Raw genomic sequence first — 72,089 nt, 5'->3', positions numbered from 1 at the left:
ACTTTTCCTGAGTTTGTGCTTTCTTTCCAATATTTAGATAGGTTAGGAGAGTCCATTTGATTTGAGTTATACATCATTTTAAAGCTTAAAGTCTGTTCTTTCAGAATATGGTCTTAACTGAAATTTCATGTCTGGCGACTTTTTGTTTGTTTTGAGGTGCAGGGTCACATATGAATATGTATTCGATTGTGTGTGCGCGCGCGCGCGTGTGTGTATGTCTGTGCGTGGGCGTGCTTCCTCTTGTCAAGCATATCTACGGATATATTTAAACACAGAAATTAAGCCTTGTAATGTCTCCGACAAACTATTAATTACATTATCAACTGGTGTAAATCTTGTCTTCAGAAAGACGAATTGCTGATTCAAATAACATCATCATTATCTCATGGTAAATAGATGATCTCGAATTGAAGGCTCTCACAAGCTCCAACGGTAGTGTACACTGATGCGGTAAAGCAATTTGGCAAGATACTGTTTCTTCTCATATATATCAGCTCCTGCATATTTTCCGATGGCGCCTCAAGGATCTGTGTGACAGTCAAAACCAAAAATAAGATCGAATACATATGAAATATTTGCTCGATAGCGGCTATCAAACTGATAATGCCCAAATTATTTCCATGACATTATATGGAGTCCACGGGAATTGTTAAGAGTGCACTACCTTTGAGAATTTGAGAATATCGTTGCCAATGTGTATAATTCCCAATATCATAGATGGAATAGATTCTTCGTAACTTTGTATATATAAAAGCCGAATACCAGCCAAATACCAGCTTCATGATATCATTTAAAGTCTTCATTATATACAATGGTTCGAAGGGGCAACAAGAACGGCTATATTTTTAGTCGCTTATAGGATAATTCCGTTCCAGTACTTGGACACCATAGTTGTATTAAAACAAATGCCTTGAACGTTGTATAGTGTCTTTCAGTAGGCAGAAACGCCTTGCCGCTAGAGTGAGGGAGGTCATTTCGTTGCACCTAACTGTAGCCTTCTTTGCGAAGATCATCATATATATTATATATACGTACCGCATTGTGAGAGCCACAGCTTGCTTTTGGTGTTATATCCACATCGTGTGTCGAAGGCCTAATACCCGCTCTGCTAAACAACGGTGTGATGAATGTCTTTTCACATTTTCCGAGCGACTGAACTGCGATCCCAATCACTTTCACTCGTATTTTAAAGTAAAACTGCATCACAGAGAGGAATAGAAATGGAAAGGTAATAAGCAACAAACAAACGAACAAACGAGTAGGCAAAATAATCACAAGAATCATGTATTCGGCGAATATGACGCAAGAGGGTGTTCTTAATAGCCCATTGAAAGCAAGTCCCCCTTCCCCCTCCATAATAATGTATTATTTACATGCACTAGGGAATGGAAAAAAATGACAGGGGAAAGGGGGAAATGAACGCAATGCTGATCAAGGGCATGGTGCTATAAATCAATTAGGTAAACTTGACATAAATTTCATCTCCTTTTCCGGCATGTCAATTAGTGTGTCCCAAACCTGTCGCAACCTGGGTGTAATGCTAGATTGTAATATGACTATGTCTCATCAAGTTTCTAGCATTTGTAGATCTGTAAGATACCAACTTCGCAATATCGGCTTCATTAGAAAATATTTGAACCGATCTTCTACCGAAAAATTAGTCCATGCTTTGATATCCTCTAGGCTCGATTTTTGAAACTTTGTCTTATTTAACTTACCACAAACTCAGCTCTCCATGCTACAGAGGCTTCAAATTGCGGCAGCACGCATCATTACACTATCCAAGAAGCACACTCATATCACCCCTATTTTGAGATCACTTCATAGGTTACCAGTCAAAGATCGCATTATTTTTAAGATTTTACTTCTGACTTTTCATTGCATTCAGGGCGCTGCTCCTCAGTATAACATTGACTTACTCCATAATTACATCCCTGTTAGATCTCTACGCTCATCCAACTCCGGTTCTCTGATAATTCCAAGATTCACTACAATATGGGGCACACGAGCCTTTGGCCATGCTGCTCCCACCTTATGGAATAAGTTACCTTCAGCTGTAAAAAATTGTTTTTCATTAGACTCCTTTAAAAGCAGTCTAAAAACTCACTTGTTTAAAGCCTCAATTTGATTACTCATTGTATTTGATGTTTGTATGTCTTTTATCTCCTTTACTTTCTCTTCCTTCCGCGCCTATATAGAGCACTCTGCAGAGTGGATTTGGTGCAATATAAATCATATCAATTATTACTATTATTATTAGTCTTACCGTCACATCTGTTGTTTCATTTCTGATAGATCATGGTTAAAGGCCTTAGTGGATCATAATACTAACCTCATAAAAGGTCAGTTGTCAATTGTCAATAGACGTTCATCCTATCCTATTGAAAGGAGACAACATGGGTGGGGACAAAGACTCAACTTCGGGTACGCCGATTTAGGACCAAGACCAACCAGTTTAGAGTTAGACACTTGCCTATAAAACGTGACAACTTTTTAGAACAAGTAACTTAAATTTTGAAATTCCTTCTGCTGCAATTAATGTTCAATTAATCCGCTACTGGAGGCGAACTTTATGCTTTGTATTAAAAAAAAAGTCGTTGTATAGTCTAGTGGGATTTCTAAAAAAGGGTTCTCTAATATGGTGTCAGAGGTATTTTTGAGTAAAAATGGGGAACCGGTCACTTTTACCTACTATGAGTATGCTGAATCCGAAAAATTCGGTTTCCAAGTGAAATTCACCGATCTTGACCATCTAATTTGTATAAACAAAATGGCTGCCAAGCTACAGAAATTATTAGTTTCAGATACGCATCTTCTAGCAATTCTTTGCAAACAAGCTGGAAAAAAGTGATTTGAAATGTTTGTACAGAGAATAGAATTACCAATTTATAAGGGATAAACGTTTCTCAGGCGGTAAAAAGTATATTTTATTCATAATTATGCAAATTAGGACTGAAATATGCAGATAGACATATGTTATATATATGTGACCGTGCACCTCAAAACGAACATAAAGTCGCACACACTGATTTTGCGTGAGGACTGAAAATAAGTGAAATGGGTCAACCTAGCCGAACTTGACTTTTTCATATTTTCTGAAAGAGCGGGTCTTCTTTTACATTATGCAAAATTTGGTATCATAAAACGGGCAGGAAAGTGTGTTTTTTTAGCAGTTTATCTCGAACATTTTTGGTAGAATAGTGTGATTAGCTGTGTCTTTAGAATCCCTTTTTCATTTCTGAAAAAAACCTTGTCCACACTCTTCACTTTCAACTCTAATAACTTTTGAAAGGATAATGCTACTGCTTTGAAAGTTGGCATTAATTATGGACAGAATGTGTTAATGAAGCATGCTTAATTTCAGTTTAATCTGATAATCCCTTCATTGTTGTTACTCTGGTGGTTTACTCCCTGTTTTTATCCCATTCATCGCACAGCACGGTTTGGTAAAGATAAAGCGCTTGAATAGACACTGTACTTCAGAGCCTCTTTTCTCAGTTCACACTTTTCCTGAGTTTGTGCTTTCTTTCCAATATTAAGATAGAGAGTCCATTTGATTTGAGTTATACACCATTTTAAAGCTTAAAGTCTGTTCTTTCAGAATATGGTCTTAACTAAAAATTCATGTCTGGCGACTTTTTGTTTGTTTTGAGGTGCATGGTCACATTTGATCTTTTTACATCTGTTATAAGAATGTAACTTAGCCAACTTCCAAGACAGTTCGAACTCTGAAATTGCATCGGCCAGTTCAATCTGCGAAATAAGGGGTTTACACCTTCCTGTTCCTTTTTGTTTTTGTATTTAGTATTCTTGGATAACATGCCGCCAGTGATAACCACCAAGTATGATGCATTTCAATTTATTCTTAACTGGACGACGCCCGTTCCCTTGTTTGTCTGACTTCTGATATATTTCACCAGGTGTGATTCAGATCATAGAAATGACATTCTTAGCTAACAGGCATCTATAGCTTTAAGGACCAGTGGATTGTAAGAACTAAGGAATAATGAATACTCGATAGAAACCATGTTACATACGGAAGATTCCACTTCATATCAGACGTAAATGGTCGCCATGTTGCCTCTCAATATGCTTTAGCAAGTATGGTTTTTGAATATCCACATTGTCACTTAATTTCTGCCCAAGAATTAGGATATGGATCTTTTCATGGAGGACCTGGGTTTTCCACCACATGAAGTTTCGTTTGTTCCCTTGATAACATCGATCCGATAGCTATCTTAAAGAGGCCTTCTTCCGTAGATACTGGAGTTGTGCTTTTTCTGCCAGACTGATACTGACAATAGCACTCTTTAAAAGCAAGTGATCAATGACTCACAATCATCAAGGATGCTGCTTGTACGAGAAGAAACTAAAGGGTTCCAAGAACATGGTTGTTATCAGTCGTCTTTATATGAATAAACTTATATTCGATTCAAAAGATGCATCACACAAGCTCGTTTGGCACAAAATATGTTCCGCCATTTTACCGACAAAAGTATACAGAACGCTCGAGAAGCAGTCCAACGACAATACTCCGGTATTCTAAAAAAATAAAAATAGAAAAAGGAAGAAAATCCTGCTCACTGTGCCAGACCTGATCTTTCTTCTCCAATAGAGAATGCATTACTGTATTAGTGGCAACGCCGTATTTGCATATTTCACTTCTTAATTTGCATATGTAAGTGAGAGGTATGAACAAATGATGACCTAGCTATTGTCTTTGCACCTTAATTTCTGAAATTATTACTATTTTTGCATGTCTAGGGAGATTTTATAAAAATTAGATCATCGAAACACCTTAAAAAGCAATGAATTGGCGGCCATTTTGTCTATGCAAATTAGATGCTCTTAGACTCAAAATTCCGCTTGGAAACCGGAATTTTTGGATTCAGCGTACTTGAATTATACAAAATAGACCGGTTCCCAACTTTTACTAAAAAATGCCTCTAGCAGTGATATTTTCCCCAAATCCCACTAGACTAGTAGCCTACTAGTGTAATATACATTTTTGCCTTGAAAGACGATATACTTACGACAGTCAGCACTGCGTTGCTTGTCATCCTCAGATTGAAAGTCGCTCGTCCATGATGTTGTACTCTGCTGGACCACCAAGATAATGTTATGTTCTCGTAATAGTTTATGACATGAAAGTATCTCATTCTCCTCATAACGGTGCCGAGACCTGATATTCCTGAGTCTACTTTGAACCACTCATCTGTGTCTACGGCACCAGATTCGGGGGGAGGGGGAAAGGAGAAAAACACACACAACATGACTTGTATTAGCCTATCAGGATAACTGCCGTGGTCAATGTTGATAAACAGTCTAAATAAATATGCAGACATCTTTACCTATAAAGTGTAAATTTCCTTCAAAATGTTTCCCTGTACAAATAAAATTTGTTAGACTGCAGCTGCTGATCTGTTATCTAACAAACATGTCGGGGAAAAAAAAATCTCTTGCTTTCATTCATGCCATGTCCGCCTTGGGCTACCCAGCATAAAAATGGAGTAATTTCGGAGCTTCGGTATTTGTTCCAAGTCCATCATGTTGCTGCCAGCAACGAGGGATAGCCTGGTGGTAAATAGTAATGCTCCTCGGAAAGTAGTACAGATGACAGGCTCGAGTCCAGTGGGATTTTTATTTCGACATGTCTGTTGAATTACAGATCAGTCAAAGTTCATTTGCAGAGGGAGACAAATTTATTGAAGAAAATTCACACCTCACCTACACTCCGTGATTAATCAATGAATATTTTGCTTTCTCCTTCACAATACAGTATTTTGTATTGCGCAGCTTCATACAGTTAATTAGCACATACTCCATAAGATGTAAACCATTCCAATCAAAGTCAATTCGTAACTAGACTTGGAATTTGTCAACACTGACAAATTAGGTAATCCGATCTATTCGGAAATTAATGATTTGAGTCCTGATCCCAATAGGCATGACCATACCGGTTTCATTTGTGTTGAGGGGACATTGGCTGTGTGATGTTTGGATTCTCATTTTAAAAAGGGAGTCAGACCTGCCATCGTTAGTACCGAATTCCGCATACACTAACAAAAATACAGAATGAAAAATATATTTGACATTAGACCTAACTTTGCATACCCAAGATGGCATCTGAGCAAAAAAGGGATATTTTGTTAAGGGCGGACGTCCACTTGGGCGCGGACAGGCTCCGGAAGGGTTGCGGAAGCAAATTTTGTTATTTCGGCATCCTGTCCGCGACAGACGCGGAATAACTTTGTGAATCGGCTTGTCCTGGGACATTCCTAGGACTGTCCGCGGACTGTCCGCGGACTGTCCGCGGACTGACTGCGGACATTCCTAGGAATCACTCCGGAAGAGCGCGAAATACCTCAGAATATGCTAAACGTAGCCGGGCAGCGCGGAAACATCTAGGATTACACCAGGAATGAACGCGGACAATCAGGATGCCTTCCGGACAACACAAGTTAGGCATGCGGACAAACTGCGGACAATACCAGGAAAATGGAAAGGTATAAATTTGGCGCTGACTTTGACTTTTCCTCATTTGACTGCTAGCCGTCATTGATGCTCCTTGTTGTGCTTCCGCAGTAGCGGCTGATATTATATTAATATGATTGGTCAATATTATTTGATAATAGAATGTGACCACCGATAGTCGAAGAATAGGATTGTCTGCATGTCGGCTGACGACTCATTTTTTTTTTTGATATGTCTCATCTGGGAGAACAATTTTTTCTCTGCCTACAGTCACATGGATAATATTCGCAAACTTTTTGAACCATATATATTTATGTATATCATATATATATATATATATATATATATATGTATATGTAATCATGTTGATGAGGTAGTCCACGTTTGGGCAAGATAAAAAGATAAGTAACAAAACTGCAACAAAGTTCATGCTGTATTCACCAACGGTTTATTTCTTCACAAGAAATAAACCGTTGGTGAATACAGCATGAACTTTGTTGCAGTTTTGTTACTTATATATATATATTCTTTATTCCCTTTTTTTTAGACCTGTGCTTTATCCATCGTGAAGTATATACATGTTTTGTCTGATACTTCTGTATAGAGCATGCCAAAATGATCCTAATCATTAAATTTGTGTTTCTTTCTCTGATTTTTACCCTTGTGCATCTCTAACCCTCTCTTATTTCGATCACTTCTGAACATTTTTAAGTCCGAGAATTTTTTTTTTCATGCTTAGAGCTTACTAGCCTATTGTCAGTGAAGTGTAAAAATGGGGAAATATTTTTAACCTACTTTAATTTACTTTTTTTTTTGGGGGGGGGTTCAGCTGGGCTGTCAAATTGGACAATCGAGTTTATTTGCAACTAAAACAAAAAGAGAAGAAAAATTATTAGGTAATAACAACTACGAAAATCATTCAGGTAAAGAATATTTCTGAAATGATAGGTAAAGAATATTTCTGAAATGATTTGTGATGCTTAATGTGCACTTAAATATATACACTCAGCAAAAACAAAAGAAAGACAGAAATTTAACACTTTTTCGAGTTCATGATTTATTGCTTTTTCTCTCATTTCACTTGAATTTTGAAGTGACAGAAAATTCTTCATTTTCCTCCATCATCTTTAGCTTTCATTGTTATTTTGGGCTTCAAAAATATTACATTGTAATGAGACCACAGGTATATCTTTGCAATTGAATTCATGCTTTTTAGTGTGATGAATTTGTCTTTTGTTCTAATATGTTGTATCATTAGAAAGCATTTACGTATGAATAACAACTTGTTCATGTTTATATAATACATTAACATTTAGCCAAAAATTCTATGCTTTCTTTTTCTGAGTGCACTTCCACCTACTTTTGTGATTTTCAGCTGGGCTGTCACATGGGACAACATAGTTCGTTTGCAAATAAAATACGAAAACCACATAAAGGAAATGTACTATAGTAAGTAATAGGAACCAGGAAAGTCACTCAGATGAAAAATAATTTCTGAAAAGATCAAATCAAAACAAACTTACTAGGAAATTAGGGGGCTGATTTCACTTCTTTCTGGTTGCTTTTGGCACAGTCTCTACTACCTTCTTCTTTGCCTTCTGGGACCGGAAATTCTTTAGATATACCTGTTCTTCATCACCAGACGAAAGGTGTGCCTGTGATGGAGATATTTGCATGGGGGCCTCGCCTCCCTTCTTGCTCATTTTGCGTTTCATTAGCATGACGGTCGCGGAAAGTGTCGACATTTTCGTGTCTCGATCACAAAATTTCCGCATAGGTTCCGGACACTTGCATATATAGATCCGCATCGGCTCCGCGCTGTCCTAAAACATTCCTGGTGTCTTCCGCTTTCATTCGGAAAGCTTCCCCACACCGCGGGATTCTTTCCGGAGCGTGTGCGGAAGGAGCGAGAGGGTTCCGGACAAGCGGGACATCCTCAGGACATCGTCAGGACAAGTCGCCGAAGGTGTCAGGAAGTTCATTTCCGCGTCCAAATTTTGGTCTCGATCAAAATTTGGACGCGGAAATTTTTCTCTCTCCCGAAGGTGCGGAAACGCCCGGACATGTTTAGGACAGTGAGCGGACACGTTCAGGAACGTGCGGACAGGTTCCCGAAGGAGTGCGGAATACCAAATTTGCATTCCGGGGCTTGTCCGCGTCTTGTCCGCGCCCTAGTGGACGCCTGGTCTAAATGTGACCGTGCACCTCAAAACGAACATAAAGTCGCACACACTGATTTTGCGTGAGGACTGAAAATAAGTGAAATGGGTCAACCTAGCCGAACTTGACTTTTTCATATTTTCTGAAAGACCGGGTCTTCTTTTACATTATGCTAAAATTTGGTATCATAAAACGGGCAGGAAAGTGTGTTTTTATCAGTTTATCTCGAACATTTTTGGTAGAATAGTGTGATTAGGTGTGTCTTTAGAATCCCTTTTTCATTTCTGAAAAAAAAACCTTGTCCACACTCTTCACTTTCAACTCTAATAACTTTTGAAAGGATAGTGCTACTGCTTTGAAATTGGCATTAATTATGGACAGAATATGTTAATGAGGCATGCTTAATTTCAGTTTAATTTGATAATCCCTTCATTGTTGTTACTCTGGTGGTCTACTTCCTATTTTTTGTCCCATTCATCGCACAGCAAGCACGGTTTGGTAAAGATTAAGCGCTTGAATAGAAACTGTGCTTCAGAGCCTCTTTTCTCAGTTCACACTTTTCCTGAGTTTGTGCTTTCTTTCCAATATTTAGATAGGTTAGGAGAGTCCATTTGATTTGAGTTATACATCATTGTAAAGCTTAAAGTCTGTTCTTTCAGAATATTGTCTTAACTAAAAATTCATGTCTGGCGACTTTTTGTTTGTTTTGAGGTGCAGGGTCACAAATGATTCTTGCGACATGGTCTTGGCATGTGCAAAATATGGGAAAGATAGGACATGTATTCACCGAAATACAAGATGAAACATTTGTGACCTTTGACCCTAATTTACATACCTAAGATGGTGTCCAATCAAGTAGTTGTTATTTTATGAAATAATGTACGTGACATGAAATAAACATGTGCAAAATATGGGGATGATGGGGGCTGTTTTTTCTTGAGTGATTGCAAAGAAAGTTGCAGAAAGAAAGAAATATCTCAGTACATCGAAGATAAGCTTTAATTTCAACCAAGTTGTCTGACGTGATCCCGACATCGTATGAAAAAAAAAAAGTGAGGCGCACTTATGATAACGCAAAGTTTCAACTACAACATATTAAAATCTGGGAAAATTTCACTAAAGAGTAAGTGAGCTAGTGCTCGATAAAGACAATCATGTCAATTTTCACATCTAGGAAAATTCCCTCCCATAGAGATAATACGTCATAACGAAGATACAGAAAGAAGTACATATGTGACCGTGCACCTCTAAACTAATTGTGCGTGAGGACTGAAAATAAGTGAAATGGGTCAACCTAGCCGAACTTGACTTTTTCATATTTTCTGAAAGAGCGGGTCTTCTTTCACATTATGCTAAGATTTGGTATCATAAAACAGGCAGGAAGGTGTGTTTTTTTTAGCAGTTTTTCTCGAACATTTTCGGTAGAATAGTGTGATTAGATGTGTCTTTAGAATCCCTTTTTCATTTCTGAAAAACCTTTTCCACACTCTTCACTTTCAACTCTAATAACTTTTGAAAGGATAGTGCTACTGCTTTGAAAGTAGGTATTAATTATGGACAGAATGTGTTAATGAGGCATGCTTAATTTCAGTTCAATCTGATAATTCCTTCATTGTTGTTACTCTGGTGGTTTACTTCCTGTTTTTTGTCCCATTCATCGCACAGCCAGCACGGTTTGGTAAAGATTAAGCGCTTGAAAAGACGTTGTACTTCAGAGCCTCTTTTCTCAGTTCACACTTTTCCTGAGTTTGTGCTTTCTTTCCAATATTTAGATAGGTTAGGAGAGTCCATTTGATTTGAGTTATACATCATTTTAAAGCTTAAAGTCTGCTCTTTCAGAATATGGTCTTAACTAAAAATTCATGTCTGGTGACTGTTTGTTTATTTTGAGGTGCAGGGTCACATACGACCTTTGACACCACTTTGCACACCCAAGATGGCATCTGAGCAAAAAGTGGTTATTTTGTGAAATGATTCTTGTAACATGGTCTTTGCGCGTGCAAAATATGGGAAAGATAGGACATGTATTCACCAAGATACAGGATGATACATTTATGACATTTGACCCTAATTTACATACCGATGTCCGATCAAGTAGTTGTTATTTATGAAATAATGTACGTGACATGAACTAAACATGTGCAAAATACGGGGGTGATAGGGGCTGTCTTTCTTGAGTTATTGCAAAGAAAGTTGCAGAAAGAAAGAAATATCTCAATACATCGAAGATAAGCTTTAATTTCAACCAAAATTTTCGACGTCGTATGAAAAAAAAAAATGGAGGGTAACCCGACAATAGCTCCAAGTCTCACCTACAACATGTTAAAATCTGTAAATCCACTTAAGGATAAGTGAGCTAGTGCTCGATGAAGATAGTCGTGTCAATTTTCATTTCCAGAAAAACTGCACTCCCATAGGGATATTTACACGCAAACTGGTCAAATTTTACAAGGTTGAGTTCAATTCATTTTTACGAGGTGATGCCGTGATCCAATCAAAATTTTGTACTGAAATCTGGCTGAAAATTGGCAAAGGATAAGTGAGATACACTCGAGTGAGCTTGAAGTTTGATGACGTCATTTGGAAAATTTACTTTTTTATTTTATTAAGAAATTTGATATCTTTTAATCATTTTGCCAGCATCGCCAACCCATGAAATGACATGTACAATTCATCAGCTTTCAGAACATGTAAAGAAAATGGGGGTCACCGTCCATCCTGACGAGCAAAATCGGATTTAAAATTAGCTGTTTTTTGGCATAGTTGCACTGTATATCGGCATTGACACGCGCACGGAATTTCAATTTTGACGGGCCAGTTTGACGTCATATTGGGTCGGATTGACTTAAAACTTTGTAGGGATATTTGGGACATCCGATCCGTGTGAAAAAACGGCAAATCTTTATTGCATATGTGACCGTGCACCTCAAAACGAACATAAAGTCGCACACACTGATTTTGCGTGAGGACTGAAAATAAGTGAAATGGGTCAACCTAGCCGAACTTGACTTTTTCACATTTTCTGAAAGAGCGGGTCTTCTTTTACATTATGCTAAAATTTGGTATCATAAAACGGGCAGAAAAGTGTGTTTTTTTAGCAGTTTATCTCAAACATTTTTGGTAGAATAGTGTGATTAGGTGTGTCTTTAGAATCCCTTTTTCATTTCTGAAAAACCTTTTCCACACTGTTCACTTTCAACTCTAATAACTTTTGAAAGGATAGTGCTACTGCGTTGAAAGTTGGCATTAATTATGGACAGAATGTGTTAATGAGGCATGCTTAATTTCAGTTTAATCTGATAATCCCTTCATTGTTGTTACTCTGGTGGTTTACTTCCTGTTTTTTGTCCCATTCATCGCACAGCCAGCACGGTTTGGTAAAGATTAAGCGCTTGAATAGACACTGTACTTCAGAGCCTCTTTTCTCAGTTCACACTTTTCCTGAGTTTGTGCTTTCTTACCAATATTTAGATAGGTTAGGAGAGTCCATTTGATTTGAGTTATACATCATTTTAAAGCTTAAAGTCTGCTCTTTCAGAATATGGTCGTAACTAAAAATTCATGTCTGGTGACTTTTTGTTTGTTTTGAGCTGCAGGGTCACATATGAGCTGTGCGTGCGTATATGTGCGCGCGCGTACGCGTCCGTCCATTTTTTTCAATTTTTCAGAAAATGCTCCAAATGATTAAAAACGTGAGCAAAAAAAAATTGAGCTCGATTGGAGCATGTGAAAATTTTAACGTGCGCGTACGCACACGGTTTAAGTTTAAACTGAAATTTGAGAAAATAAGTAGAATGCACTTGACTTAAAATAACATATGTGACGTAAATTTCATTGAAAATTTAATTCCATTAATGGGATATGAATGAAAATGTGTTTTCATATAATGACGTAATAGTGACGTCATGGTCGCTTGATCACCATGATTTTATAAGATCTGTCGTCTTTGCGACATGATACATATATATGACTGTGCACCTCAAAACGAACATAAAGTCACACACACTGGTTTTGCGTTATGACTGAAAATAAGTGAAATGGGTCAACCTAACAGAACTTGACTTTTTCATATTTTCTGAAAGAGCGGGTCTTCTTTAAAATTGTGCTGAAATTTGGTATCATAAAACGGGCAGGAAAGTGTGTTTTTTAGCAGTTTATCTCGAACATTTTTGGTAGAATTGTGTGTTGATAGGTGTGTCTTTAGAATCCCTTTTTCATTTCTGAAAAACCTTGTCCACACTCTTCACTTTCAAGTCTAATAACTTTTGAAAGGATAGTGCTACTGCTTTGAAAGTTAGGATTAATTATGGACAGAATGTGTTAATGAGGCATTCTTAATTTCAGTTTCATCTAATAATTTCTTCATTGTTGTTACTCTGGTGGTTTACTTCCTGTTTTTTGTCCCATTCATCGCACAGCCAGCACGGTTTGGTAAAGATTAAGCGCTTGAATAGACACTGTACTTCAGAGCCTCTTTTCTCAGTTCACACTTTTCCTGAGTTTGTGCTTTCTTTCCAATATTTAGATAGGTTAGGAGAGTCCATTTGATTTGAGTTATACATCATTTTAATGCTTAGAGTCTGTTCTTTCAGAATATGGTCTTAACTAAAAATTCATGTCTGGCGACTTTTTGTTTGTTTTGAGGTGCAGGGTCACAATTATGGTGTAATTTTGATATTGATAGGCCGAGGACTTTCTGAACTAACCTCTGCACAACTTTTGGGGAGAAATAAAGAATCAGTATAGATACAGAAGGTGATCCGAAGGATACTCGGATCACCTAATGAAAAGCAGATTTTATAGTTAATGAATTACCGTTACAGCACACGAGACCCGCTGAATCAGACGGCGCACACGCAGACTTCTTCGTGCTGTCGCACACAGTGGTACCATCTGTTTGATTTCTGGAGCATCTGAATATCACGCCCTCTTCGGTGGTACTTCCCCGCGAAAATGGACTTGATGTAAAGGCCTCGGCCGCTTTTCCATATCCCAGTTTCCCGCAGATCGCCCGACCAACGTTTATATCCCAGTCACCATGACTGCACACACGATGCCATGTATCTTGGTCGTGACCTCTGACCTCCACGTTTCCCTCATGCGGACCATTTCCGCCGATCAAGCGAACATCGTCTTTCAGAAATGGGGGTTCTGTGGAGGCTGTAGACGTAACGAGGTTTGCAGCATTTACAGTATTTGGTGCTTCAATAGCGTTATAGTGAATTGTATGCTCCAAAACTACAACACAGCTATAAGAATAATAATGATGATAATGATAATGGACAATTGAACATATGAATACATAAACGTGGACATAATGGTACAAAATTCATATGGTAAAATCAGGAAATGACGGAATGAATATAATATGCTTGAAAAATTATAGAAAAAAAAATCATTTAAGTCGGACGATTCTAACCCCTAATGGTACGTTATTTCGTAAATTCCCGAACGAACGTACATGCAATTTCGCAATACCAGACTGCAGCACATATCCATACACGTGTGGGACAAAGTTGCCACTGAGCCAAGTGTGTGTGTGTGTGTGTGTGTGTACGTATCATACACAAACATTGTGACCGCGAGCTGCGGTGATTGGAGGAGAGAGGCCAGAAGACGGGTGGCTCTTTTGGCCTCTCTCCATGTGCATGCGCACTGAGAGTGTGCGTCCTTTTGGAAGCTCGCGCGGACAGTCATTTTGGGTCAGGTGATTTTGAGCCGCAGTGGTGTTCGCTGATCCATTGGCCAGCGATATTCCCATTCGGTGTCACGACATTTGATACAGAATGGGGGGAGGCAGCGTGTTGCGTTCGTCTCCGTACCGCACAAACCATTCTCCACGATTGTAAAGCTTTAAAATGCACTTGGCCCAAGTGGTGAACTCGCAAGAAAAGTGCAGGAATATTTTATACAGTAAAAAGCTGTTATGTTGACTTGTTCTGTAAGTCGTTGACATGAAAATGTTCCTAAAACATATAGGTAGTATATCTAAGTCAAAAATGAAATTGAAGGTACAATTACAGACTATTCTAAGTCAATGAAAAATTGTGCTTTCTCAGGGAATGGGATGTTTTAATGAATTGCAGGGGTTAACAAAAAAAGAAAGGAAAGCGTGATAACGTGCACAATAGCCCATGAAGAAATCTATGATTCATATAACCGACTTCATATACGAAGTACAGGTGCTATAGTTATACGGGGGGGGGGGGGGGGGGTTAGGGACAGCACGGCTGGTGCGTGGCCTTCAATACATATTCTTAATTTGGTATGTTCAAATACTATTTATGTAAGTACAATTACCCTATAGTATACACAAAGAAAATGAAGAATTTGTTAGCAAAAACCGATAAGTCCATTTTTGTTGATTTTGAAGTACGGTCTCTGTCATAAAGTACAAAATAATACCTATTAAATGATATATTGGTCACTACATATAAAGGTGCATTTTTGATGTTATGGTCAAAAGAAGCAAAATTTTTCTTATTATTCTCTCTATTTTTCTTGACCTTTAATCGCAAATACCTCCATTTGCCAAATATGGACTTATCGGTTTTTGCGAACAAACTCTTCAAATATATTTATTGCAATCATAATCATAAATATGGCCTTTTCAACACCTTCAGCCTAACACTTATTTCAACAGAAGCCAGAGGAATTATCTGTATGATAAAATCAGGTAATATATTAGGTGATTGTTAGATCTATGATCTGCTAATGATATCTGATAGGATATAGTTGCTGCATATATTATGGGTTTCTTATAAATGCTGATAGCTATGGTTACAAAAAAAAGGAAAGGAAAATAGCGTAGGAAGGGTTATCCAATAATTTTGACACAAAAAATGTCTTTTCAGTTATAATCAAATCATATGGTAATAGGATGATATTGTACCTTTTAATTAGTAACGTCCCAATATATGTCCTGACATTGAGGTATGCGAGCTCTAATTTGTTCAAAACAAATGCAGATATTAAACAACAAATCCAACCGGGGACCTGTTTTATAAAACTGTTCGTAAAGTTACGACCAACTTATGAACAACTGGTGATCAGTTCTGATGTGCTATACTTATCAGAATTTCAATAAGTCAGTACAAGAACTGCTCATCAGTCGTTCGTTAGTCGTTCGTAACTTTACGAACCGTTTCATGAGCAAACCCCTTGATAAAGACTTTGCTATTGTTTGTTTATTCTCAAGTCATTGATAGTTTCATTGATAAACAGTACATAATATCAATGACATTTTCGTTTTCATAGATTGTGGCTTAAAAGGATTAATTTAAGTGACATTATAGGCCTACCTGCAGAGTGAATCTTACACGTTTTTTTCTTTACCGCGTTCCCTTTGGGTTCACCGTAGAAGCGGAACTTGTCGTCGGTGTACGCTCCGTCAGAGTACACCCCAAGCCCATTCCAAACTCCCCTCTCTAGGAATTTTACTTCCTCCTGGTGCTTCATAAAGTCACACTGAGAAGGATTCGGACCTTCCCATGTGGCAGTAAAGACGTCATGTGGATCTGAAAGAGACGTACAGATTTGTGAGATCTTGAGCTTAGCAATTAAAAACAAACAAAAAAGTACGAACAAAAAAATACAAATTATGAATAAGCCATACCCTACATACTGATCTTACTTTATCCAGTAACTGTAACAGCATTATTCGAAGTTCATCCTGGATATAAAAGAATTATAGTTTCTGGTATTGTGCGATTTTTAGGTGTACAAAGATATCAAGAAAATGATTATTCTACATTCTAAAAAGCAAATGAGTTGGTATCTTCACTTGATTTAATTTTATCCTATATTTCTAGTTCAATCAAATTTATTTCATGTTCTTCTGCCACGGAATATGGGAAAGAAATCCACATGATATTAAGTTTGTATAAATACAAGATGATTGTACGATGAAAACCAAACGTTATTATGAATTATCATGACAATATTGATATACATGTAAAAAGTAACAACCCACCTTCTTGCATGGTACACTATCTCTACTTTGAAGAAAGAATAACGAATTTAGGAGATAATTAAAAAGCAAAGTTTGTGCATTGCAGACGACTCATACGATGTACTTAAACACTTCCAAGATAAACAAATGTATTTTCTTGAAACTTCTATGTACACGTGTTACCAAATAAAAATTCTCTATGTAGATGCATCACCAGGGCCCTGTTTTATCAAGATAAAGTTAGCGTTGATATTGAAATCAACGCTAACTTTATCCAACTTGAAGTCCGCTATAACTTTAAATCAACTGTAAGTTTCCGTTTTACGAAGAGACTTAATAGTCGATTATAGTCATAGCTCATCATCATGACTTTATTATTGATTTAGTCAAAACATAAAACACAGGACGAGGCTGGTTTCCGGTACTGTCTGCTTAAAAACAAGGCAATACATAAAGCAAAACAAAAAAAAAATCACATAAAAAAGGCACGGCCGGAAGCGTAGTCTGCTGGTGCGCCACAGTATGATTAGCGCTACAGCCGCTGAATTACTAGTAGCAGTATGTTTGCAACAGAACCGCAAAATATGCAGTTGTTTTGCGTTGTATTGACGAAAAGTAGGTCGATAGACCTAGTACATCTCGAGATCAACGAAAATCTGCGTACGCGCGTACCGTGAAGATCCCGCACACTGCATTTCGTAAGATCTCAGTCGCAGTATTCATTGACATGGATATAAAAAAACGTACAATAACTGACTGTCCAAGGTGAAGGTCGAGTAGGTCTATGCATTGTTTCAAGGCTTGTGGGTTTACGTGTAGGATTATGGAAACTTTTGAGAGTGTGATGACTACAGTAGCTTATTTTTACCTATACGGCACAGATCGGCGTTGTAAAGAATAGATCGCGAGTCTACATGTCGGAATTCTAGACCTAGTAGACGCCGCTAGTCATGCAGTGAATACGGTAAGTACTTACTCGCTGTGTATCGTTACTTACGACTTGGGCCTGTTTATGTGGAATAGTTAGGCCTATTCACTGGTTCACTGTCGTACTCGGTGCTATAGAATTAAACTCTTTATTTTCTGTATAGGCCTAACGTTACTGAACTCTTAATTAGTATCTATTGACGAACTAGCTCTACGTAGGCCTACGCACGTCAAATGTCACTGGTTTCTTCGCATATGGGTTCTTTGGCAAGATATGCATTGAACACATATGCGGTTCTACAGTTACAGTACCGTACTCGGTTACTTGCCCTTGCTGGCGATGGCCTGGGGGGCGGGCGGCCGAGGCGCCGGGCGCGCAGGCTGGGATATCTGCTGTCTAGGGTGTTTGCGTGCAGTGCTCAGTCGCGTAAGCAATGCGTGCCGATCGTGAATTTCATGCAAGGAAAAGACCATAATTACATGAAAGAAACGCAACAAAATGTTAGATAAAGGTGAGCGGTTAACAGACAAACATTTGTGACAAGACTCCAGCTAGACTAGGAAAGTGTGACAGTCATCTTTCTTCTGTAAATTCCCTTACAATTGAGTCTACCTAGACTGTTTCTACTTAAAGTTGATATTTATTAACTTAAGTTAATCATGGATTTGGAGCGGTTGAGAAAACTTATAATTGATTTTGGAGGAAGTTAATTTTTTTTTCCAACTGTGGGTGTCTTGATAAAACGGACTTTAACTTAGCTTGGAAGTTAATCATAGATTAAGTGGACTTAGAGTTGATATGAGAGGTTAATCATAGATTATCTTGACTTAACGTTAAATTTATCTTTTGATAAAACGGGGCCCAGATAAATATTCTATCGGAAAATTTTGGGTTATTTTCGCCAAGTTAAGTTAAATTGTTTAAAATTCACCTTTTTCCATTATCGAAGACATTTCTCTAGCTTTCTTCATGAAACTTTTTACACATGCATGTACTGCCTGACAGTGATTATCTAGTGCTGGTTTGAGTCATCTATAGTGTCAAGTGTTAAAAAACAAGTGAAATGCTAAAATTGGATCAATTAATCTATTAAATCTATCCGTTACAATTCGAAATACCGTTTCATTTCGAATAAGTTGGCCTCAAGACTCATTTGTTTGTAACTGTTTTCCAATAGTATTGTACTATATTATGCTGGGTTTTTTTTTCATCATCAGTATTGTGTCATTCATTTTCATGTGCATGTTTGTGTAGTATTTCATAACTCATTTCTTCTACTGCGCCTTGGGCACATTAGTTATGTGGAATTGGCGCTTTATAAGTATACCCTGTATTATTATTAACACTGACATCAGACCTTCTTTCCCCCATACCCTGGAAAAAAAGTTATTCACAAACATATTCAAAAATGAAATCTGGTATCTAGATATAAACAACCCATTGTTGCGCAGTGATTCTAAACTAAAAAGATTTTTTTTTCAATTTGGTCAAAAGTCTAGGTAAAATGTTCAAATGTCACAATTTTCCCAGATTTTGTCATTGTAGGCCAAAGTATCTTGATGGAAATGGATGTTACAAGTTATTGCCCATTAGAAGAATTGTGGGGCCCTGTGAGTTCAAAAGATAACACTTAAAGGTGAAGCAAAAATGCACAAATTCCGGAATACCCGCTCTGTTTAAGAAATTAGCGATCCATCCAAATTAAAACATTCATAGTTCAATGATTGTATACACTGAACACTGTTACAAACATTTCATCATGTATCTTTGTAAGTTATAAACTTTCTTCTCACATTTCCAAGACATACCCTATACAGCAGTGTTGCCAAACTCTGCCAATGGCTGCTATCATGCCTGGGAGAACCATGGATTATGGGTTTGTATTATACTGTATAATATAGGTTTTCCCGGTCAATTTCATACTTTTGACATTCAATTTCCTATTCCGAGAATTCGATTTCACGCATTCCACGCTCGCAGCACTGAATCAGCAATCAAATTCAAAATCCGGTCATTCGAATTCACTATCCGAGCATTCAAATTCACTGTCGGAACATTCAAATTTAAGAGAGGAGCACGCATTTCATCAATGAGCATTCAAATTCTTGTCAAGCTGGCGACGGAATCTCGTCGATCATTCAAATTCTTGAATAGGCAACCATATTCCAAATAACTGCATTCAATTTATTTAGTTTGGGGCCGTGTATGCATGTGTTTCTCAATATCGGGTTTTATGATGATTATTTTGCAGTAGAGGTCTACCTGTTCATTGACAATTTTGAACTCGCGCTTAGCAAAAAGGAATATACAGGCAAATTTCCCTCGGATTGGACATAAACTGGAGGTCCCATGTGTGAGAGAGTCCCAACTCATGCACGTAAAAGATTCCACTTCATTTATACATCGCGAAGAGCAGAACATCCTGCTGGACCCCATGTATAAGCCCAGCTATTGGAGCTGAATATGGGTTATCCAGCCATCTTCTTTGATGAAAAATGAAACAAACAAACAAACATTAGGCACTGTATAGGCCTACAGACGAGCATAATACGGAGGGTTGTTGACACTTTCGAGGAAAAAAAAACATTTTTGACTTTATTGAAACAGATACATTAACGTTTTATACGTCTTCTTTCTTGTGTATTGTCTCATTGAAATAAATGAAATGAAATGAAATTTACTTTTGTGGGACTATGTGAGATCATTGCGTGTCAGTTTGTCTTTAGATCGATGAATTGTCATTATGTGGTTTGTGTTGGGTCGTTGGCAGCATGCAGTATTATCAAGAAATATGATTAAATTGTTGTTGTGTTGTTTCGATGCACTGCTGATTGGACATTACTATTTGAAATTTATTGAGATGAAAAACAAAGAATACATGAACAGAGAACAATGTATATGTGACCGTGCACCTCAAAACGAACATAAAGTCGCACACACTGATTTTGCGTGAAAGTCGGTGCTCGCATTATAAAATTGAATGCCCAATCGTGAATTTGACTGAAAATAAGTGAAATGGGTCAACCTAGCCGAACTTGACTTTTTCGTATTTTCTGAAAGAGCGGGTCTTCGTTTACATTATACTAAAATTTGGTATCTTAAAACGGGCAGGAAAGTGTGTTTTTTAGCAGTTTATCTCGAACATTTTTGGTAGAATAGTGTGATTAAGTGTGTCTATAGAAGCCCTTTTTCATTTCTGAAAAACCTTGTCCACACTCTTCACTTTCAACTCTAATAACTTTTGCAAGGATAACGCTACTGCTTTGAAAGTTGGCATTAATTATGGACAGAATGAGTTAATGAGGCATGCTTATTTTCAGTTTAATCTGATAATCTCTTCATTGTTGTTACTCTGGTGGTTTACTTCCTGTTTTTTGTCCCATTCATCGCACAGCCAGCACGGTTTGGTAAAGATTAAGCGCTTGAATAGACACTGTACTTCAGAGCCTCTTTTCTCAGTTCACACTTTTCCTGAGTTTGTGCTTTCTTTCCAATATTTAGATAGGTTAGGAGAGTCCATTTGATTTGAGTTATACATCATTGTAAAGCTTAAAGTCTGCTCTTTCAGAATATTGTCTTAACTAAAAATGTGGTGCAGGGTCACATATATGCATATACCAGTCGCATAACAGCATATCTATGTGCGTTTGTTTTGTTGTTTATTTTGATTTTTGCTTTTTATTGTTTGCCCCTCAAGATCTTTCTCCTGCGTTCTTCTATTTATCCCTGTTTCTTTTATTTCTTTCTGATATTGCTACTTCCTACTATTACCAGGCGTCGTTATACAACTCCTTCTTGCCATAACTCGACTCTTGACACGTTTAGTGATAAAATATACCATATACTAGTAATTATTGCCTTTTTATCATGCTGCTATATGAGGGACCGTAAAGAAGAAGCAATCAAGACTGTGAATAATAAATTGCAGATATAGCGGAGTCATTAGAGAAATTATATTCTGTTAATGTGTGACAAACGCGAGAATAAGCTTACGGCAAGTATTTACAAGATACTGTAGGCTCGTGGTTGAAATTTTGTAAGTGCTCTCGGTAGTGCTCACGAACATGCTGGCCCGAATTGACGAAGGTGGTATAATCTTTTCATGGTTTAAACCAGGGACAAAGACCAAGGAGCGCCAAATGTCGAATGGAATATTTCGTTACGAAGTCAGTCATTTCGTCGACAAAATTAGTATTTCCTAAAGAAATGACATAACGTCGACGAAATGACTGATTTCGTGTCGAAATATTCCGTGCGACAAGAAAGTCTTGGAGCCCCGTGGAGGTTGTCAATGGTTGAAACCACGGACAAGATAATACCGTCTTCGGGAATATCTGGTCTAAGCGTTTGTTTTCAACTTTCGACAGTGAGACGCCAACAGTCGTTGCGTTTTTAATGTCTCTTATTTTACACTTACCAACGAGAAGGAATATGGCAATAATCCCTGGCAACAAATGCATGGCCTCCTCCTGTTATAGAAAAGAGTGAGTATATCACGAGTACGTGTGTGTCATCTATTTAAAAAGCGGGGTCTGACGAAATTCATCATAACTCTCTGTTAAAGGTATTGTTTAACCTTTGGAGCAGTGATTTAAAATAATGTTCGAGTTACCACATCTAACATATATGTGTAAGTCAGTTGTATCACAAAAGCACCTTGCCATATAAAAGTTTTGCAATAAAGCCTTTAATATCAGGAAATATCGCTCTTTTTTTTTTTCCTTTTTCACTTAACCATAACTGTAGACGGTTTAGTAAAGAAACAATGTTATTATAAATCTTGTTCATATTTGATTTCATTTTCATTTCATTTTATTGTTTCTGTATTGTACAATATCAACTCTGATCACTTCCAGAGATAAACGCATGATTCATAATAATTCATGGCTGATTTTGCACATGACAGGTAATCAAATCATTTTGACAAAGAACGGAGACATACAGCTGTAATGATAATAAACACAAAAAAGTCAAGGTGCCATACAGGAGGATCCCCAGTAAGCCAAGCTTGATATTGGGGCCTCGTGCACAAATAAATACATAAACAGTTTCAACCAACTATCGGCTTACTAAACTAAAACAAAAACAAACTAGTTTTACACAACAAAACATACACGGACATGTACGCAGGTGATGCTAAAAAAGAAAAGCAAAGAAGAAGGGGACAGCGATAATGAAAGATGGTGAGAAAGAGCAGGAGAGAGAGAAATGGAAAGACTCCTCGTTCACTGTACAATAACATACTGTACAAATACAACACTACTACATATTGTGTAGTAGTTATACTTAACACGCTTAGCATTGATGATACTAATTGAAGCAGACAGACCTCTCCCTTCCTTTTTCCTTTCTCATATCCTATCGCTATTATGCAAGTCATCCCTCCCTCCTATTTTCCTAAATGTTATATTAGTGGGGGGCGCAAGGGATTTTTGGTTCAAATTTTTCCAAAAGCACCAAAATTTGGCACACATGTAGCCCAAACCATACTATTTCGATTTTTGATGGGCGCCAAGAAAGGTGCCCTCTGGGGCGGCCATATTAGCAAAATCCAATATGGCCGCCACATAGGTTTAAAGGTCACTTGCATTTGAAAACATAAAAGGGTTACAATCACTTAAAAAGTCAGGTTAAGATGTTTTCTGGGTCGAGGAATTCGAATCTGAAGTTGTTTTTTATGGTATGAAGACAATTTTTCCTTATAAGGTCACCTTAAGGTCATTTAGGGGTCAAGCCATTGTATTTAATAACAGTTTATTTAAAAAAAAAATGTCTTGCCCATGGACAATATTCCAGTAATGCCAGCCTTAGTAATAGAATTGCAGTTGTCGACGGCTGAAGAAAAGGCGTATTTCTTGTAAAGGGCGCCCTCCGGGGCGACATACTTGCAAAATCCAATGTGGCTGCCACCTACGTTTAAAGGCCAGTATAACAATTAAAAACCTTTCAAGTGTTACAACAATTTGAAAAGTCAGCTTTAGAGGTTTTATGGGTCAAGGAATTCGATTCTGAAGTTGTTTTTATGGTCTGATGTCAACTTTTCCTTATAAGGTCTGCCTAAAGGTTCTTATAAGGTCTCCCTCTGGAATATTATAGTTCATGTCACAATCATTCCATTAATTATTTTTACATTACAGGCGCTAAGAGGAAATGTCCTCACCGACTGGTCATATTTGCGGAATTCAATATATTTGCATTTGCTTTAATGGCAGCCAAAAGAGCTAGTTAGAATTATGGGTAATCCCTTTTAAAGACTTTTCAAGATTTGATAATTGGATTGTTATTTTCATCTTCATCTGCGAGGAATGCAATTAAAAACATACATATATGAGAAATAGAATCCTATTGCTACCGAATATATTAATAGTTTAGCAATTGGGGGGGGGGGAGGGAGGGCTACTCTCTACATTACCAGCGTCCTTGACGTTGCCACTAAAAACAGAAGTGTTTTTATTTCTCTGTTGCAGTTCAGGGATCCTCGATCACAATAGATATTCATAATTCAGATTTAAATTCAATGGAATAATAATTATGAAGATCACTCCTAATCTGGATGAAAAAAAGAAAAAAAATCTGTCGTGTTTAAGAGAGTTTTTAGTACATCAGGTTGGCATCAATTTGCTATTTTCGAACTTTTGTATCAAAGTTCGATTCTAAAGTCCTTATAGGAATTTCTATGTGCCTCCACAGCTAAATCCGCCGTTCGGAGAACATGACGGTCCTGGTGACGCCATGTAGGGAACAAGCATATTTCACAGGTGCCACAGTGACACCATTAACAGGGTACAGATTAGATATGCTATAGTACAACTTTCATGACACCTTCTAGGGTCTGTTAAGATTCTATCCAAAGTGCTTGGTATTGGTATGATATCACAAGACTTTATAAGTTGGTATCTCGTTGGTCTGAAGACTATAGGTTGCAACTCTACTCTCCGCAACATCTCTACGACGCACGTCTCCTGGAGACGAACCCAATCTCCAGGATTCGCAGGAGAATCGAACATTTTCGATTTTTGAAGAGACTATTTACGTCTTCCAGCTTATCTCCAAGACGTCTCTGCGAAGTCTCCATCACTGTGGCCATGTCGTGGGGACTAAATTTGTCTGCAACATCTTCGAGATGTCCCCGCATCTTGTGGAGACCGTAATAACATAATGGCGACGAAAGGGAGAAGTCGCTGAGAAAAGACGTCTCTGATAAGTCCCTGCGACTGCAAAAGCCGTGCCAACATCCCCGTGACTTCCAAGCAAATAAGTTGTTCCTTTGTTTGAAAACGTCTTGGACGTTGCCCTAGAAATTGCATTAGTTGTGACAGCGAAAATAATTTCTTCGAGACGCTGGCATTGCGACAATGTCTCCTCCCGTCAGATAGGCCCTCAATCCCCTCCCCCCCCCCCCTTTAAATTTGCAATATCAAACTACTGACCATGGCTCGTCTGACACCTGCTCTACATTGTGCATTTTCACCTTCATTCATCCATCCATTCATTCATTGAAGAAGTATGGAAGAAATGACAAATGGGAAAAAATAGGTGTACCAGTAAATTCCAGTTGAATGCTCACAGATGCCATTTCCAAAAATGCCCGAAATGCCTGATTTGACCCTTATTTGACCTTGAAAGTGACCTTGAGAGGTGATTAGTGACCTTGAATTGCAGAAGTGACATTTAGAATCACATTCTCTAACCCCGTAAACCCTTCCACATAGGATTCATTACTTTGATCAACCTTTCCAATTTGTAACTGCAGTCGACCTTTAACCCGGATGGCGGCCATATTGGATTTCACCAATATGGCGGCCCCAAGGGTTTTTAGTCTTGGCGCCCATCAAAACATCAAAAATCGAAAGAGTATGGTACAAGGGACATATGAGCCAAATTTGGTGCTTTTGGAAGAATTTGAACCAAACAGCCCATTTTGAGCCCTTAGGCCCCCAACTATTTGTTATGTACGAGCGCTGCATGCAAATCAGGCAATGCTTAAGCTGTAGCCTTCCTGTAGTATTCATCGCATCGCTGTTTATGTTTTGGTTTGCATTGTAAGGGCAAAGAAAAACTAGGCCTATATGTTTTATGGTGTAAAGGTAATGAAGAAAAAATAATTTACATTCGTTGTTTATATCCCTGACTGAAATTATAATCTATTTTAAAGCATTTTTTATCTTGAAATGGTAAATATTACCTTTAACATCGATATCAAAACATCAACTTACTTTTCTCCTGAAATCATAAACAAAGAAAGCGATTGAAATAACATACAAACACCGCCTTTACTAACAATATTGTTGCCAAATCATTCAGACCATCGAGATGTACATGTATTATATCTTATGCAAACCAGAAAACAATTGAAGGTATCAACATAAACACATACCCCCCCCCCCCCACACACACACACACAAACTCTCCTTTGTCAGTAGTCTTCCATTCACATTCGGTGGCCGACGGTTTGCTTTTGTTGTTTTCATCAATCACGTCAGAATTATTCAAGCGTCTTTCTGATTAAACAAACTCTGCGAACTGTTTCATCAACAGACATGTTATTTTCCACACGGGTTGGTATATTATCTTTAAGCACAACACAACAGAATGAAATATTTTGACACGAATGTTGACACTTTTTAGGAAAAAAAAAACAACGTTTCTAAAACCATTCCATAGGTTAGTGAAAATCTTAGCGTAACCAAAGTAAAATCTAACATCTAATGATGTGGAAAAACAAATAAACAAGCAAAAAAAAAAAAAATCTTCCTTGACCCTTGTGCATACATCACACGAATTTGATTGTTACTCAAATATTATTCCACGAATGTTAGGAAGTAGAATCTATGTTGTGTCCCTATACTCCTCTGAGAAAAAGCAATTAAAATCGATCTTTGGCGCTTTTCAATGTTTAATCTAGTTCTATTAAGTGTACGATCACTACTACACTACTGCTACTAGGATTAAAATAATGATGAACTGAATGATTTAACTACAGGGTTTTAACAATTTAAGATGTAATAATCTTTACAGCATATCACAACGTTATATCGATTAGCTTCTTGTTGGTGGTATTGTATTCTTCAATGTTTTCGTAAAGAATGTTCTGTCATGCTCAGAAATCGTATTACTCTTAAGTCTGTGTACAGAAATATTCGCTTCACCTTTCTGTGGCAGTTGGCGTCCTAGAAAAGAAGGTAAGGATACAAATACCTTCACTCAATTGACTTTACTTTCTTTCGTTAGTCCATGCTCTCATTTGTCAGAATACTTCTCTGAGAACCTTTTCGTTCCCTTTGAATTTAATGTTTGTGTCGCAAAGAGCGATAGCGTCAATGATACCTTGAAGGAATTTGCGTAACAAAACGTGTTTCTGGCACTTTTATTGTTATCGATGAGACGGTGAATCGTAAAGCAGTACTCGGTCTGTTTGTATGTCAAGTGCTTTTATTTATTTCTGCAATAAAAAGTCTCAATTATGCAGAAAAGACGAAAAAAGTAGATCTTGAGAGGTGCAGAGAAAGAGAAAAAGAGAAAGAAAAAAATAACAGAAAATGCGTTTTAATGTACGTTATTCAAGAATATAATCATTCACACACAATATGTGTATCATATAATATTTCGAAGGGTGCATTTATCAATCAAGAGAAGTATAGGCACCTATAGATGCTGCCTACATCACTTCATCTTGATATTGAACTTGATATAGCCTGTTTTTCTTACGTTTTGTTGAATTCTTTTCCAAACCTTTCCGTAAAGCCCGGCGTTGCGACGTGATGCATTTAAACACTGCCTGAGGTGATTTAACTCACATCGCCTTCGTACTAAAACGACAAGAAGGTAACAACAAAGAAACACACGATCTACTACTGTACGAGCTGAAATTTTCGCGTACAGATATTTTCGCGAATTGCTACTTGGAGGACATTTTGGCGTGTTGTTAATTTCGCGGTTGCGAGGGTCTAACTGAACTTAATCGTGCGTTGTTATTTTCGCGTGTTGTTATTTTCGCGGTTCAAAGGCGATTCGCGAAATTCGCGAAAATAAAACCACCGCGAAAATTTTAGCTCGTACAGTATATAGACAAAGTGTTTGGCTTTCGTTCAAACGCCATCACCCTTTCCCTTTTCTTGGCCCTTGTTATACAAAAATAATTGTGGCTAGCAAACGATGTCATGCATATAAATGCTATTATTTCAGTAGCGGAGGGTACTTTGCTGTCCACAGAGGGGGGGTCACGATGTTTGTTCACACAACCACACACGAATCAAGTAGTCCATGGGCCAAGACCCGAAAAATGGGTTATCGTTACCACCTGAGGTGGCAAAACCTTTTTGGTGTCATTTTGTTTGTCGGGCATAGATATGCTTTATCAAGCTATGATAGCATTTCCAAATGAGTAGCTTAGTCATAATAAATGAATTTTTAACCAGTTTGGTCTCGTTGTTATATCCCTATACTTCTGAATCAAAGAAGAGCACTGTCTTCTGGATGTCCACAGGTGTTCTCAGAGTGTTGTGAACGCGGTGCGCATAGTCTTTATTCAAGGCAGCGAAGGGAATATCCAAACGGTTATGATGTCCACAGCTGTCACGCGGTGCGCTTATAGTCTTTATCTAGAACAATGTACCGTTATCATATCTAAAGTTCCTGATAAAAGGGATTGTCAATACTGTTTTTCTATTACCCTCTCAACAAACACAGCATTTTTAAACAAAAATCGCTCTGTTCATTTACAATAGTATTTATTATAATGTGTTGTAGTGTACCGGTACATTGTTTTTGCATTATCTTTCATTGTTGGATGGAAATAAAGCGACATTGGCGTGGTATTAGCGTTTTCACCGTAGCGTTTTCACCGGAAAATGATAGATAATTGAAAAATACGGTAAAATTCATGAGGAATTGCTTTTTTGTTTTTAGATAAAGGGATATACTCTGTATCATAAGTTTTGGCTATTCCTACGCCGTCTTGAATAAAGACTAAGCGCTGTGGACATCATGACCTTTGGATATTCCCTTTGCTGTCTTGAATAAAGACTAAGCGCACCGCGTTTACACGCCTTTAAAACCAAAACAACAACAACAACAACAGAACACCTGTGAACATACAGAAGACAGTGCTCTTCTTTGTTTTTAGAGGTTAGTCTCGATTCAGAAGTATAGGGATATAACAATGAGACCAAATTGATTAAAAATCCATTTGTTATGACTAAGCTACTCATTTGGAAATACCATCATAGCTTGATAAGCATATCTATGCCCGACAAACAAAATGACACCAAAAAGGTTTTGCCACCTGAGGTGGTACCAATATCTGGCCTGGCCCATGGACTAAAGTAGGGGAACGGTGTGGGAAGGGAGGCTTTGCATTTTCAAAAATGAAAAAAAAAAAAGTGATCTTGTGCAAATTTTTCTGGTATACTATTAACTACTATTATTTTGGATTTTTAAGAGTATGATAGAAATAGATATTCTAATGAATGTAAAAAGCAGTATCTGTCACCTCCTCTACGTGTACAACACCACTGTGTAGGCCCTACACTTTTCTTCCATGTATAATAACTCTGGAATGGGGTTGTCCTCTCACCTTTGCTATACCGCATAATTGATGCAATTTTATACAGGATATTCAGAAATTTGTCAATCCCAAAAGTGTAATATATGGAAGGGGTCGACCCATTGGAAATTCATCTATATGATCTGCACTATTTGTGGAATATTGGGGAAATTATTAATCCCCTATTGATGAATAAGCTGTACAAATTTTGCGTAGTAGAACCGATTATGCTACCAGGCCTATACAACGAAAAATAAACAATCACCTTCAGAGACATGTCTTGCAGATGCTTACCACGTCATGATGGATGTTCCTTACACAGCGTATCACAGTGTAGTTTCAAATCGTTTGTTGTTTTTTGGTTTCTTCGAAGGAGAGTTCTAAATATCTTGCCCACAAAGGGTGTTACGTCATGCTAAGAATCGTACACTGTACATGGGCGTAACCGATTTCTCTCGAAGAAAAGTTGCAGCAGGTAACAGTTGCTCGCTCTTTCGTCAGTCCTTTGCTGCCTTCTGACGAGAATCTTTTTGATATCAATCATCCGAGAGTGTTTCATTCCTAAAGCTTGCAAGGGGCAAAACAACAACAACAACAACAACAACAACAACGACCCTGGATTGTGGCACGAAACGTGGTTGACTCTCTAAGTCATATCGATAAAATGGCAAATCGTAAAACGTAACTCCTTCGATTTTCAGCAATAAAGATGACTAAATTGATGAGATACGACCCCCCCCCCAAAAAAAAAAAAAAAGTGGAAGAAGAGGAAACGTGGAATCGAGATCTTACGAGATGCAGAGGGAGGAAGAGATGGATATATAGTATAATTAATGGTATATGCAGTGCGTATCAAAAAAAAAAGTAACCCAACTAGGAGGGCTACTATTTTATAATTGTCCCATATGGAGAGCGTAATGTTTGTTGTTAGGAAAGAGGAACTCTTCGTCTTTCCATTGATACCTAATAAATCTTCTTTCCTAACAACTAACCTTGTGCTCTCCTTAGCTGACATTAATGCATGTGCCAGTGCCAAGTGTTCTTTATTTAACATAATCATTCCCCGACACAATTTTATGTATTTATGTAAGCAATTTTCAGTTCCTTCTACAATTAACTGACAAGGATGGTTTCTTCAAAAATTAAAAGGGGATGCCCGTTCCTCCTTTCTTGTTTACTTCATTTGTTTTAGCACCAAAAATAGGGGTCCTGGATCCACTCAAGATCATTGTTCAGGTCAAGGTCTTTCTTCTGTTTTAACCCTATAAAGCCCAAGCTATTTTGACCCCTTCCAGGCCCAAGGGGTGGGGGGGGCACATTGTGCCCCCCCCCCCCCCATATAACTTCTCTATTATATGATGTATGACCGTCATATTTGGCACATGGATACAGCAACTCATACTCTGCATGACCCAACATTTGAAATTTATCAAGGTCATCCACTGAGGGCGCTATTTACCAAAATATAAAGAAATACATAGGAAATAGGGCCTATGCTAAAATCATGTTTTTTCTTTTTATTTCTTTATCCCCAGTATAGATGTTTCTATTTTGTATCAAGCATTTTAATATTTACCATAAAGTAAAAGCAAGTCAACCTTCACTATTTGTAATGGTTGAAATTTCTCAAGGTCAACATGTGGGGGCGCTATTCATTACAATATAAAGAAGTATATGAAACCTATGATGTATTGCTTGGAATGGGTACATATATTGGTATCACATTTCATTTTTCCAAAATATTGAAATTTTGAGTTTGCAGATTGATAATATGATGAACAAATGTGTGTGAAAATAACCCAAAATAAAAGGGTAGTCTTTGAAAAATGCTGTATTTTCGATTATTTCTATTATATTTATTGTTTGATGCCTACATCGTATAAAAATAAAGGAAATAATAAGAAGAGCATTTCAGGGTAATCCAGAACCATTATTACATCACATTTTGGTCCTTCAGCAAATTACAGCCAAGAAAACCCCCATTTCATCCATTATTATACTGTTAACTGAAATTGGAACAGAAAATCATGCAAAATCTGACGAACATGGTTGTCAGTTTATGGTTGCCATAGCAACCAGCAATACCGGACATAGCTAAATTATATATCAAAATGTTTGCAATGAGATTCTAGGAAAAGTCACCAAATTTGGTTGAAATCGAGTAAAGGGTGTGGGAGTGGGAAACGAAAATATGGTAGGGGGCACAATGTGCCCCCCCCCCCCTTGGGCTTTATAGGGTTAAGGCAGTCCGTATTAGGCTTTCATGGCAAGACTCCGCGTTTTAATGCATCCAAATCTGGCTTCACCTTACATGCAGTTTGCTCATACTGGGTGGAATGGGGCAGAATGAGTGGCATTTTGGTATGAGGCTATGTGAATGATGATATCAATCTATTTACGGAATTTCGGGGCATAACATAGCCTTGAATAATGTTACGCCATGCGCATTATGAATGAACATACACAGGGATTCATTCGATACATAGTTCTGTGAAAATGTTCGCAGATACGACCACATAAACACTGATTGAAGTAAGAGAGGATTAGACGAGTAGAATGTTAAAGAGCAGGTGTAAATGCCTCGGCCTGAAAACAGGAATATCCCAAGACAATGCTTAATATGTATGTATATATATATATATATATATATATATATATATATATCCCTAGTTGGCACCTTAGGGAGACATATTGGGGGGAAGTGTCTTCATTAGGGAGACAACTGGTCATTAAGGCCATTGCCATTGAACATGTATTTTAAAATTTGCATATAAAACAAATGGAAATGTCTTCCAAATGACCCATCTAGGAGTATATATATATATATATATATATATATATAATTATATATATTAAACACATATATAATAATAATAATAGTAATGAAATAGCAATATGATAATTATACTCGTTGAACAAAATGGTTACAGCTCGTTATTTCAAAGGTTTGTAATTCCGAAAATGAAACGCAGCTCATTATTCCGAAGGTTTATCATTGCGAAGATTCTTTAATCCGAACGTGAAATAAGGTTGGGAAATACAAAAGTGAAAAAAATATCACTTTTTTGCGATAACATACTGTGTTTATATTAAAGAAACAATAACAAACAAAGAGCAAAGGACACAGCGCGTTACGTAATGAATTAAAGCATCCACAGACACATACACACACACGCACTGCGATGTATACAAACACACATGATACACATACTTATGGATAAATTCCGTGCAGCATGTGTACTTGTGTATGTCTGCCTGTGAGAGAGAGAGAGAGAGAGAGAGAGAGTGTATGTGTGTGTGTGTGTGTGCACGCTTGTGAATTTACTTAGAGAAGCACTCTGAGAGCGCAGACCTCCGCCAAGCATGCAGCTCATTTCCACCACTGATCTTGTTCTTCCATATAGAAGCTAATTATGATGTACAAAATACACAATAATCTTACTCCTCTTTCAGCACAGTACTGTAGTATCAAACAGTTTACTCGGATGACGAGAGCCTCGCAACCACACTCCTATCAGGTGCCATACTCGAGAACTGAATCACATCGTCATTCGTTGTTTCCAAGATCTGTAAGGAACTGGAATTCCCTGTCGTCAGAAATTGTTTCAGCGCCATCTGTGGGATCATTCCGAAACCGTTTAATTGTTGATCACAGTAGCTAGTTATTTTCGTCAAATTTTCTATGTGCTTGTAAATATCTGAATATAAACTGTATTATAATGTAAGTAGCACACTCTGCAAGAATCTTTAGCCTATTGAAGGAGGCAGACTTAATCAGAAGAAGAAGAAGAAGAGATATCAGTGATTTCCACAAATACGTACGATACTAGTCCGGGAGCCAGCGGGGGTCAGCCTAGCTGAAAAGCAATTTAGTACATATGCCCCTGAGTATGGAAATGCACGTCTGGCTGGTCATCGGTGGTGGGTGTGGCCAGGAGGGCCACAAAAAGGAACCCCCAAAATTAGGCTAGCCTAGCTGGAAAAGTAACCCCATGAAAACAAACTTGTTCGTTACACTTACAGGATAAATGAATGACCATTGCCAGACGTTTTAAGTGGTGGGGGGTAGCCGCCAGACGCCCTTAAAGACCCAACTCCAGCTAGGCTAGCCTAGCTGAAAAAGTAACCCCATGAAAACCACTGGAACTTGTTCGTTACACTTACAGGATAAGTGAATGACCATTGCCAGACGTTTTAAGTGGTGGGGGTAGCCGCCAGACGCCCTTAAAGACCCAAATATTTCCAGCTAGGCTAGCCTAGCTGAAAAAGTAACCCCATGAAAACCACTGGAACTTGTTCGTTGCACTTACAGGATAAATGAATGACCATTGCCAGACGTTTTAAGTGGTGGGGGGGGGGGGGTAGCCGCCAGACGCCCTTAAAGACCCAAATATTTCCAGCTAGGCTAGCCTAGCTGAAAAAGTAACCCCATGAAAACCACTGGAACTTGTTCCTTGCACTTACAGGATAAATGAACGACCATTGCCAGACGTTTTAAGTGGTGGGGGGTAGCCGCCAGACGCCTTTAAAGACCCAAATTTTTCCAGCTAGGCTAGCCTAGCTGAAAAAGTAACCTAATGAAACCCACTGGAACTTGTTCGTTACAATTACAGGATATATGCATGACCATTGCCAGACGTTTTAAGTGGTGGGGGTAGCCGCCAGACGCCCTTAAAGACCCAACTTTTTCCAGCTAGGCTAGCCTAGCTGAAAAAGTAACCTAGTGAAGCCCACTGGAACTTGTTCTTTACACTTACGAGGATATGCATGACCGTTGCCAGACGTTTTAAGTGGTGGTGGTGGTGGTTGGGTTGGGAGTAGCCGCCAGACGCCCTCAAAGACCCAATTTTACCAGCTAGACTAGCCTATAGCTGGAAAAATAACCTCCTGAAACCCACTGGAACTTGTTCTTTTGATACACTCAAAGGATAATTGAATGATTGTTGCCAGACAATAGCCGCCAGACGCCCCAAAGACCAAACTCTTACCAGCTAGGCTAGCCTAGCTGAAAATTAAAGTAACCCCATGAAACCCACTGGAACTTGTTTTTACACTTACAGAATAAATGCATGACCGTTGCCAGACGCTTTAAGTGATGGGGCGTAGCCCCCGGACGCTCTCAAAGACCCAATTTTACCAGCTATAAGGTTCATATATTTCAGAAATGATAGCAGTGTAATTCCATAACAATACCGCTTGCTTGCGAGTTCACCTGTCTATAATCTATGCATGCCTTATTCTTTTGTTCTGCTTCCTTGAGCCCCAACCCATGCATTCTTATGGTGACTCTCCCATGTCATCATCCTTGTTCATTGCAATTTGTTCTATATCTTGCAAATATTCATATTCTTCATCCCAATTATCACAAATTCTGAAACTCTGTCCTCAGTATAACTAATTCATAGTTGTACGAATGTAAAAATCTGAGAATCACCCGGAGGTCTCCTTTAATGGGGGAGTTTCTTGAGCGCACAGGGAAACATGCTTTGAAATATCAATAGGGTGAGTGTTGAGACGAAATACTGTGGAAATATGAGAATATACAGTGCTGTGGTTTTGGTGGAAGAAATAGGGTATCTGTATTTGTCCTCAGTGATAACCAAAAAACTTATTGGGAAAGAACAATAGACAGCAAAAAGTAATTGCCCAATCAAACATGTCGGGATTTTTCTCAAACATCAGTGTTCTCATTTTCTTTGCAGTGTAAACCAAACATAAAAAAACAAAAAACAAAAAACAGGGCCGGGTACAGTATCCGGATGGAAATTGGTGGGATGGGCGTAAACCCGCGGGTATTGTAACATACTGACGTGAAAAAAAAAACAAGACAAAAAATACTTTCTTTCTGTGCCCTGGGGAGAAATATTCATCAATTGCATTTTGGAAATGTTGAAAATCACAACTTTTGATGAAATTGTGTCCTAAAGTATCTCTTCTTATATGAAGGCTTTTTTAAATAATTAAGTTTCTTTCCTCTATGACCATGATAAAACAAACCCCTGATGATTAAAACAAAAGGCAATCAAAACTTGGCAAATGAACTCTTTGGACATTAGTAAAAGGGAATACATTAACAGTTTTTGCAAACAAATTATTGTCTAATACTTCATCAAGCTCATAAAAAATACAATTCTACTGCAACAAGAAATCCATTCAGTAAGACTCGTACTCGGTGAACATAGCTTAAAATGCCAACTTTTTAAAAATAATGCCCCAGTAAAGGTCAACACCTTTGGCCTATGACTTTTTATGTACCGTATCACCTTACGGTTGAGGAGATGGGTAAAGAAAAATTATTAACGAAACAAAACTTCTTGGAACATGCTTCACATGACCTCACCGTTTTCTTCTCTTAAGAAAGAAACGAAATCTGAAAATTGTTCAAGAGTGTTTTTGAACATAGTACATTGCAAAAGCAGAAAAATTCAGTGTTTTTAAGAAACATAACTCACAACAACAAGGAATTCCTTTCGTGTCTAGTATTGCGCGTTTTTGGTTTGGAGGGTTTTGGATGCTAATATTTCAAGACAAGTTTATGCTCCGGCACTTCATTGAACTTAAATGTAAAGTAATGATCAACCTCTCTTGCCAATAAACTCAACATTTGCTGTTCTTCAGTAAAGCATATGACAGATAAATATGAGAAACATGTCTAAAATTCATATGAATAAGCTCACAGCAACAACAAAAATAGTATGTTATTTATAAAGTAATACTGCATGTACTTAGTTTCGAGGAATTAAGATGCAAAATGTTATGACAAAAGCCCCTACGTGGCTACCAGCAATTAAATATCCAACTTTTTAGCAAATGAGCTCATGTGTATCATCTTCTTGTTGAGAAGACGAAGATGAGTAATGATAAAATAACCAAACTATCAACTTTCCTTAACATGTTTTACATGAAATCATTATTGCCTCCTCGTAACGAAATTGAAAAAACCATAACATCCGAAATTGTTCAAAATCGCTTCTTGATAACGATGAAAGCAAAGGAAACTTAGTGTTTTTAACCACTATGACACGTGTCTACAGATCTGTCATGCTCATAAGATACGTGACTCACAGGAACATAATTTTATACAGTAAGTACTTGGTTTGGAGGACATTTAGATGCCAACTTTTCAAGAATAATACTCCAGCACTGACATTAACTGATAAAAAAGGAATGCTCAGCTTCTTTATCCAATTAGCTCATAGGTAATTCCTTGTAGTTGAAAAAAAACCCGAGTACACATAAAAATATAGACTTCCCGTAACATGATCACAGGTCATGATCTCCACATTTGCTCCTCTTAAGTTAAAAGAAATCAATATACACGTGTATATTTAAATTTGCTTTAAATGACCTTTAAACAATATGAAGAAAAAATTCTGTGTCTGCAAAGGCTTGACACGTGTCTAATACTGGGTCACGCTCATATTAAACGTAGTTCACAGGAACAAGGAATTCACGTGTGTATAAAATAATACGCCTGTTCGGAGTTCCAGTTTGAGCATGAGCAGAAAAAGGTCATTTGTACCAAGAGTCAAGCTGGTTTTTAATTTCACTGAGATAAGCAACTGTAATGCTATGATTATTCATGGAATCCTTATAAATAGTGCCTGCCAGTACATCCACCTGACAGCAAGCCTGGTATTTGGCAATGTTAACAGAAAAAGTTTGTTAATGTATTCCAAACAGCACAATGAAATAGATGCTTCCCAAAGTGTTGATTGACAAACCATTCTGGTCACTTTATCTACACAGATTCATTCTTTGTTAGAATACGAGTTCCATAAATTGCTATGCTGGGCAAGCTGCTGCATTATGTCGCTTTGAATTTAGTGAAGTGCCTAAGCAACTGAGAAAAATGAAATGTCGTACCCGTGTGCACATGAGCTATCTCCGAACTGGCTTATACTGCAGAGAGGGTGCAAAGTTGAACCCTTTATTGAGGGTGCGAAAATGTTCCCTTGGGTACATCTTTCCACCCACACTAAGTGGTGCTAGATTGCACCTCTTCTTGAGGGTGCAACTTTACATCCTTTCGTGAGGGTGCAAAGAAACACCCAAAGTTTCAGGATTGTGCCTTGTTTTGAGGGTGCAATCTTGGAACTTTGGGTGCTGCTTTGTACCCGCAAGAAAGGGTGAAAGTTACACCCTCGGGAGCAACTTTGCCCCCTTGAAAAAGGCGCAACCTCGTACCTTTAGGTGCAACTTTAAACCCGAAGGATGCAAGAATGTACCCTCTCTTGAGGGTGCAATCTTGTGCTATTGGTATGATGTTGCACATATGTGGTGCTTATTTGCTCCATGACTGCTGCAAAATTGCTCCTTTAAAGGAGCAAGTCAGTGTCACTGCCTGCTCCTTTATAGGGGCAATATTGCCCATCATCTCAAGGTGCAACTTCGCATCACATAATCGGGTACGATTTAGTTACTTAACTACTCTAAACCTTGAATAGTGCAAACTGATGTAAGCCTATTTGCTCAGATATATAACTTATGTTCAAATTCATGATTCTTCCGTCGAGATGTTTTCATTGCAACTGATTGACAAATTGCCCTACATCGACGTAAATAAGCACTGAATTGACCAGTGTTTTAGTAGTAGCAATGATAAAAAATCATGGGCGTACATACTCGAGCAGGATTCGAACCTACGACCTCCTGATCACCGGACAGGCGTCATCTCCACTAGACCACCGAACTTTCGCCCGACAGCAAGTGTTGGTTCTAATCCTTATAGCATGCAGCGGGTACTGCTTTGTTATTCAAATTCATGATTCAACTTATGTTGTTGTTGCACTCTGCAAAGTAAATAGGATTAGTGTAACTTGGATCTTGTGAATCGTGAAATGCGTGTGCGTGTGGAATTTGTGAGTTGTGAAAATGTTAATGTAAAAGTTAAGTTAGTTGTGTTTGAATTATATACTGAAACCAAACATTTACCCAAGTACCTTTTCAATAAGGTTAGCACTAAATCTATCAAACAAACCTTCTCGGCAAGAGTATACATCTGCATGAAGGAAGAGGTGAAAATATGATATGCAGTTGTCTGGATGCGTTTTATTCAAAACGTTCTTGAATGCGTACTTATACACATAATCTATAAGAATAACACATGCTTCTTACCAGTACTCAAAGCCTCTAAAACAAGAGCATGCTTCTTACACTTCTAAAGTATACACCATATCTTAAAAACAAAATGTAAGAGGATTTAAGAAGCTGTTTGTATGCATTCAAACGAATCCATATTTCTATCTAAAATCTAAAACGTGTGTTGTAAAAGGGGAATTTGTCTTATAATGACGATACCAATTGTCTTAAAGTCCTTATTACGACATGTCTTGGAGTTCACGCTTATTGAAAACATGAGATTCTTGGCACGTAGATTACAACTATGGTTTAAAGAGTTAACTGAGATACGCATACCGTATACGGGCATTTCGATGAAAACATTTAAATACAAGGTACTGTAAATAATATGAAAATCAAACTTGATATCAGTCCTTATCGGCAACCAGTAGAGACTATGGAGGACTGCAGTTATGTGTTCAGATATTGTTTTGGGTGATACACGCATGCCGACTGATTTAGGATCAATTCGAGTCCCTCGAGCTGAGGTTCCGGAACTGCAATGAGCAAACCATCATTATGAATAACAAAGTGACCGAGAATAATGCATGCACCAGTTTCTGTTTCGTTGTTCTATACACAGAAAGTTGTTTCGTTTTCCAATCCTGTGCAGGCATACAGAGATTTACAAAATTCAATCATCTTTGGCTAACGCCATGGTTGCGTGCAAAATGAATGCAGCTTATCTAACTTAACCTGTATAAGTTACTGAATAGGGGACTACTGATAGGCCTATATTCAATTTATACATTATTAATCGGATGATAGAACCTGTCAAAGAGTAAATTGCTGATATCATACCATTGTCAAATTTACTTTCTGTTCTAAACATAGTATCAATGGAATGTTATGAACCACTTCAGCATTACCAAATCATGAAGTAATATATCACAAATATTTCCCTGAAACGGCTGCATTTGCATGAGCGGGAAGAGTTTGGCATCATACATAGCAAGAGTCGTGACTACAAAACTAAATACATGTATTATACAAGGTTTTAGGACACTTTGAATCATGTCCCTCCCCCCCCCCCCCAAAAAAAAAAACAACCCAACAACTTAGTGAAATATTGTATACCCTACTTCCATTAACCTATGATCTTTGACCTTTGAATACATGGCCCGCATTTTTTCAACAAATAGGCATTTGGATGCAACGTAGGTATAATTATATAAAAGAAAAAAAAATGTTTCAGGAAAATACATTTAACCACTTCAGAAATAATTATGGAACAAATAGCAAAATATTGACACGTTCACTTCTTCCGTAATGACATGACAGAAAACTTTCCTCACCGAATCGTTCTGCCGTAATTCATGAGCAAGTCATGGATACATACTTCGTTCGATTAAAAGTATACATTGAGTCATTGCAAAAGTATCTAATGAAAAGTATGCTATAGAGCTACATCATTGTCATTTATTCTATAACACTAATAATATAGAGCTATTGGTTCGCCATATTGCCTAACAGGTCGTTGTCCATACGACGTTTGTTCAGCAAATAAGGCACAGAATTTAATTTTGCACTTGTTGCCAAAGACTCTAATCTTCTTTACCGCTATTCTCAGACATGACATGCTGATGCTGTATGAATTAGAAACGGAAGCTTACAAATATTCACCATCTAACAAGGCAAAAGCGAAGTGATGTCTCGTCCACGTATCGACTTTGTGATTACAGAGACTTTCAAATGGTATACAGTTCATTGACTTTTTGACTGTTGACGTAGTCGGACTTCACCAATATTAACACTTCACAGCAATCATTAGATGATCTGAGGAGTGAATTTGGTGGTTATAATATAGCTCAAAAGTGTGGAAAGTTATTGAAAGAACATCAGAATACTATGTCGACAGTGTTTGTCAGGTGAGATACAAACATAGAACAAGTTCCAGTGGGTTTCAGGAGGTTACTTTTCCAGCCAGGGCTATAGTCTAGCTGGTAAAATTGGGCTTTTGAGGGCATCTGGCCTCCCCCCCCCCCCCCCCCACACACACACACTTCTTAAAACGTCTGGCAACGGCCATGCATATATCCTGTAAGTGTAAATAACAAGTTCCAGTGGGTTTCATTAGGTTATTTTTTCAGCTAGGCTAGCCTAGCTGGAAAAAGTTGGGTCTTTAAGGGCGTCTGGCGGCTACCCCCCACCACTTAAAACGTCTGGTAATGGTCATGCATTTATCCTGTAAGTGTAACGAACAAGTTCCAGTGGGTTTCATTGGGTTACTTTTTCAGCTAGGCTAGCCTAGCTGGAAAAATTTGGGTCTTTAAAGGCGTCTGGCGGCTACCCCCTACCACTTAAAACGTCTGGCAGTGGTCATTCATTTGTCCTGTAAGTGTAACGAACAAGTTCCAGTGGTTTTCATGGGGTTACTTTTCAGCTAGGCTAGCCTAGCTGGAAAAATTTGGGTCTTTAAGGGCGTCTGGCGGCTACCCCCCACCACTTAAAATGTCTGGCAATGGTCATTCATTTATCCTGAGAGTGTAGCGAACAAGTTCCAGTTGTTTTCATGGGGTTACTTTTCCAGCTAGGCTAGCCTAATTTTGGGGGTTCCTTTTTGTGGCCCTCCTGGACACACCCACCATCGATGACCAGCCAGACGTGCATTTCCCTACTCAGGGGCATATGTACTAAATTGCTATACACATAAAAATTGGTAACCTTTTCAGCTAGGCTGACCCCCGCAGCTCCCGGACTATACAGCATTGTGCTGAAAGCCGCCCGATTTCCCAATATAGAAGTCTTTGTTACGTCATAAACCCTCAGCTGCACGGCGCGCCTCGCCCTAGCTGAAAGTTGAAAGTTGAAAGTTTATTTACTCACAACCCAAACTCTGGGTATCGGAGTCCAATGAAAAACATATAGCACATTATAATATCAATAAATAATAATTGCAAATAACTCTGAAAAGTGTACAAAACAACTATAACAAACAAAATAAGAATGAAATGCGATTGATGAAAAGAAAAAAAAATGTACAGAAATATACAATATATACACGATATATAGTGAAAAAAAAAACAAAGAAAGGGAAATATGACGAGAGAGAGAGAGAGAGAGGAGAGAGAAAGAAGGGATATATGGAGGTGAAGAGGGAGAGTGAGAAGGACACAAGACTGGTGAATTAACAAAGGATATACGAGTGACTTTTGGTTCAGGAAAAAAAGAAAAAAACAGAAAAAAAGAAAACACACAAAGACATATGGAAATGAATTCATACGCTAAGTGAACAAGAAGGAAGGAAATATGGACGAGAAGAAGAAGAAGTAGAGAGGGGAAGAAAAAAGGAGGAGAGAATGAAAAGACAAATAAGTTACAAATCAATTGTAAAGAAGGCACAGCCTGTAAAAAAGGCATGTAGTATTTGCAAAAAGGATAAAAAATACTAATAATCTAAACATGTGTCATTATATAATTACAAAACTTGGATAAATTGGAAAGGACTGTTTTCTTTTGACAATTAAATAATTGATCCATCTTCATAGTGTTGGGGTATTTCCAGTAATATTTTTTAAGTATTTCTTTCGTTGTTCATTAAAGAGTCTACACTGAAAAAGGTAGTGAAATTCATCACCAATTTTCTCTTCATTACAATGGGTACAAAATCTTTCGTTTCTTGGAATCTGATTGTATCTTCCAGAAACAATTGGCAGTTTATGATTAGCGCAACGGAATTTACATAAATTTTTTGCCTGTGAATCATTAAGGTGTCGAAAATACTTCTCAAAATGAAGATCCTGCTTAAAAATTCGATAATTTAAACATTGAGAATTTTTGTCTACATTACTATGCCACTCTTGTTTATAAATATCATTTAATCTGGTACTAACTAAACTTTTGAAGCCAGCTAAAGTGAGATGTGCTGCTTGGCTGTTCCAAATTGCAGTTAGACCTAAGTTGTTAAATATTTCTTTTATCCTAATTACCCATGTCATCGAATTTTCTTGCCTCGCCGATAAAACATATTGAAAATTATACAAAATATGCGCTATCTTTGACATATTACTGTTAACAAGTTTAAACCAAAACATTAACATCCGAAGGGTCACTGTTTTTTGTAATCTATCTTTACCTATTTCTCCGTAAACCATACAATTCGGAGTTCGCTTATGTAATCCAAGAAGTTCCTTACAATATCTACAAAAGAAAGTTTCAATTTGGGCGAGGTCTTCAAAACCCCAAATTTCACTGCCGTAAAGCAAAATAGGCATGATCAAACGTTCAAATAGCTCTAGTTTTACGTCGATTGGAAGGAGGAGAGGTAAAATTTTACTTTTCATAGAATACAACGCTCTTTTGGCTTGGGTTACTTGTTTGTTTATAGCTTTCTTAAAATTATTATTATAATTGAACGTCGTTCCTAAGTAAACATAATCATCGCAGACACAAATTTTGTCATCTCCGAAAAGAAAGGTAGGAGCTGTTCTAACTTTTCCACGGGAAAAAATAACTATCTTAGTCTTAGCAGTATTAACGGTCAGATGCCACAATTGGCAATAATCAAATAAAGCATCAAGAGCTAACTGGAGTTCCTCAGCATTTTCAGCCAACACAATCGTATCATCTGCATATAGTAATGTGAATAAATCAACAAACATATTCACTTCTTCGGTAGAACACGTTTCATTGATACCTGACGAAAGAAAATCCAGGCCAGGGTATCTCTGAGACAGAAATGACGAAAAATCGTTTAAATACAACGAAAATAATATTGGTGATAAATTCTCACCTTGTTTTACACCTATGTTACTCTTTAAAAAATCTGATTTAGAATTGTTATAAAAAACGCAGGATTTTGACTTTCTATAGATATCCTTAACGACCCGGAGTAATTTACCATTAATTCCATGGTCAAACAATTTCAACCACAGTGAAGATCTATCAACCAAATCGAATGCTTTTTTGTAATCAACAAAAGCTGTATACAGCCTTTTCCTTCTCTGTAAATAAAAATCAAGAATAGCATGTAATGAAAATACATGGTCCATAGTTGAATATCCGCATCTAAAACCAGCTTGTTCCTCTCCTAACAGGCATTGTGATTCTACAAACAAAGTTACTCTATCATTTAATACTGCCGTGAATAGCTTCCCAACACAGCTCAATAATGTAATACCTCTGTAGTTGTCAACACAATCTCGTGAGCCCTTCCCTTTATACAATGGTTTTATCAAACCGTTTACCCAATCTGTTGGGACAATGCCACTGTCAAATATAAGATTAAACAATTTGGTTATCAACTTGACCAGATTTTTTGAACTATTCTTCAGAAGTTCATTCAAAATCAAATCAAGGCCTGGTGCCTTGTTATTCTTAAGTCGTTTCATTTGATTGACAACTTCCGATATTTCAATCTCTCTGTCTAATTCTTCATTTGACATATCATGAAGCAGTGCTTCAATACCAGCATCATAAGATCGTACGTTACCACTACCCAAACTTTTAAAATGATCATAAAAATCATGCGATGATAGTTCTTGAGATGTTTCACAGTATCTATTCTTCCTATTAATCAGTTTCCAATAATCTTTCGGATTTGAACTTTTTAAATTCCTTAACGCTGAATTTAATTGCCACGTATGATTTTGCTTCTTTAAACGGATAACATTTTTGTACAGCTTACTTTTACGTTTCATTTCACTCTCACTGTGATCAGTTTTAGTTCGACGGAAGACATTTCTTGCTCGTATAAAATCTTTTCTTGCATCAGAACATTCCTTATCAAACCAAGAATTTGCGTGAAATTTGTTTCGGCGTGCCTTGAAATTCTTTGTTTTAGACTCAATAACCATATTACACGCATCTGCAGCATCTAAATAGATATTACGTAGATTACCAGTGATCTTATCAATTTCACTTTGAGAGATGTTTCCTTTAGCAAGTGTCTCTATGTAATCTATTGATGCAAGTATTTCTGCATCATCAAAATTTTGAACGAATATATTTCTTTTCTTATCCTCCCATTTGATCTTGATTGACTTTTCATCATTACAATTACCTACGTCTGTTCTAAAAACATTATAATTTTCAGTAGATCTTTCTACAGCATGAGCAAATTTATTGACAATTTCGAGTGAAATCGGACAGTGTTTGTCTGATAGAAATTTATCAAAAGTACCGATGGAGAAATTTTCAATTTTTGTGAACACTTCGGGAGATGCCAAAGCATAATCAACAGTACTGGCACTGCCACATGTTAAACGACCAATACCGAAATCATCACCGAATCTGCCATTCACTATATGTATATCCATACTTTTGCAAAGATCTAATAATCTATGACCGTTATTATTAACATGATGATCATTGTTGAACCTTTTAGTACAAATACCAAGCAATTCAAGTTCAGATTGAGAATCAGTTATATTCTCGGATATGAATGACAAACCAATTTCATTTTGAATATCATCTTCCACTGTAAGAAAATCACCAAAAAAAAAAAAATAGCAGAAAATAGAGCACGCATTCTATTGCGCGCATGCAAACCTAAAATACGCGCAGCCTGAACTCCCAAGTTCATTGACCCTACCTGTCAAAATACTGAAAATCCTTCATAAATTCCCCAAAAATTATCGGTTCACTACCAAACGTTAATCGTTTGTTACTTGTGTCATTTTCAACCTTAACTGCAATTTTCATTTAAATCCGTTTGCTACTTTTTGAGTTATTTTGCACACGGACAAACTAACTAACGAACAAACACACAAACTAACGGTAACGAAGACATAACAACCTCCCTTGGTGGAGGAAATAACTCTGTTGGGTTGCTGTACATAACACACAAGGATATGATGCGCATATTCCCTAACAGCATTAAGTTTACTCGATCTTTGCAATGCAATCCTAGGTCTACTTTTCATAAATGTAAACGAAATAATTACCAAACAGCAAAACATGCATTGTAGGTAGGCCAAATTCGTGCGACACATTTTCTTTTTTTTTTTTTTTTAAAGCTATGTTAACACCGACGCCGAATGTCGCGCTTTAAATCTGCGATCAATTCGGCGTCATTTTTTGTTTACTTTTCAAAGAATCTCACGATCTCCTCAGATATGTTATGCTCTGACAAGCTCTGATACGAAGTTCGTTCCCGCTTTGGGCGACAAATTATTTCCCGAATCGCTACGGCTTCTCACGCTTCGATGGCGATTGATCAGGATTTGTTACGCTTTGAATAACGCATTGATATGCTTTAATACTCTTTGATAAGCTTTGGTGCGCTTATCACGCTTTAAATAACGCTCTGATACGATTGTCAAGCTCTCTTGTGCATTGATAGGCTTTGTTTAGCTGTGTTACGCAATGGAATATTTCGCGATCCCGATTGCATCCCGCCTCTGATCCAGAGCATAATTATGTAAAGAAGCAGCAGATACACGAAATCATTGCATCTTTGGCAGACGAACAAGATATGGAAGTTCAAGATGTACCAGAGTATGAACCATCTTATGAAGTAGACATGACCTTTGTCTCCCTCCTCTATAACTACATCCTATAGCCCTCGAGGCGGAGGAGAGAGAGAGGAAGAACAGCAAAAACAAGAGGAGGTAAAACTACCAGCAGGAGGGAGGAGACCATTCATCAGGATGAGCTGCTGGACCAGGCCATGGCTCACTGAAGCAAGAAGACAGCAAGCAGTACGGCCAGTACATTAGCCTCCTGGACACACAACTGAGATTAGAGGAACCTGTTGCCTTCAGAAACTTCACCAGAGTGACCCCTGAGGTTTTCGATGAGATCCTGGAGAGAGTGGCACCAGTCATCCAGAAGCAAAAGACTAACTACAAGCACCCTTTGTCAGCTGGCCTCAAATTGGCAATCACCTTGAGACATCTGGCCACTGGGGACAACCACAGATCACTGGCATATGGTTTCTGATGTGGTATCTCAACCATATCAGAGATGATTCCAGAAGTGTGCAGGGCCATTGGAGAGGCGCATAAAGATGAGGTCTTCAACATACCTACCACCCCTGAAACATGGAGCACCCTTGCCCATCAGTTTGAACAGAGATGGAATGTCCCCCATGCAATTGATGCCTTGGATGGAGAGCACATGGCCAATAAGAAGCCAGCAAACACAGGCAGTCTCTACCACAACTACAAGGGGTTCTTCTCCATACCACTGCTGGCATTGGTAGATGCAGAGTATAAGTCCATCTGGATTGAGCTGGGAGGTAAAGGACTCATGTCTGACTCCCAGATATTCACAGACTCTGAGCTCTTCGAATGCCTAGAAGATGGATCCGTAGGGCTGCCCCCACCATGCCGTCTCCCTGGAGAAAATCAGCCTGATATTCCCTACTTCATCCTGGGTGACGATGCTTTTGGCCTGAAGAGCTACATGAGAAGAGGGATGACAGATGAACAGGGGATCTGTAACTACAGGATCTCAAGGAGAGAAAAGTGATGGAGAATGCCTTTGGCATCTTGGCCAACAGGTTCCGTTGCATGTTGGGAACGCTGGAACAGAAGGTAGATAACGTCAGAGATTTGGTGGAGACTGCTGTGGCGCTCCACAACCTGCTGAGGAAGATGGTGGTGCTGGCAGCCATTGAGGTGGACCACGAAGATGAAGAGCCCAACTTCGTACCAGGGGCCTGGAGAGATGGACCTCACTGGGAAGATGTTCCGCAACCACCTGCAAGGGGGAACCTCGCCGCTGTGGATGCCAGACATCAGAGAGATCATCCCAGAGAATAATTCGTCTCTCCAGTGGGTGCTGTTGACTGGCAACAAAGAATGGCTGGGGTGGTACCTCCTGATTGAGTTAAAAAGGAGTGGCTCAGATATCGTCAGAAGCAGATGATGAAGATAAAGACTTGATGATGTGTGTCTGGAAATAAGAACATTCTCCCATATGCACACTTTGTTCATTTCTAATATAAGTTTGAAATAATTTTTGTATTATGTGTACTTGTGAAGATGTTATTATTATTATTATTGTTATTATAGTTATGTATTTCATCTGTTTGTAAATAATATAAATACAGACTTTATTGACTTTTCCCCATGAAAACTCAAATAATATTACTATTGTAAATCAGGAGTGAAAATTTAAAGAAATCAATTTGTAGAATTTGAAATTTAGATATGTGAAATAAAAGATCTTTGAAATACGCATTTTTTTGTTAAATTGATTATTACAAATTGATTTTCTCACTAATTAAAAATATAGTATGAAAATCAATTTTATAATAACCCTTATTGTAACAAAGAAAATAAAACAAAGGAAATAAGATATAAAACATTATGAAATCAAAAAATGATATATAATTAAAAAATTAATAGAAAAAACTATTCTATTCCCTTTTCTATTTCATTATGTTTTATACAGGGTCTCCCTGTTAAGCTTTCCTATACGCTTTGACCAAAACTTTGATAAGCTTTGTGACGCTGTGATAAGCTTTAATACGCTCTCCCCGCTTTACGCAATCAGATCAGATCAGATCGCCTCAAATTTTTAAACAGGTTAGATTTTTTTTTTTTTTTTTGGCGCTCTTGCCGAATGTCCCGACTTGCTCAAAGCTTTCTCACGCTCTATTACGGTCTTTACGCTTTAATTTATTAAGCTTTGTTACGCTTTGCCGCCGCTTTGCTCGCCGCCGGCGTCGTTGTGAACTTGGTATTACACGTCTAGCTATTGAAATGTTCCACGAAAGTAACCGACTTAATCGATTGGAGAATGCAGCTTTTACTACTAGTATTTCAATCAATAAGATGCATGCTGATAAGCTTATTTGTTTTAAATTCAGTGAAGTTAATTTTATTTTCATCCTTTTTTCCGACAAAGCATACCATAAAGTTAAAAAAAAGCAAATGACTTACTGACTTGACCATGTGAGGACTGTGAAGACAATGAAATTTAACAACACTAATAGAGGTACGTGCTTACCGGCAAAATACAAAATGATGTTTAGAGAGAATGCAACAAAGGTGCAACTTAATCAGATGTATATATTATATATAACAACTTGACCAGGCACGTCTTTTTTATGAATTAAAAGACGTGTGCTTAATACATAATCATCATTCAAACATGACACAGTGCTACCCTCGCAAGATATCCAGAATACGTTTCTTCTGAAACATACCCGTCACTTATTGGCGAGGAATACTTTTGATGAAATAAAACAATATCCAATGATTTGCTTTTAACTCAGAAAGCTGGAAATCATTTTTTCTTTCAGACGTTACGTCATCAAAAGATGATTAGTCATGATTAATTTTGCACGCTGATATTTTTGGATGTAATTATGTTTTGTGGCAAAAGGAGCTACCGAAAACAAGGATAGAAAGCTAGGATAGAAAGCTTAGGATCCATTTCATATAGTTTGTTGTTTTCCAGATTTGTATATACTCCGCCTCTTCTTTGCATTAAAAAAATGATCCTGTAATAACTAGCCCGTGCAACAACTACAACCAGTCTCCCTAATCATAGGTAATACAACCACACACAACTTCACCATACATAACATATCCATACAAACAATATGGTACATAAAGAACGAACATTTCTTCCGCCACGATTCTACGGCTCCAGCAAATTGAGATCGTAGAAAGAGTAGGATACAGCATACTGAATAATATCATTAATCAAGTTGATCAAGGAACGTTTTGGACTTGTGATACTTCTTTCTAAAGGAATATTGTTGTTTATGCTATATTTCATTCTTTTGTAGGAAATTTAGTAATGAATCATTAACTATTTTTCTAAAACCTCTTACTAATAATGGAAGGACACGTATTAAATGACAATTTCCAGGCTTATCTTTATCGCCTTTAAAAAATAAAAACAAATTATTACTTTGGAGACTCTCAATAATTTTGGCACTTTCACTGTTTGGAGTGAGATATTTTAAATATGAGACAACGGTCTCGAAATCAATTCTGCGGCATCTCTTATCAGTCTTTTCATTCATATATGTCATTTATTAATGTCAGAACATTTCATTTATCAATGTTTTCATATATCAATGTATTTTCATTTGTGACCCGCTACAACAAAATGATCCTAAAGTCGGGTGAGGTCGATTATTTGAAAATTGCATGACAAAATTCCCTAATCTTTCTGCTTTAAATTGATATATAACACATCTTATGAAAATAATCGGCTGCGGAGATATCGATGTTTAAAAGAGGGCATGTCGAGACGTATGGGAAATCACCGTTTCGAGAAAAGCGCCCTTAAAGTTTTCCTTGCGACGCAATCGCGATCAAGGGACACGCTAGTCAATTTTCACCCCCGGACAATAGAAGGTAAAAAAACTAAACCCTAGCAACCCCCGAAATGCTCATTCAAGCACAGCGTAGGCGGTCTCCTCACCGACCAATCAGTGACCAGGATGCCAGGAGAAGCGGCTGGGCATAGCGCATCCCACCCGCACGCACCAGTCGACTTGGCAGTGTGCGAGCTTCACGCTTCGGTTAGCGGCAAGCAGCAAACTGACCAATGAGATCACTCCGGTCATTGTTAGGGGCGGAGCCTATCTGTGGCGCTCAATCCAAATTTTCGAACCGGTTTCTGCTTGGTCGAAACGCCAAAAACATGGCCCAGAAAAACGCTATTTTTTGGTCTTTCCTTTCATCATTTTGCTTCAAAATTTCGACAGATGATAGAAGACATGTCAGACTCCAATAATATGTCAAAATCAGAAAATCGTAAGTTTTCACCAATTATGATTCTCTGACTTCAAACTCGATTTTCACGGCTTCGACCGTGCGCGACTTTAGGACCTTTTTGTTGTAGCGGGTCACATTTATTGATGTCAGAACATTTTAAAATGTATCAGTTAGACTCAGGTGGTCTCACCGATGTATTTTCTTCGATGTTTGTTAAAAATACTGAAGTTCATTCTTACCCTAGAAGACAAAAAGAGTCGTTTCATCTCTCTCTTGTACGGACCGTAATCTGCTTTAAAAACAATAACTTCTACAGGACCTAAATGTTGGAATGATTTGGATAGAGAATCAATACAATCCCAATCTCTTAATTCATGTAAGCATAAACTTGAATTAGTTTTTCTGAATGCATACTTATAGCTATTCTTTGATCCCCGATATTCTCTGTTCATACTTCTTACATCTGTCATCGATTATGTAACACGTGCTCGGCTCGCGATTTCTTATCCTCTCCTGGTTCTTCTGTGTGCATATTTTGTATTTTTGCTATTGTACACTGTATCCGACTTATCGTTACCTCGCCCGGGAGATTACGCAGCTCTCCAGAAGTTTTGTGCCGCGGACATTGTTTTTCTTTGTGTTTTCTTTGTCTTTTTTGTTCTTCGACGTTTATATTTCCCCATTTCACAAATAGTAACTCCTTTCAATTGCAAATATCAAGTAAGAATTAATCTCATATCAGCCATCTGGGAATCTACACCCTTTATACAAGCAATGCTTCTATGTAGATTCCTCATATTTCACATGTTAGATCGTCTTAAATGCTGTACTTCACAATTCATCCAGACTTTTGTATTGTTATGTTTATGGTTTATTTATTTGTTGATTGAAATGTGAAGTATGAAATAATAAAAACAAACAAACAAGTCTAGCAAGGATAGTGTCAAAACGACATGCTCTTTTTACTTTCAGAGACAACAATCGACAGTAGACCTCATAACATCTATTCTGCGATTGGTTTTAAATTGAGTATGCTTTCACTCTGACCACAAGGATAATTCAAATAGCTACTACCATTAGAAGCTTGGTATTATGTAACTAGCTAAACATGGACTCACATTTACCAAAAGTCATTACAAACTTGCCTGGTCCGTTGTGAAAAAGGCATTCGTTTCCTGCTATATTCTAAACTGGCATCTGCCGACTTCGTATATCAGGTCTAAGTCATATCTAGAATGTATCATTTATTTATTTATTTCATTTCAATATTCTTTTAGCAGGGTAGCCCTTTCAGTTGGTTAACTGTTCTACCAAGGGGCCCTGCTCACATTAAACGACATGTGAATATAAATGTGTTTTCTGTTGTATGTACGCGTGTGTGTGTGTGTGTGTGTGTGCGCGCGCTTCCTCTTGTCAAGCAGATCTACGGATATATTTGTGACCGTGCATCACAAAACGAACATAAAGTCGCAGCCCTTGATTTTGCGTGAGGACCTCAAAAAGGTGAAACGGGTCAACCAAGTCAATTCTAAGTTTTTCATACTTTCTGAAAGAACTATTCTTCGTCTTCATTATTCTGAAGTTTTGGGTCATAAAACGAATGGGAAGGTGTGTTTGCAGCAGTTTTCTACAACCCCTTTTTGTAAAGTAGTGCGATTAGGTATGTCTTTAGAGGTCCCTTTTCATTTTTTTTTAAATCCTTTGCACACCCTTCACTTTCAACTCTAATAATTTGTGAATAGATTGTGCTAACATCTTGAAAGTTGGCATTTATTATGGACAGAAAAATGTTCTAATTAAGCATGCTTAATTTCAGCTTAATCTAATAATCCCTTCATTGTTGTTGCTACGATGGTTCACATTCTGTTTTGTCCCATTCATCGCACAGCCAGCACGGTTTCTAAAGATTAAGCGCTTTATTTCAAAGCCTCTTTTCTCAGTTCACTCCTTTCAAGAGTGTGTGCTTTCCTTCCAATATTTAGATAGGTTAGGAGAGTCCATTTCATTTGAGTGATACATCATTTGAAAGCTTAGAATCTGCTATTTCAATATCTGCCCTTAACTAAAAATCCATATCTTGCGACTTTTTGTTGGTTTTGTGATGCAGGGTAACATTTAGTCTAAAGGTATTAAGCCTTGTAATGTCTGTGACAAACTCTTTGTTACATTATCAATTGGCGTAAATCTAGTCTTCATAAAGACGAACTGCTAGTTCAAATAACATCATCGTTATCCCATGGTAAAAAAGATAATCTCGAATTGAAGGCTCTCACAAGCTCCGACGGTGGTGTACACTGATGCGGTAAAGCAATCTGCCCAGATACCGTTTCTTCTTAAATATATCAGCTCCTGCATATTTTCCGATGGCGCCTCAAGGATCTGTGCGACAATCAAAACCAAAGATCAAACATATTTGAAAAATTTGCTCATCACATAGCGGCTATTACACTGATAACGCCCAAATTATTTCCTTGACACTTGGTATCCACGGGGATCAGTCATGGGTGCACTACCTTTGAAAATTTGAGAATATCGTTGCCAATGTGTGTAATTCCCAATATCTTAGATGGAATAGAGTCTTCGTAACTTTGCATATATGGAAAAAAAGCTAAATACCATTGCAACAGATTGACAAATTGCCCTGCATCGACGTAAAGAATTTCATGAATTTGAATAAGGTAAATACCAGTTGCATGATATCAATATAAGTTTTCATATACAATGGTTCTACGCGCAAACAAGAACGGCTATGTTTTTAGTCACTTATAGGAACAATTCCGTTCCAGTAGATACTAGGAATGGTTGTCTTAAAATGAATGCCTTGAACGTTGTAGTGTCTTTCAGCAGGCAAAAACGTCTTACCGTGATCGAGGTCATTCCGTTGCACTTTATAATGATAGTTTTCTTTGCGAAGATCATCCTATATACGTACCGCATTCTGAGATCCACAGCTTGCTTTTGGTGTGGTATCCACATCGTATGTCGAAGGCGCAATATCCACACAGTCAAACAATGGTGTGATGAATGTCTTTTCACATTTTCCGAGCGACTGAACCGCGATCCCAATCACTTTTACTCGTATTTCAAAGTAAAACTGCATCACAGAGAGGAATAGAAATGGAAAGGTAATAAGCAACAAACAAACAAACGTACAGACAAAACAACCACAATAAAGAAATGAGTTACATACGCTGAATTCCAAAATGATATATTGGGTGAACATGTTGCAAGCGGGTGTTCTTGATAGACCATTGAAAGCACCCCCTCCCTTTCAGAATATTTATATGCACTAGGGAGGAAAAAATCATGAAAAATAGACAGGAGGGGGGAAATGAACGCAATGCTGATTAAGGGGACGGTTCTATACATCAATGTAGTCTTAACGTCACATTTAATGTTTCTTTTCTGATAGAACATGGTTATAGGCCTTCTAGTGTATCGTAATTTTGACCTCTAGCCCATGAAAGTTTAATTGTCAATAAACGTTCCTCCAATCAGATTGAAAGAAGACCACATTGGCTCAAAGGCTCAACTTTTACGTCTCGAAAGAAAATTCCTTCTCATAATTTGCAATGTATCTTGGAAATCTCAAACAGACGTTTTATTTTTTGAAAAATGTTTTGAAAGGTAACTGATTTTTAAAGTTATCATCATGGTCAATTCATGTATAAATTTGGTAATGAATTATTACCTCCCACTTTTACTGGGCCGTTCGTGAAAAACAACTCCTTCCACAGGTGCCTAACATGTCATTCTAATGAATTTTATTTGCCTTTAACCAGGACTACATTTTCTAAATCCACATTTACTTTTGTAGGACTAAAAAATTTGGAATAGCCTCAGTGGTAAAGCCTCAGTGGTAATTTAAAAACGGCCCAAGTTTGAATTGTCTTAAAGTAAGTTAAAGAATATTCCTTTTTGTTTAGATATTTATAACAATTCATTTGACCGTCATCATTAAACATGTAAATGTCTATATTTTCTATATTCAAATTTAAAAAAAGGATACAATTTTGATGATTTTTTTTTCTTTAGTTTCTTGTACAAAGTAGAAGATCAATGATATAATGTGTAAAAATGTTTTACTATGTTTGGGGGGAATGCACCCTGCAAGCGTTGCTTCTTCAGCATTCTTCCCCACCTCCTGCATTTTCTAAACTTAAGAATGTTCTTTGTGGGTTTTCTTTCACCCTACCATTTGTTTATCCATAGATTTCATTTATCATATTATTTTGTAATGTTGACACATCATCTATATGTCCTTATGTTTTATGTGAAAAAAAAATGTATTTACAAGTTCTGTTGGAGATGGCAAAAATAAATGAAAGAATGAATGAATGAATGAATGAATGAATGAATGAATGAATGAACTTCGTTTACGTCGATTTAGGACCTAGACCAACCAGTTTAGACTTATGCACTTGCCTTATATAGAACGTGACAACAATGTTTTAGAGCAAGTAACTTGAATTTCGGAATTCCTTCAGCTGCAATCAATGTTCAATTATTCTCGCTACTGAGAGGCGAACTATGTGCCGTGCAAAGCAAGTAAACATGTTCGGAGTCGCTGTGCTAATGCAATGTACTTTTTCGTCTTTAAAGACGACATACTTACCACAGTCAACTCTGCGTTGCTTATCATCCTCAGATTGAAAATCGCTCGTACATGATGTAAGCTGGACCACCAAAGTACGTGCCCGTAATAGGTAATAGCATGGAAGTATCTCATTCTCCTCATAGTAGTGCCGAGACCTGATATTCCCGAGTCTACTGCTTTGAACCACTCATCTGTGTCTATAACACATCAGGTTGGGGGGGGGGGGGGGTGGGGGCGGGGGAAAACACGCAAAGTGACTTGTATAATGTGATACATCAGGATGACTGCCTTGGTAAACATTGTAAATGCAAAAAAAAAAAAATCTTTACCTATGAGATGTGAATTTCCTTCAATTTTTCTCCCTCTACCAAAAAAAAAAAAAAAAAAAAAATTGTAAGATCGCATCTTCTGATCTGTTATCAACAAACATGTCGGGAAAGTTATTTTGCTTTCATTGATCTGATGCCTTGTCCGCCTTGGGGTACTTAACATAAAAGTGCAGGAATTTCGGAGCTGGGGTATTTGTTTCACGTCCATCGTGTCTAGTACTATACCGGCAACCAGGGATAGCCTGGTGGTAGACAGTGCCGCAGCTGCCCGGAAAGCAGTAGATGACACGTTCGAGTCACGTGGGCTTTTTTTCATTTCTTTTTTCATTTCATTTCATTTTTATTCCATTTCCGGCCAAAGCATATAATATGACAATTGCATATACACAAATTAAGTACAATGTAGCTTTTACATATCCAAATGAAATTTAAATACTCGTCATTTGTTTATTTGATATTGTGAAGAATGATATTCGAAAATATGGCAATGTGTAAATGGGCTCTTAAAAAATAATGAGAATAGATATTTAAATTCACACGGAATAAAAACAGGTAATGAGTTGGTCACAGATAAAGCTGAAATCTCAAATGTGTTCAATGATTATTTTTCAACCATTGGTCATAATTTGTCATTGAATCAAGGTTTTAAAGATGATGGTGAGTTTATATCCTTCTTAGGCACCCCTGTGTATTCATCAATATTCTTTAAGCCTATCACATGTGGCGAAATTTTGTTTATTGTTTCTGAGATGAAAAATAACACTAGTGCAGGATCTGATTTCATAAGTATCCGGGTTGTGAAACAAGTTATACCATTTGTGAGAACATTGTGTGACATTTTCAATATAAGTTTATCAACTGGTATAGTCCCAAATAATATGAAAATAGCACGTGTAATCCCAATATATAAAAAAGGTGATAGAAGTATTATGAGTAATTATCGTCCCATATCTATTCTTAATACATTTGCTAAGATATTTCAAAGATGTATTTACAATAGAGTTACCGCATTTCTTCAAGGTTCCAATACACTCATTCCAAATCAGTATGATATCAGAAACGGGCACTCCACTTGTTCCGCAGTATTAGAATTTATGCAAAATATCATCCAAGGGATTGAAAACAAAGAATTTACCTTATCTGTCTTCATTGACCTGTCAAAAGTCTTTGACTCTATTGATCATTATATTCTATTACATAAGCTTAGTCATTATGGTATACGGGGTGTGGCTTTAAAGTGGTTCGAAAGTTATTATATAATCGACAGCAATATACTGTAATAGAAGGTTTCAAATCGGATTATAAGGTTGTAAAATGTGGAGTCCCTCAAGGTTCCATTATTGGCCCTCTTCTCTTTTTGATTTACATAAATGATTTATCAAACTGTTCTCAATTGTTAAATTATTTACTGTTTGCTGACGATACAAATATTTTTATGCGTAACAATGATCTGTCATTATTATTTGACAATATGAATACAGAATTGAAGAAATTAGATACATGGATGCAGGCAAATAAGTTAATTTTGAATGCAGGAAAAACTAATTTTATGATATTTGGGACTCGTGTGTGTACTGATAATATTGTTTTATATTGTAATAGTGATATGATCAAACGTGTAACAAATATAAAGTTTCAGGGTGTTATGCTGGATGATAAACTGTCTTGGAATAGTCATGTCATGCTCTGCAACACACTGTCGAGAAATATTGGTATATTGCGAAAACTGAAATTTTTACCTATAGCATGTGTTGAAATTGTTATATAATTCTTTCATTTCATCTCATTTGAGTTATTGTACTCTCGTCTGGGGCCATTCAACTAAAAAGAATGTGAAACGTATTCATTTGTTGCAAAAGAAAGCTATTTGTACCATAACTCATTCACATTATTTGTCACAAACTTCTGCATTATTCAAAAAATGAATATATTACCAATTCAAGATATAATCTCCTTCCAAACAGGATTTTTTATGCAACAGTATTTATTTGATGCACTACCAGCCCCCTTACAACTATGTTTTCATCTCAACAGCAGTATTCATTCTTATAATACAAGAAACCAGCAAGATTTTCATCCTCCCCTTTATCGAACCGAATTAGCCAAGTCAACATTTTTTTATCAAGGTCCCATTTTGTGGAATACCTTACCAAAGGAACTGAAAACCTACAAATCATTACAGCAGTTCAGAAACAATTTTAGACGCACTTTCCGTATGTAATAGCAACATGGTTTTGTATATTCTGCCAGTATTTTACTCTCTTCTTTTTTCCTTCTTCATCCTGCTTTGATTGTGTACCATTTGTGTTCTATACTATGTTGTATCTATATATTGTAAGTTGAGAAAGTCTTGTATCTACTTTGGGGCCTATTCCCAACAAGCCTGAAAGGCTTTAATTGGTCCCCCACAATGAATATGTTTATACTATGACTTGAAATGTAATGATTGTTGTTTTCAATGTGGAAATAAATGAAATGAAATGAAATGAAATGAAACAATAAACATACTTTAGTTGAAGAAATACATGGACAAAATGTGACTGAATCATAACAAAGAATTGCACATCAGCAGCTGCGATCTTACAAATTTTATTTGCGGAGGGAGACAAATTGAGGAAAATTTACACCTCAACCTTAACCCCTCTGATTAATATGCTTTTGTTTTCATCTTTACGGTATTTGTTTAGCACTGCGCTATTTTCACATTATTTTCATTTATCACATACTTCATGACATGTTAACCACTTTCGACTCTAATGAACGTCAACATGTAGGCCTACGAGAAAGTAGATTTTTCTACTTAATGAATTACCGTTACAGCACACGAGACCGGCTGAATCAGACGGCGCACACGCAGACTTCTTCTTGCTGTCGCACACAGTGGTACCATCTGTTTGATTTCTGGAGCATCTGAATATTACGCCCTCTTCGGTGGTGCTTGCCCGCGAAAATGGACTTGATGTGAAGACCTCGGCTGCTTTTGCATATCCCAGTTTCCCGCAGATCGCTCGACCAACATTTATATCCCAGTCACCATGGCTGCACACACGATGCCATGTATCTTGGACTTGACCTCTGACCTCCACGTTTCCTTCATGCGGGCCATTTCCGGCAATCAAGCGAACTTCGTCTTCGAGAAATGGAGCATTTGTGGAGGCTGTAGACGTAATGAGGTTTGCAGCTCGTAGTGTTTAGCGTCACTTTGAGTTATAATTACTATGCTCCCAAACAACAACAAAAATGATAGTGATAATAACAAAAATAATGATAATAACAATAATAATGTCACTAATAATAATAATGAAAAAATGAATAATATATGAATACACATACGTTGACAACAGGATATAAACTTTATGTTGTAAAATCAGGAAATGACGGAATATGCACTTCTCCCAACTGGTAAACTCGCCAAAAAAAACCCAAAACAAAAGTGCAAAATTATTTTGTTAACTGGTTCTCTAATTCCTTTACATGAAAATCATGTTTTGTTTTTGTTTTTTACATTCTTTATATCTAAGATAAAATGAAATTTGAATCGTAATATCGAATGTTTAATTGAGTTGCAGGGGCTAACAAAAGGAAAGGAAAGCGTATATAACGCGCATGACAACCCATGAAGAAATCTATACAATTTGTATATACCGACTTCATACAAGAGGTACAGTGCTATATACTAAGGGAGGGGTTTAGGACAACACGGCAGATGTATGGCCCTCAATTATGTTCTTAAATCTTTATGATACCATGCTTTCACATACGATACTGTTTATAAAGTGAGTACGATTGCCCAATAGTATACACAATGGAAAATATATTTACTTTCATCATACCATATTGACTTATTATTGACTTAATATTTCAACAGAAGCCAGAAGGTTTATCTGGATGACAAAATAGGTAATATATTAGATGATTGTTAAATGCATGTTCTGCTCATAATATCTGATAGGATATAGTTACCGTACGTATGCGTATTTCTTATGAATGTTGATAGCTAACTGTTAACCCCCCCCCCCTCAAGCGAACAGCGAAGGAACGGTTTACCAATAATTTCTACATACAAATATAGTTGCCTTTTCGAAGACATGATCAAATGATACGGGAATTTCATATTATTGCACCTTCTAATTGGTAATGCGCCAATGCATGTCATGACATTGAATTATGCGTGATCCTATTGTGTTCAAACTAATATTATGCAGGTATGAAACAACAAATCAAACCTGATACAGTGACGACTTCGCTATTAAAGTCACTGATATCTTCATTGATTAACAGTCTGTACGTAATATCAATTTCATTCTATGAGATTTATGATTTATGAGATTTATGAGGCTTAAAGGGGAAGGGTAGTAACTGATCAGTGGGAGTCAGTGGAAATGCTGGGAGATGATTGTTCCAATCCTTATGGGATTCAGTCAAGAGTTCATTGTATATCTATTGCTGTGTGAAAATGATTTGCTTCAGAATGGTCTCATATTCAAGTAATGTGCAGTTTAATGCTTCCAGGTTAGCGTCCCTGGTCAGTGACGGAGCATTAATCTGCACATTACTTGAATATGAGACCGTTCTGAAGCAAATCATTTTCACACAACAATAGATATACAATGAACTCTTGAATGAATCCCATAAGGATTGGAACAATCATCTCCCAGCATTTCCACTGATTCCCACTGATCAGTTACTAGCCTTCCCCTTTAAATGAATCAATTTCAGTGACATTATATATAGGCCTACCTGCTGAGTGGATCTTACACGTTTTCTTCTTAACCACGTGCCCATTGGGTTCACCGTAGAAGCGAAACTTGTCATCGGTGTACGCTCCGTCAGAGTACACCCCAAGCCCATCATTCCAACCCCACCACTCTAGGAACTTCCCTTCCTTCTGGTGCTTCATAGAGTCACACTGTGTGGGATTTTGACCTTCCCACGTGGCAGTAAAGACTTCATGTGGATCTGAAGGAGACGTACAGATTCACAAGATCCGGAGCTTTAGAGTAAAATTTTGTATCTTTGATAGCATGGATCTGACAAACATTATTCATTATTTTTACCAGGATGATCCCTTACATAGGCACCAGGTTAAGCTATGTTAGAAGATACCTAAAGGGAATGAATCATCTAAATTGCTTAATACGTGATGCTAACTATACATGACACTCTGTGTGGTTTCCATGGTTACTCTTCAGTCTTCACTTGCAACATGAAAGCTTTAACATTATTTTGATGTTTTCTTCTCTCGCTATCTAAAATGTCCGCTTGCTTTAATCCTGTGACCATAAGGAAAAGGCTCCATTGTTTGTAACTCAGTCGTGGCTCCTTCATTTGTATCGTTGCACTGGCATCTATGTTCAGTCATTCAATGAATTTGGTACAGTATTTTGCATTCCATAATAACCATAGAATTGCAAGTATCTTTCTTTCGTCTCCTTCCACGTGCCCTTATTGCTTCTTTGTGAACTCTTTGTAGCTCTTATTCCTGCTTTGTAAACTCATTTTAATTCATTGCTTAGTATAGCAATGGTTACAGCTCGTTATTCTGAAGGTTCGTTATTACGAAGGTTCGTTTATACGAAAATGAAATAAGGTTCCTTATTATATAATGATAATATCATATAAAGCAACCCTATTTCATTTTCGGATTAACGAACCTTCGGAATAACGAACAGCAACCCTAGCAATAACTCTTTTCTATACACGTTTAGTGTGTTCCTACTGCACTTCGCCTTCCATCATGCTGCCATACATCTTGGTAATCCGTGATGAGAGAATAAAAAGAAGAAGCCATCAAGACGATCAGCATGACGGCTATCAATAATTAATCGCAGATGGAGGAGTCTTAACGAACAAAACAAAACAAAACAATAAATGGCCTGATACAACGCGGCATCTACGCATATGAGAGGCAAGACACGCAGCGCGGTGTCTCTTTGTGTAAGTTTCCTTAGTTACGACATCTCTCTTGATACAAGTAAATTAGTTTGGTGCCAAGCAATGGTGGCGTAAAGATGATAACCCCGGTGACGAATCAACAAGCTCGCTTTCAAGTAGGTTCCTGCATATTTCTTTAGCATACATTCACAGATTCCAAACTTAACAGATCGACCACTATTATGTTTTATATATTTTCACTGTCTTCCCTTCTAAAAGTACGTGATACATGTATTGAAAAAAAAGTGTTAAATATGAAACACTGAGCTTGTGTTGCATTTCCGGTGCTCAATTGTGGTGTTAGAAGTATAAAACTAACCTTTTTGATTGGTAATTAGTTTTAACAGTGTTTTTCTTGTTGATTTAGAAGTTCAATAAAACGGACAAGAACTTTCCGATAAAGTATTTGTAAAGTTGTATCTGTAACACCAGTTGGTGTGGTCTCCTATTAAAGCTGGGCTGGTGTTATACCATTGACATTAACACCAGCAATATCAAATCAACACCAAGTAATGTCATGTTTTGTTTTGCTTTTGTTAACATCAGCGCAGTATCAAATTGTCACCAGTAGTGTGTCAAATTAACATCAGGAAGTGACAGGTGAACATTTTTCATCACCATCAAAACGTACTTTCTACACCTTGCGGTGTGGTCCTCTCTTGACAATTGATCGGTGTTAGAATTAACACCCATGATGTTAAATCTAACATGATGTTAAAGGGGATGGCTAGTAACCGATCAGTGGGAATCAGTGGGAATGCTGAGGGATGATTGTTCCAATTCTTGTGGGATTCATTTATTGCCAAGAGTACATTATTTATCTACAGTTGTGTGAAAATTATTTGCTTCAGAACGGTCTCACATTCAAGTAATGTGCAGATTAATGCCCCGTCACTGACCAGGCACGCTAACCTGGAAACATTGAACTGCACATTACTTGAATATGAGACCATTCTGAAGCAAACAATTTTCACACAACATTAGATATATAATGTACTCTTTAAATGAATCCCACAAGGATTGGAACAGTCATCCTCCAGCATTCCCACTGATTCCCACTGATCAGTTACTAGCCATCCCCTTTAAATGTCTCTTATAGTGTGGTATAATCCTGATTCATTTCTATCCCTGAAGGGGCTATCTCTAAGAACCTGGAACAAGCATGAAATAAATGTGCATGGTTGACAACCCTGAGTGAGGAGCCGGGCTTGGCAGCGTTACTCCTGGTTTGTCTTGACCAGGTTATTGATATCATTACCACTATCAGTATGAAGTCAGTAATCTAGTAGGAAGAAGAGCCAGTAAGGGAGTTCATGGTTAGCGCATGTCTCAATTGACCATTACAACACAGACTTTCAAATTACATGGATAGCGACCAAGAAGTTCTTGCTGAAGCATGACGTCTTTTATATAAAAACAATGTAGGCAAGATACATGGAGAGATTATGCTAAACAGTGTTGATGAATGAATGCACGTGTACGTTCTAATTTAGTCTGAAATACATGGCATGCTGGCATAATTGAACGTGTCATAGTTGCCCGATGATCCTCTTCATTTTAAATGAGTAGCAAATGCAAAGACATTCTCATTTGACCTTTGTTTTGCACATGCACAGATCCCAACCGTGAACTCCCTTATTCAATAAGGGAGTTCACGGTTGTGATCTGCGCATGTGCAAAACAAAGGTCAAATGAGAATGTCATTGGATCAGACAAAGGATTTTCAATCGCGAGGTCCGTTGTTCGGGTCAGATGGCACCTGCAGTTGTGGTCTTTTTCATACATTCATGCAGTCAGTCATTCATTCCTCTTATTTTTATCAATTTCTAGCAGAAACGTATAAATGTTTGCAGAAATTGAACGCATGGATTACATCTCAATGTGTAATAAGATTGATGTAAATGCTGGAAATGGGGAGGAGTGGTATAATGATTGTATAAAGTACATTCCCAAAAACGTAATGCAACATATCATAATATGATTTGATAATACTGTTATACATAAGAAGCAGATTTGCGAAACTAATTAAGATATGGAAACCTAAATAACGCGAAACATAGCCTTGACAAATACGTACACTACCAGTAAGTCGCTATCATTCAGAAAGAGAGAAGGAAGAGAGAGAGATAAAGATTACAACGTGGTGAGAAGATAAAAGATAAAATACTATAACAAGATGAGAGTTAATGGATGGTTGGAACCGCTTAGCGATGATTACTCGACTCAAAGAGAAAATTAAGTTGAATATTCCGGGTTTTTGCATCCATTAAAATGATCAGCACAATTTTTACTATTATATGATTATATAAAAGCATTAATTTTGATGGTGAGATTATAAGTTCTTGTAGTTAAACTTTTCTTTTTTCAAATCATTTTGATAAGAACTTCAATTTGTGGACGCGTTTAAATTACCTCAAAGTTTATTACAAATTTTTAGGTCCGCCAAATGTAAATATAGATTGTGTGAAAATCGTACCAACAACATGAACAAGGAAAATGAAAGTCATTTCATAGTGAAGACTTTGGTATTTATTGAAGAAGGGTTTCTTCACAAACATGCTTGTGAAAACGGGCAGTACATTGCTGAGTTTATACATAAGTTGACCAAAATGATGACAATAATGATATTAATAATCAACAAAGATTAGTTGTCTTTGAAGCTTTCCTATTGGAGAACAAAACATATTAACAGGCAAGACAGAATTTAGCCTCATTGCATAATTAATGTCCTTCGAAAGGGTTTGTAAGCCGTTGCGTCGGTTCGATGGTTCCCTGCTTTTAAAAGCACTTACTGCTTCCCTGAAGCAAATCATTCCAAGTCAATCCGATTCAATTCAAGGTGTAAAGTTCAACGTAAGTATGCGTTACTTTCAAAGTACTGTTATAAAAGACAAGCCAACACTCAGTCCACCACAAAGAATAATGACTTTGGTTGTGGGAAACCTTACGCTTTTTAATAATAAAAAGGTATTGGCATCTCACGATAGTATTACACAAGATGTTGTATTCTCAGTGTTTAAATGTAAGCCTCCCTCAGTAGCACTTCAGACTCTTTGGACATGTGTTCCGTCTCTCACTAGTCATCCTCTACATGTAGAAATAGGTCTTTGATTTTTTTCCTACTATCACTTACCAACAAGAAGAAAAATGAGAACAATCCCTGGGAACAAGAACATGGCCTCCTCCTGCACGAAAAAAAAAACAAAAAAAAACAACATGATAACAACGAATGTCCTACAAAATGTGTTTTCCAGTCATGTAAATAGTGTTATTTCAACAATTACCATTGCAAACATCGATACGATGTATTCATTACATGAAGGAAAGGATAAATCTACATACTTCTTTGTTATCGCATTTTGTATCATTGCAAAATCATTAAAAGGATTTTATGGTATTGGTTGAGATAGCTATAAAGAAACCACTGTATGACATCTTAATAAACAGCATACAAATCTAAGCGGAATTCAAAGTTTACTTGATAACAAGCTTCTGCAATGGCTTAGAAATCAGAAATCCTGGTAAAAAGTGGGCCCTTCTTTTATTAGGATTGCTGTGTATAGATATCTCAGCTATTAACAAATCAATTGTCATCAAATAAAATTTGAATTCCTCAAAGAATTATGCTTTTTCATATTTCATAGGTTTTTCACTATTTCAAAAATCATTAAAAAAACGTTAATAATAATACTAATAACAATAATTCCATTTATATGGCTCTTCATACAGGCGTTTCCAAGCGTACCTGTGAACCTGTGCTATTCACACAAAAAGGCTAAAAAAACGCAATATCATTAACAAACTAGCATATTAACAGTAACATAAGAAGAAGAAAAAAAAAACATGTATATTTTTTCCTCTTCTTATGTTACTGCTAATATGATACAGTGATACAGTGATAACTGACTGTGTGCGCCTCCAGAAAAAAAAAATATATGACCTATTAAACAGGTGAGTTTTGAGAAGAATTTTAAATGATAATTTTACAAACCGGATGTCCCATGTCAACCGAAACTATACCAATCATTTAACGATTGGATAGATAATCGTAAAAGTACACATTTCACATGATCAATGCATGTCAATAAAAAAGTGGTATCAATATGCAAATTCATTCTTTCCTCTCCTCTTCCCAACGCATTTCCATATCCATTCCATGACCAACGATTCCTTTGAACTTTTCTCCAATTTTTGACATCAACCTTTTTTTGTGTGTGTTTCAAATATCAGAATTTTGTTTACCCTGTTACAAATGTCCTGTTTCAACAGAAAACTCTTTTCAGATAAGCGATATTCCACATGGCTTTGTAGATTGTATGAGACAATACAACTAGCCAGAAGTAAAACACCAACGTATGTTTATATTTCGACAGTGACTTTGTAGAAACCAATCAAGTTTCTTAAGCCATGACGTGGTTAATAGATATCTAAGCATTTCTATTGTACGAAAAAACAAATCCTTGGACATAACCAACATGAATTTACGCGACAACTCAAAAAATTATCAATAAAAAATATGGGCGATGCATCTATAAAATGTTGCCCCTATATTCCTTTGTAGAAGAACAGTCAAATTCGATTGTCGGTATTTTCAATGTTTTATCTTTGATAACTCGTTAACTGCTTTTTCTCTTTGGGTAATGATTAAGGAGCTTGCTTCCAAAATGCGGTAAATCTATCGTTTTTCAATGGATTTAGCGGCTACTGGTTGAAAGCTCGTCAATTTTAATCATCATCAAGTCTAGTAATTTGTATTGTAGAGTTTTACCATTTACGAAGTAATAATCTTTAAATTGTATTACAAGGTAATATAGATTCGTTTCTTATTCTCTTGTTTAGTTGTTGGGTGTTGTTTTTTTTTTCAAAGGCGTGTTGTTAATGTGTTAATTAAAAAAGAATGATATATGTTCAAAATCTCTCTTGCTCTTCCGACGCGGATGCACAGAAATAGGCGACCTACCTGAATTCTTGAAAATGATAGGAGCAGGATACAGCTTGACTCAGCAGAGATTGACAGCTCAGTTTTTCGAACACCTTTTCCTTCCCCCAGATGAGACCTTCTCTGTTTCTTAGCATGTATACTTCCTGAAAACTCAGCTGTTTTGTCGTATGGAGCGATGGTCACGGAGGGCCGTGGTATTATACCGAAATGGTACGTCACGAAACGTGCTTCACTCTTTATTGTATATTGTATGGCATATATACGAGGGTGAATCGTAAAACGGTTCTTCTTCTCGTGCGAAAATGTCGCGTTGTCAGCAATAAAGAAATAGAAGTTAATGAGATCAGATTAAGAGATGACCAAGCGTAATACGGAGTTCTTAAGAAAAAAGAGAGAGAAAGAAAGAGACAGAGAAAAAATAAAAAGAGAAAAAAAAATTAAGTAGGCTGGGTTCATCACGTCGCTGACGGTAACAAGAAACATGAAGTATTAAATAATACCTTTTAAATGATATATTGGTCACTACATAATGTACATTTTTGAAGTTATGGTCAAAAGAAGCAAAAATTTTCTTATTATTCTCTTTATTTTTCTTGAACTTTAATCGCAAATATCTCCATTTGGCAAATATGGACTTATCGGTTTTTGCGAACAAACTCTTCATACATACATCTTTATATTTACATTTTTATAAGTATATATAAAACCAAAAAGAAGAATTTTATTATTAGTTTTCTATGTCATACCGTATCTATTTCGTTATATTTAAGTAAACGCATTTGACTATCTACGCTGACTCTAATGATTTTTATTTGATGTGATTGTACATATTTGTCTCTCCTGAGCGCTTTCAAATATGATGTTATTATAATCATCTTAATCACATGTGTTACTGTTGATATTGCTAAATACACATTAACCATACAGTGTCTCCCTGAATCAATTTAAGGTGCCATGATAATACTATTGGCACATTGCATTACATCCGCTGACGAAGCTTATTTCCAAGCTTTCTTTTTTAATATTAATAGGGAGCTTTAGATTTGCTGCGCGGACATTTGAGACGACGCTTGAGCTGAAGTTCTCCTCTTCCTTGCGTGCGTCGACGTGCTGAAAAGTAGCTTTAGATAACGCTGAGACGCAATGTATGAAAAGAAATAAAATGGCGCCCCCTAAAGGATCGGTACATGAAGGAACTCTCGACGTCGTGAACCAAGCGGACGTAAAAAAAAGCACAGAAGACGTAGTGAAAACCAAAGACGCTCAACTGAAAAGACTTTCTACTATCTTTGGTCAAAACTCAGGCACACGAGCTATAAATAGATCGACTTTGATACGCGATTCTGCTCATGCTCAGAACAGTTTTTTTTTTTTTCGCTCTGAACGTCCCCGTCTCGAAAATCTAAAGCTCCCTATTATGACGAACAAAACATAACAATTCGTAACAAATTGCAATGTGGATAGTACAGATAGTACATAATTTTAAATATGGATATAACCGGATACATACGAAAAAGAAAACAAAATACAATAAATGTGACCCTGCACTACAAAACTTCTGGATGCTACGACTACTACAGTGTATGATGTCACATGCGTACATCTATTTTTTGACCCTGCATCACAAAACCAACAAAAAGCCGTCAGACATGGATTTTTAGTTATGGACCATATTCTGAAAGAGCTGACTCTAAGCTTTAAAATGCTGTATAACTCAATTCGAATGGACTCCCCTAACCTACCTAAATACTGGAAAGAAAGCACACACTCTGGAAAAGTGTGAACTGAGAAGAGAGGCTCTAAAGCACACGGTCTATTTAATCGCTTAATCTTTACCAAGCCCTGTTAGCTGTACCATGAAAGGGACAAAACACATAATGTAACGCACCGGAGCAACAACAATAAAGGGATTATCAGATTAAGCTGAAATTAAGCGCGTTCTATCAGCACATTCTGCCCATGATTAATGCCAACTTTCAAAGCAGTAGCGTCATCTATTCAAAAGTTATTAAACTTGAAAGTGAAGAGTTTGCAAATGATTTCAAGACTTGAAAAGCGGCCTCTATTAAGTCATATCTGATCATTGTACCCTTCCCCAAAAAAGGGTTGTAGAAAAACTGCTCAAAACATACTTTCCCATTCATGTTACGATACCAAAGTGAAAAATGATGTAGAAGAAGGATAGCTCTTTCAGAAAATATGAAACACTCAAATTTGTTCACCTTTTTTGAGTCCTCACTTAAAATAAAGGGTGCGACTTGTTGTTTGTTTTGTGGTGCACGGTCACAAATTGCGAAAATTCTAACGGTAATATTAACTTAATCTAATGTTACTTTTGTGTGCGAAATGGTCAGTGAATTTACACGTAGACATGTGTGGTGATAGCTTTGGTGTATGATCTTATTATTTCGTGTGATTTTATGGTGTGTTAGGTGGATATGTTTGGTTCGAAATTGGTGGTCTATTGTAGGGATTATCATGTGAATCACAAAACAAAAAACTCTCACGCCCTGAGTTTACGCAAGGACTCATAATTGGTAAAACTGATCAACCCAATCAATCTTGATTTTTTATTCGTGTTCTGTGAATTGACAACTCTTCGTTTACATTATACTAAAGTTTGGTATCATAAAAAGAACGGCAAATTGTGTTTTTAGCAGTTCTTCTGCACAACTATTTTGTAGAACAGTTAGATTACGAATTTCTTAGAGGACCCTTTCATTATTTCTTGAAAACCCTCTAAACAATTTTCACTGTCAACTCGTAGTACTGATAAATCTGAAAGGAGCGTACGATTTAGTCATAAACATGTCGCTGTAAACTATTTCATTTTACTTTTTAATAGCCAAGAGATTTGCTAAAGGTGGACATCAGGGATATACATACCTTCCACACCTTTCCCCGCTCCCTCGCACATGATCTTTCAGGATTGCCACCCCCCCCCCCCCCCTACACACAACACAAACATACTCGTGAAAACCTGATACCAAATGGAGAGTAAACCGATATTGCTAAGTTCTAAATACGGATTGATGCCAGGATCATTTCAGATCACAAGGCTTATTTTTCTGTATGTTTGCTATCATTGGAGTTCATAAAAAAAAAATGGACAGGACACAGATAATATATTCGCAAGTGACACTTTAATGACATCTGCTGCTTTAAACTTTACACTACATACTCTGTTTGGACTTGTACGGACATTTTAGAACATAATGAATTTGCACGATGTTAGAGAATATTTTTGAGCCATATTATTAACCCATCTATATGTATTCTTCAATTAATGATTATATTTTACTGAATTTCCATAAGAATGTATATCCAATGATAAAAAATCAATTCAGTGTAAGAGCTATAAGAAAATAATTATGTTGGGGCATGTTTTGAAAAAAAAATGCGGAGGACTACAACAAAAAGGTTTTAAAATCGCGCACGGTCGTAGCCGTGAAAATCGAGTTTGAAGTCAGAGCATTAAAATTGGTCAAAACTTACGATTTTCTGATTTTGACATATTATTGGAGTCTGACATGTCTTCTATCATCTGTCGAAATTTTGAAGCAAAATGATGAAAGGAAAGACCAAAAAATAGCGTTTTTCTGAGCCATGTTTTTGGCGTTTCAACGATGCAGAAACTGGTTTGAAAATTTGGATTGAGCGCCACAGATAGGCTCCGCCCGTAACAACGACCAGAGTGATCTCATTGGTCAGTTTGCTGCTTGCTGCTAACCGAAGCGTGAAGCTCGCACACTGCCCAGTCGACTGGTGCGTGCAGGCGGGGTGCTCTATGCTCAGCCTTTTCTCACATCCCGGTCACTGATTGGTCGGTGAGGAGACCGCCGACGCTGTGCTTGAATGAACTTTTGGGGGGTTGCTAGGGCTTACCTTCTATTGTCCGGAGCTGAAAACTGACTTGCGTGTTCCTTGATCGCGATTGCGTCGACAGGAAAACTTTTAGGGCGCTTCTCTCGAAACAGTGATTTCCCAGACGTCTCGACATGCTCTCTTTTAAACATCGATATCTCCGCAGCCGATTATTTTTATAAGATGTGTTATGTATCAATTTAAAGCAGAAAGATTAGGAAATTATGTCATGCAATTTTCAAACAATCGACCGCGCCCGACTTTAGGATCATTTTGTTGTAGCGGGTCACAAATTTACGATAATTTTTCACTCGATCCTGTTTTTCATTCGGAGATTCTTTTGTTCTTTAAGTTTCATATGTACACATGTATCTTGGCAAATTCTAGAAAATATCTAAGGTAATAGTTAAGATCATAAGTATTAATCTTTTCAAAATCTTATCCACTCAGGAAGGCCCTTCTTCCCTTTACAAACTCATCAAAGAACCCGGGTATCTCGAGATAATTTATTTGATTTTCACGTTTTATCCTTGACCATCTTGATTTACAGGTGAAATAATGTAAGATCCTTACGTAATAAAATGAGAGAGAGAGAGATCAGCATTTCTCCATCTGTAAAAAAGGGTCACATGGCAATCCACTATATTTTCACATTTGGTTATTCCCAGGTTTGTCACACAACTGAATATTGAGCTTTCCACCGTTACAAATAGCACTCCAGAAAAAAAAAAAAAATCACCATTTTTCGCCAGCGCAGTTTTGCTATAAATTTTATATACATATTTTATTTCCAGCGACTTTATGTCTTCCATTCAAACATTATTATTATTATTATAATTATACTCAACATGTAGGCTAACGCATAGTAGTCTCACAACAGACGGTCATCACTATTTTCACAGATTGTTCAAACCCGAACAATTAAAACAACGACAACAACAATAGCAACAAAATTTCACTTCACTGCAGATGACCTGTAATTATAATGATAATGATAATGACCAATACATTTTCTAGAGCATTAATCCGGAAAAAACATATCTATGTAAATTACAGCATCATGTATATTAAGGTATAACAACAACAACAACAATTAGGACTGAGTAAATACATGTAGATAAGCTGTCAGCAATGATTTAAACTTATCGACACTTTCAAACTTACGAATATAGAGAGGGAGTTCACGCATTTCATTTTTTCATTCATTTTGTGTATTTTATTTCCAACAATGTGAAACATTTCCATACACAAAATAACACATCAACACAATGTATCAACAAAGAAAAATACGTGAAGTTAGCAATACTACGCGTCACAAAAGCAAATTTGAGTTTGTTCCAAAAATATGAAGAATTGACAGAAAAAGCCCTATCACCATAACGGGTACAGGTGCGGGGATCATGTGACACTTGAGAGGGGAGGAAGAACGGAGAAAATGGGTTGAAGTGGAGGAGCAGAAAGTAATCAAGATTTGAGATTAGATGGGGCAAGACTATTACATATCTTATAAACAATAAGAAAGATTTCAAAGGTGATTATATAAGGGAAACACGGTTTGGCCACATAATCGTATAAGTACAATTATGTTCCATGTAGGCCCATATAGAAATTAGAGACGGCTCGTCTACTTTTGCAAATGGCATGCCTACACTTACAGCCTATAGGCCCTACGTCACGCGAAAATCATCTTATTCACTAGTGAAGCGAAATTCAACTAGAGCCAGGTGATTAGTGAGTACCCGCAAGGCTGCCCTACTTGTCAACTCCAAGCCTGACCCTCCCATCGATGAGGATTTGGACAACCTTCCAAAGATGCAACTTAATCTCGCAAGCCTTTCTGGCAGTCCGCGAAGTCCCTTGAAGAAAGCAGCTTCAACTTAAACGAAGAATGACCAAAGAATTTGGAATTCCCAATCCAGATCTCATCGAGGATCCCACATGATAACCGCCTGGATTTCACCTTCCAAGGAAGCGATGGGTGTCCCAGCCTTAACAGGACTCGCACAACCCATGCCAGGACAGCCCATCACCTTCATCGGTGGAAGTTAATAGACAGTCCAGCCTGCGACTGTGGTTTTCTTGACCAGACTGCAATGTGCTGCATGTTGTGCAAGACTGCCCCCTTACTTGCTGTCCAGGTGGTCTAGAGGGAATTAAAAGACTCAACAGACGACGCCCTCGTATGGCTTGGCGGTCGGGACTTACCACTCTAACTACGCATATTATGTCATACGATACGAAGAAGATTACAAACTTGTCTGCTCTCCTGTGCAGAAGAAATGCATTTCCTGCTACATACTAAACTGGCATCTGCCAACTTCGTACATCAGGTCTAGGTCATATCTAGAATGTATTATTATTTTAAACGACGTTTGAATACGTGTTCGGTTGTGTATGTAAGTTTGTATGTGTGTGTGTGTGTGTGTGCATGTGTGTGCGCGCGCGCTTTCTCTTGTAAAGCATATCTACGGATATATTTAAACTAAAAGTATTAAGCCTTGTAATGTATACGACAAACACTTAATTACGTTGTCAACCAGGGTGTAAATCTTGTCTTCAGACAGACGAACTGTTTGTTTAAACAACATCATCCTTATCCTATGGTAAATAGATAATCTGGA

General features: G+C 37.4%; 1 protein-coding gene across 1 annotated transcript; it reads left to right on the top strand.

Annotated features, from left to right (window-relative positions):
* The first annotated feature begins 46,083 nt into the window (after positions 1–46,083).
* On the top strand, positions 46,084–46,590 carry LOC139723484 (putative nuclease HARBI1). The gene has a single exon (XM_071634726.1). It carries the CDS (start codon positions 46,084–46,086, stop codon positions 46,588–46,590), a length of 507 nt encoding a protein of 168 aa, XP_071490827.1.
* The last annotated feature ends 25,499 nt before the right edge of the window (positions 46,591–72,089 follow it).

Source organism: Diadema antillarum, unplaced genomic scaffold, assembly GCF_040938485.1.
Source record: "Diadema antillarum isolate AM-2024a unplaced genomic scaffold, OU_Dant_1.0 scf00000192, whole genome shotgun sequence".
Lineage (NCBI taxonomy): Eukaryota > Metazoa > Echinodermata > Echinoidea > Diadematoida > Diadematidae > Diadema > Diadema antillarum.
This window is presented reverse-complemented; position numbering and strand designations above follow the sequence as displayed.

Bases quoted from the DNA above. Each gene is read 5' to 3' on its own strand.
- LOC139723484 (XM_071634726.1), top strand. From the start codon at position 46,084: ATGATTCCAGAAGTGTGCAGGGCCATTGGAGAGGCGCATAAAGATGAG.